Source organism: Ammospiza nelsoni, chromosome 25 (genome assembly GCF_027579445.1).
Source record: "Ammospiza nelsoni isolate bAmmNel1 chromosome 25, bAmmNel1.pri, whole genome shotgun sequence".
NCBI lineage: Eukaryota > Metazoa > Chordata > Aves > Passeriformes > Passerellidae > Ammospiza > Ammospiza nelsoni.
This window is the reverse complement of record NC_080657.1, coordinates 1,206,024-1,266,971: the sequence shown is the minus strand read 5'-3', so window position 1 is coordinate 1,266,971 and position 60,948 is coordinate 1,206,024. Positions and strand designations below refer to the sequence as shown.

Sequence of the window (60,948 nt, the reverse complement as noted above, 5' to 3'; positions counted from 1 at the left end):
CAGGAATTAAAGCTGAGTGTGTTCAGTCTGTGTGTGAGAAATCAAGGAGCATTTCTGTAGCTTTTGGCTGCTCCCAAGGATTACTGTGCTGAGCTGGAGCTGTGTGATTTATCCAGGTCGGATTGTCTGGGAGGCAAATTTCTGTCACTGAGGACAGAGGGGAAAACACAGTCCTGTAACAAGGGACTGCTGTGAGAAAGGAGAGCAGAAATCATCACGATTTCCTGTGCTGTTTGTTCAGATAAAACAGAGCTCACACCTTGTGGAAAGTGCACTTTATTTCAGGTATGTAAAGGTGTCACACAGGAGGATCTGTCTTTAGGCTTTCTTGCCTCTTCTGACAAGTGTTACTCCACCATATGTTATAGTCTGTGGAGACAAATACACATTTTTATAGCTAAGTGTCAGAAGTGTCTGTAATTAATGCATAAATCCATCCTAGTCCACAAGAAAACACAGTCACAGCACCTGCCTGTAAATATGTGTACAACACTAAAATATATGTACAACATTTGCATGAAGGAAAAGTTGCAGTTTTTTGTGCTGCTTAGAGCAGTCTTTATCCACTCTGTAAACACTCTGAGCTAGCCAACATTTTTTCCTTCAGCATTTTTCTGCAAGTGCCTTTATTTTCACTTATTTGCACTTACCTCCACCATTTCATTTCCTTTTACTTCCTGCTCATGAGAGAATTTGTCTGATTTGCACACCAGCTTCCCATTGACCAAGTTCACAGTGCACTGTTGGGACATTTAAAAAACATTTTTAAAAATTAGATTTTGGCATTCAATTCCAGTAAGTAGAGGACTAATAGGAAATAAATTACACTCCTGTTTCATAATGACAGCTGTTAATTTGAACTGGAGAGCATTTGAATAGGAGTTTTAAGAACATTTCTGTTTGTTAAAGTGGTAGAAATATTTGCAAATTGAACTGGTACAAACAAATTCCGCTCACACACAAACTGAGGTTTAGGGATAAATAAAGATGTCCTGTTCTAGGAATGCTTTACCTTCAGCTTCCTGCCATCCATGGTGGTGATGTCAGCCTCCTTGCCCAGTGTAAATGAGTTGGTTACAGATTTGTTGGGTGTTTTGGATGTCACAACAAAATCATTGCCTTTTTGTTGTATTTCAACTACAGGCTTAATATCTTTGGCCATTTTGATGGTGTCATCTGGCAACCCTGCAAAAACAGGCAAAACAGGACTTTTGTTATGGAAATAGCAAAATAGCAAATTGTGCCTTCCAACAAAGGCACAGAAATCCAAACCAGTATTGGAAGGTGATGTCCAAGTTAAAAGACAAATCCTGGTTTGGATTCCTCTCTTCTCTATGGTTTTTTTGTTCCATTCCTTCCAGTCTGGTTAGGTTTTGGTGTGATATCTGGTGATGTGTCACATTATGCAGTTTCTTCTCCTAAGGGCTGCCCATGGGGTGATGATTCTCCATGAAAAGAACCACGTGTGCATTACTTTATTCTCCCGGGGAGTTGGGGGATTATCTGTCCAGTCAGAGCTGGAACACTGGGAGAAGCTCACACTCCCTTTTTGGGGTGTCCCTGGCATGATTTGGAGGTGTCATTGTCACCAGGAGAGGGGTTGGTTTTGTCACGCTGTCAGACCAGGCTTTCCAACTGGAACTGGATCTTACTCCACTGAATATCTCCTATTTACTGTTCACAACCCAACAGGAATGTTTTATTGGCAAAGGTAAGTGCACATTTATTGGTGTAGCCAACTGGACCTGGATCTTCCTCTCCTGAATATCTCCTATTTCCTCTTCAAAACCCCAACAGGAACCTTTTGGCAAAGGTAAGTGCACATTTATTGGTGTAGCACCTCCTAATCCTCTCAGATTAGATTTATAATCACCCAGAGATTACTGACATTATCACACTTGATAAGCACTGCCAGGTTTCTGACCACTTCTAGGTGTTAATTATTCCCAGATTACTGACAGCATTTGTGCTGCAGGAACAGCTTCTGTACAATAATTGGGAGGCTGAATAAATCATTGATGGCTTTTTCTAGTTATATATGTTAATAAATTACAGATAATCAACACAACAACTCTTCTTTGGGGGTTACCTGTAACATTTCTGCATCAATATATATTATATGTCATATATTATATGTTATATATTATATCTTATATGTTACATATAATATATAATATATAATATATAATATATAATATATAATATATAATATATAATATATAATATATTATATATTATATATTATATATTATATATTATATGATATGTTATATGTTATATGTTACATATTATATATTACATAGTAGATAGTTGATAATATATATTACATATAATTATTATATATATTATATATATTATCTATTATAACTTTCAGCTTCTTTTCCCATCCAAATTCAATCAAACAGACTGAACCAAGCAGGGCAGTTTGTCCCAGAAGGAAAAGGACAAATCCATGGGAACACAGCAGTCAGAGCTGTGCTGGCAGTGGCTGAGGAGGAGGAGGAGGCACTTACCCAGAGCCTTGAGGAAGGCCTCGAGGTTCTCCTGAGCGTAGATGTTCCAGGTGCCAGTGAATGCCATGGTGGGACACAGCAAGGGCTGCCCCTGCCCACGGGGATGCTCTTTATGGAAGCACAGGGGCCAGCCCAGATTGGCAGAGGGCTAATTATTAACTGGGAACAGCAATCATTAATCAGTTATTTGTTCTTAATGATCATAACCTCTCGTTCATGCTGCTCTTACCTTGAGGGCTGGGGTGCTGTGTTTGTTGTGGGGTACTGACCTCGTGTCCAGCCTTGTTGGAAAGTGTTGCAGTGCAGCTTCATTTGTTTGCTTTTTATTCACAACTTCAGTGTTTAACACATTCTCTGTGACTTGGGTAGAATTCTTCAGATAAAATTACAGTAGATCAAGGTGATTGGTGTTGTACAGCAGGAACTTCCTAATTATAACAATGTTCTCTGCTGTGAACCTTAATGAATGAATAAAATAGAATGAATAAAATCATTCTATTTCTTTTAAAATTGGGGGCCTCCCATTGAGGACAGGCAAAATCATGTTGGAGTGGGACATGAGTGATGACTTTATCCAGCAGATGTCAGTGATGTGCATCTAATGGAATTGAACTAAACTCAGCTTCTTTTTACTTTTTATTTTAATAGAAGATAAAAGATGAAACAGGGAACATTGCTGGGAGAGTGAATGCAGGAAGCAAATAGGATGTGTTATTTTTTCTTCTCACCAACTACACAAGGATTTCTTCACTCACTCCAGCCCTTGAGAAGTTCCTTGCTGTCTGTGCAGGCCTGACTGTTGATTTTGGAAGACTTTCATTAGATGTGCCTTGCAATTAGATTGCTTAATTCAAACAGAGCCTTATCCCAGGGGTGGGTGACCTCTCTGAGTTAACTTTTCATTCTATTTAAATAGAGACACAAGTCACAAGCTCAGCTTCTTCTTACCAACTCACCACCCTTTTTTAGTAGGTAATTTTAAAGAAGGCTTACACAGAAAGAGCCAGATTTGTGACTACATTTACCTGTGAGAATTCCTGATTTGCAGGGTCATTTTAATGTGTGGAGCATGTCCTGACTTCCCATGCACCCACAGGTGGAGCGATTTCATAATGGATATACTCAAAGCAGTGCTGAGATGGCACCAAGGGGTTGAGTTTAATGACACACGCACAGAGGCTACAAGAAAATCTGTCACATGTAGAGATTTAATACAAAACCCCTCCACTGAAAGCCCCACACAGATTTACCAGGGCAGAGTCTGTCTGGAGGGTGAACATGCAGTGCACACACGTGTGAGCACACACACACACACACACACACACACACACACACCCCAGAATTGTTCTATAACAACTGCCAAACCACTGAAATATTGCTACAATAAACACAGAGACACCAAAAGGCATCTGAAGGAGTTAAATTCCTTTCCATTTCAAGGAGACAATGAATTCATTTACGCTTTTTTGTGGCAATCCCAGCTGGGACTTCCTGCTCTGTTCCTATTGGGATCTCCCCGTGTTTATAGACACTGATGGTGACCTGCCCTGTTTCAGAGCCATATTTATTCTTGACATAGATGCTGTATTTTCCTGTGTCCTCATTGCAGACTCTCTCTATGGTGATTGTGACCATTGAGCCCTTCACATCCATCTTGTATCTGTCCTTAAACTCGATGACCTTCTCGTTTTTGAACCAGGTGATCTCTGGGTAGGGGTCTCCAGACACACAGCAGGTTAAGCACAGTGTCTGTGGTGAAACAGAGAACAGAAATGGATTGTGGAGCTGTAAATGTGCAGGGAATTCAGTTCATAGAGCAGAAATGGATTGTGGAGCTGTAAATGTGCAGGGAACTCAGTTCATAAAACAGAAATGGATTGTGGAGCTGTAAATGTGCAGGGAATTCAGTTCACAGAACAAAAATGGATTGTGGAGCTGTAAATGTGCAGGAAATTCAGTGCATAGAACAGAAATGGATTGTGGAGCTGTAAATGTGCAGGGAAATTCAGTGAATAGAATCAGCATCATTTAGGTTGGAGAAAAACTTTAAAATTGAGGCCAGCTCTTCAGCCACCACTGAACCTCATCCCCAAGTGCCACATCCACACATCATTTAAATTAAGAGCAATAAAAATCAGTTCTCACATTTTCATTGGTGACATTCCAACACTGATATCTGATATTCCTTTTCCTGATTTCCTCCAGTGCAATCAGGATTAACCTGCCTGAATGCACTGGGCCTGACTCATATTTGTCTCACTGGTTTTTATAGCTGCCTGTGCTGTGAGGTGGCACTGAAACAGGCACAGGGTGAGTTTGCAGTTATTTGCAGAGGGTTTGTGCTGCCTGAGTGAAGGGAAATGTGACTCAGAAATGAAAGCAGGGAGTTGGGCTGATGGGAGAATCAGGCCCAGCACCTAAAGGCCTTCAGAGTCCGATCCTGTGAGATGGGGGGACAACAGCAAGGGTCTGGCAGTGAGGGTGACCCAGGAGGGCAGCACTTGCCACCCCTGGCAGTGCACAGGAGGGTAAAAAAGGATCTTTCCTCCCCATCAGTGATCCCTCTGTGTCTGTGCAAGGAATTCATGGAGTTACTCAATATCACCTTGTCCTCCATGATGGTGGCAACATCTGGCAGACCTTGAACGACTCTGGCACGACCTGGGAATGAACAAATAGAACATTTTAGTTTTTCTAATCAGCAAGCCTGGCTGTGTTTCACTGAAGGGAAGAGATTCGTTTACTTACGCTTCTCTGCTATTGCTGCTTCCCTGAAAGGGAGAAAATGATTGTGGTTTTATTTATTAGCCATTATATGAACAATTTACAGTGTGAGACTCAAAATAGATTTAGCTGTGAAAATATTTAGGAGGAACTTACTTCAGCCTCTTGTGCTCAGCCAGGGCATCTTCAAAAGCTGCAGGAATGAAAGGTTTTAGGGAAGTTGCCTTTAGTTTTGTTCGACTCATTAGATTTAGCATTATGTTATTGTTACCAGTGCTGGGATTACATGATAAATGTAATTATCCCATAGATGGTATCTGCCCCTGCCTTAAGGAATCAAGCTCTGTTTGTGTACTGAAATAAGTGGGACTGAGTTCTCTCTTCCCAAAGAGAAGTTTAGAGGAGGAAAAAACCTCCAACAGTTTGGAAAAGCTTTTGTAATCCTGGAAGTTCTCTTTTCCAAAATGCCACCTGTGAGATTTGATGTCCAGGGGAGGAATTGGACACGTCCCAGGAGCAGCTGCCCTGTTCTCATCCTTTCCCCAGCAGTGCCAAGGCTCCCTAAAGGCTTCAATCCTTTCCCCTCTCCTCGTGCTGCTGTGGGCTCTTCCCTGTCCCCCTCAGCCCAATTCCACAGGGATTACCCATGGAAATCAGCTCCAGCTCCAGAAAGGAGAGCAATCCCTGCCCAGCTCTGAGGGCTCCTGGAAAGCAGCTCAGAGGTGACTCAGCTCACCTTGCCCTGACAGGTCTGCTGTCAGTCTGTGGGAGCTGCTGCCATCGAATATCTCCAGGGTGTATTTGCCCTTGTCAGCCTCCCCGGGCTCCAGGATGTGCAGCCAGAGCTGGTTCATGGTGCTCCCAGCTCTGCTCCTGTCCCGGCTCTCCAGCTGCTTCTCCCTGAGTGAGCAAGTGATGGCACTTCTGTCATTTCAGCAGAGCTGAGAAATCACATTTTCCAGTGGGAGTCAGAGAGAGGGAATCCATGGGGCTGCACTTGGAGGCAGTTTGCCAGAGCTTCATAAACTCTACAAAAGACCTCCTAGTTGTTATTTAAGGGATTAAATCCTGTTTAGATGTTGAATATTTGTAAGTATGTAGCCCTTGAGTGTTATTAAAAGTTCACCTCCTTATCTCCATGTGTAGGTGGTATCTATAAAACACCAGCTCTCTATTTAGGAAGACATTATGAGGCTAAATTATTCAGTGTTTGGGAAGAATTTTGTAATTTTGGGAATATTTTTTATTCAGAGTGGGGGAAGAGAGTGGTTTAGGAAAACATGAAGTAGTAAAAATGAAGTGTTTGAAAAAATTCTGTCTGTAACCAAGGAGGCTGTAACTGAGCAGTACCATAAGTGCAGCATCATTATTATTCTAGGAAAGATGATCACTTATAAATATTTCTGCAGTGCTACCATAAAAATAACATGACTTTCCACTCTGGAATTCCCAGACTTGTTCCAGGATGGGAGTGAATTGTGGATTTCAGCCGTTACTCAGACAAAACCAGAAAAAATGTATGGGCTCAGGCCCAAATGTTTAAATTTGGATAAACAGTTAGAAGGAACAGTGCTCCAGAAGCTTTGCAAATATTTTTTGGGGACTTACTTGTGGTACCAGGTGGTTTTCATGTAGTCTGTGTAGTACTTGACATCAGTGTAGATTTTGATGCCCTCCTCAGTGGGCTGGATTTTCAGAGGTGTGGCAGAAAGAGCTGGTGGTGTAAAATAAAGACTGGAATTGAGGAGGAATTCCCAGATTTCCCTGTTCAGGACAAAATCCCAGCCAGGGGAGCAGGGAGGGGATGGTGCTGGGCTGGTTCCACAGCCAGGGCCAGCTGTGCCCTCCCACCTCTCCCCTCACATACCACTGATCCTGCACAGCTCCTTCAGAAGCTCCTCAAAGGCTGAAAGACAAAGATTGAAGAGTCTATAAATACAAATCACAGCAAACCACCTCCAATCTGCCACTGAATTTCACTGTGGTTGGGATGGTTTATACCCACGGGTTATTTGCTGTCTTTTTCTGTGGCACAGCTCACTGGGAATGGAGGTTTTGCCTCTGATTCATTTGTTTTCAGATGCTGGGCATTTCTTACTAAATTTAGATGCTCCTATCTTCCTTCCCACTCAGCATGTGCCTCCCAGACAAGAGATTTATGTACCAGGTTCACATGATGGATTCCAGATGTCGGGGCAGCATTTAATCTTGGGCAGCAGAACCTCCTGATTGATTCTGGGTTGGAGTGACTGAAACATCCCTGAGCTTTTATCCGTGGGGCTTGGCAGAATTTATAATGCAGCCCTGGCTGGAGAAATGACTGCAGGTGGAAATGACATCAGCACGTAGAGCAGGAAACTCTTTAAATTCAACCAGTAATATTTTAGTGTGGCTTTTAACTCCTATAAAAGCACATAGGACATGTAGGTTTTGTAGGAAGTGAGGATATTTGCGTTTAAATCCCAAAAGGAGTGTGAATGTGTCTTATTGTGTGATCCAAAGTTCTCTCACCTCCTTTTGTGAGGTCCAGCTGGGTGGAGTCCTCTCCTCGGTTATCTGAAACCACTGCTTTGTACAGGCCCTCATCTGCTTTGGTTACCTACCAAATACGTGTGAGCATGTGTAATGTTGATTAAAATAACCCAGACAAGCCCCAAAACAAACAACAACCCTCCCAGAGAAATCTCCTGTATCACTGAAACAGGGCAGGATTTGGAAAAGGGGAAAAGCTGACATTCATTCCTTCCCAATCAGTTTGGTTGAAGTGAGCAGAAATGAGGGGGGAAAAAGGGGAAATTGTCCCAAAAGCTCCTGTGAAAGTTCAGAAGCTGTTGGGTTTGGGGTTCAGTAGCTCAGCTTTTGCCTCAGTGCCTGTGTGAAACCAGCTCTTTTCAGTCTCTCAGGATGTGTTAAACTTTGCACAGCCACCCACTGTTAAAAACATCTTAATTCTTATTAGGATCTTCAATCACAGCCTGGTTTGGGCTGGAAGGGACCTTAAAGATTGTTTAGTTCCAACCCCCTGCCATGAACTCCACTAGAATTCAGATTCAGAGCCTGACTGTAACATTAAAAGTTTCTCCTCTTTGGCTTTTCTCAGTGTCTCTGTCACTCAGTGGGCACTACCCAGAACCCACATGGAATATGAATAAGATCAGCCCTTTTTTTTTTTTTTTTTTTGCCATTTTCCTGTGGATCTCTGAGCTGTTTGATGTTTCACCTTTGGGATCTGCAGAGTTCCCATCCCAGTCTGTGGATCAAACCCTCCACCAGCTCGTGCCTTGTGATTGAAGAACCACTGGAAGCTGGTGTCCTTCCTCAGGTTTGTTGCCTGTTTGAAGCCAACATTTAGAAGTCAAAATCCGTTTGATTTCTTAATTCTTGGATGTCCTAATATGAATCATCACTTACATTACTCCAGAATCTGAGAATTTCCCTTCTTTGTTAAAGTTTCTGCCCAAAAGAAACCATTTCCTTAAAAATGCAGCAAAGCATTTGCGCTGCTCATATCCTCTGAAAATTGCACCTAAAATTGATGCTGAAGGAATTCTGTTACCTTGCAGGTGAGGAGCACTTCACAGGTCTCCAAAACTTTCCATGTCAGGTTCTCTATGAAATGTGGACCTGGAAAGAAATGAAACCTCTGTCATGGTGCCGAGTTTCCTGCGGGAATGCTTCCATCTAGTGCTGGATTCCCGCAGTGCACCTGGAATTCCCGAGGGAACAGAGAACAGGGAGGGGAAACTGAAATGAATTACTTCAGATCCTTTCATCCCATACTGGGCAGCTGAGAAGAGACTGGATTTATAACGTGCTGTCACAGTCACTAACAAGTGAATATTTTTATCCTCACTAGCAGGGTATCACATTTCAGTTGTAGTATTTTTGCAATGAACTTGTTTTATAAACTTCTTTATTCACCAACATAGGTGGGAGGTGAAAGTGGAATGCATGGATCTTTACAAACTTAGCTAGAAATCCTGGTTTTTACAAGTGGATCTTAATTACAGAATGTATATTCAGGTTGGACAGTCTTCAGGGTTTGAAAGTGTTCAGTGCCACAGCACTGATGCAGAGGATCTCCACTGATAAATCTGCCTAGCCTGGCTAAAACTAGTTCATTATTTGATTTTTAAGGGCAGGGCAAAGTATCTGAAAACAAGGAGTCTATCCTAGTGTCACCTCAGCTTGAATGCTGTGTTTGAAAAGATGATGGAGTGAAATAAATCCATTTGGCTTTTGCCATCCTGGCCTCATTCTGACAAGTCCTTGGCCTTTGGCTGACCTTACCCTGCTTTTTCTTCCATTGTCTCCGTTTTGCTTCAGCTTCTTCTGCCACTTTAGCAAAAGCTATGGAACAGCAAAGGACAAAGTCAACAACCCCCCATTATTGGATATTTCCTCTTCAGAGATATTTCCTCCTTGTCTTTATTACCTTTAGTGCAGTGAACCTGCTGCTAAATACATTGAATTTCCAGCCTGATCCTGCCCTGAGATAAATGACCGCACACTCCCCACTCTGCTGCCAAGGCACAGTTCAGCACTGCAAGCTAATATGTAAAATATTTGGAAGCAAGAACTAAGCATTCCACTTCAGCAGACTGCTTTTATCATCAAGCACCTGTTTATAAGACTAAAAGCTTTAATTTATGGTAAAGAGAGATTCAGAAAATTTTTTAAATGATTCCTGGACTTTAAATCTGGGCTAAAATTTGCTCTCCCCATTCCCAGTGTGCCATTAGAACTGTTGGAAATGCTTTGGGGCCTTAAGTGCCTCACAAAGTTTCCACTGAGCATGGCAGTCTATATTTGATTCTGAATTTCACTTACTTTCATCTATGAGAGCAAGGATGAATTGATTTTTGGCTTTCCCATCTTTAAGCTGGGCTGTGTACATCCCTTTGTCATCAGCACAGAAATCCTGGATTATCAGTTCCACGAGGCCTTTCTCTTTGACAAAGTTGATTTTGTGTGTCTGTGTCAAACAGAGGAAATAGGAGAAACTGAAGAGATTCCACAGTAGAAGTGCTCCTGGCACAGCAGATATTGCAGTTATTTTGTACCTGTATCCTTATAAACTCCCCTCATTTTACAGGATGAGGAAGACATCCTTCCCTCATGGGTATTACAGAGCTGAAACCAGAGTATCTGTGATTTCCAGTGGCATGGGAGTGCTGCACTTGGTTATAATGTGTGATGTGCAGTTCCATCCTTGGCCAGGGTGGGGAATATTTCCCCCTCTTGCTGAGGTGCAGGTACCACTGAGCTCCTGCCCCCAGGAGTGCCAGGTGCCTGAACACAAACATCATCGCTGCCTCACTGCCTGTTTGCTCTGAGCAAATATTGTCCTTGCAACGAGCCTGGTAAATGTGCAGATCCCTGTCAGCTCTCCAGTGGAGAGGAGACAGATTTTAGAAGAGATAAAGCCTTGGATAAACTTGTTACATGTTGATTTAACCCCCCCAACAGGGCACTGACAGCTCTGAACTGCTCTGGCCTGGACGTGTCCTTTGTTCTGGGGGTCCTGGTTGTTATCTGGGCATTGCTGCTCTGCACTGAGCTGACAGCCCATGATTTATATTTGTGCTTCATTCTCAACTGTTCTCCCCTCTGGTCCTCTCATTCCAAGTTTTTTTTACATGTTCTAATATTAATTTGATATGGGAGGACAAGGAGGAGGCCTGAGCATTTTTGTGGATGTTTGAGGAGGTTGGAGGGTGCTGTAACACACAGGGCTATTTCCAGTGCTTTGGACTGAGAAATAAATCTCTTCCATCTGCTCTTAGAATTCATGAGATTTGCCTGTATTCAGTTCAAAATCCCCATCAGAAGTTCGGAAAACTGGGAATGTGCCATGTTCAGCAGTGGGGAAGCGAGCCAAGATGAAATGCAGAACAAAACCTACTGGGGTGCTGGTGAGCTCCTTGTCATTGAAGATCAGGTGCAGCTCCGCGTTCGGGGACAGCTTCTCCACCTCCAGCCACAGCCTCACTTCCCCTTTCTCCAGGACATCGACGTTCCAGCCGGATATCAGCTTGATCACTGGCAGGCAGAGAGAAGCACCAGGGGAATCCCAGGCACAGCACAGGCTCTGGCCCAGCCAGGGCTCTGCTGGCTTCCCTTTTCCCAGGCTGGCCCCTGCTCGTGGCTTTTTGCTGCTTCAACTTACGTGGGTTCCTGATTTCGTGGCTGCGTTTCAATAACTTGTCCAGGTCTGCAATGCAGAGAGTTAAAAGTCAGCACTAGGCCAAAACAAATTAATTGTATCAACTTAATTTAATTTGTTGATGAACATTACATCAAAGAGAAGGTAAAACATTCAGTAATGGGGAGGACTAGAAAAGGTGATGAAGGGAATTGTCGGTTATATCTGAATAAAACATTGGTTGGATCAATTCAGGGAGCCTGCTAAAGAAGTTATAAATCATTGTGACAGTGTAGCCAAATGTGAAATCTGAACTGCAGTGGAAAAATGACTTTGCCGGAATCTTTCCTTAGGGGATTGTAAAAGAAACTGCCCTTGAGCCTTCAAGGAATGGGAAACATCTTTTTAGTGATACCATGAAGTGACATCAGTCACTCACTATTCTTCTGCAGGAAAATTTCCTCTCAACATCTAAGATTAGAAAATGAGGGCACATTAGGGTTTTTTTTCGCAATGATCAGTTTTTACCTTCTTTTGTTAATGTGCAGCTGGCAGAGATATCATCATCTACATCTGTGACCTCCACTGAATACACACCCAGGTCCTTCTCTGAGGGCTCTTTCAGTATCAGCTTTGATCTAGAAGTAAAAAGATTAATAGCAAAAATTATATATTTTCCTCAGAAATGATGTCTCCTGGGACAGAATTTGATACACCCAGAACAGGAAATGTAGAACTTATTGGAATTTATAAATGACTCTGAGGAGCCAATATATAAAGATATTGGGAACAGGATGGCAGCTGCTCCCAGATTGCACTGCCCAACCCATTTCATGGACTCCAGGGCTGGGAATCAGGGAAAGGACAGGGAAACATTTGGCTGCAGGTTTTTCTTGGTGTTTAATGTGTTCCTTACCCACCGGTTCATTTTCTCAGTGTGCATTAAATACTCACCTATTGCCTTTCTCTTCAATCTGGACTCGGTCGGGATCTGGAGGTCCCTCATAGTCCTTTGACCAGATAAATTCAGAGGAGTCATTCTTTTCAGGAGCTTCAAAGGCCATGTAAATGAAACCCTCTTCATCCACCCCAACTTCAATTTCATTTGTGCCTGGATGTGTGAAAAACCCACCAAACACTCCTTACCAAACCAGACCAGGGCTGAGCTTCTGCACATCTAAGTCAGAAAACAACCACAGAGCACAGTTAGAGCTAATTCATTTGGGCAGCTTGATTTGTTCATCTTTGTTTTACTGAGGGTGTTTCTTGCTGTGAAACAAGTAGCTGATGCATCACAAAGCACATTTTCACCCACATCATACATTTATTTACAGGCTGGCCCAGTCCCATGGCTTTTAGCTCCATACCAGGTTTGGTTTTAGCCACCACAGGGTCTGAGGGGAGTGAGGGGGGTCCAACTCCAGCCTTGTTCAGCGCTCGTACTCGGAAAATGTAGCACTTGCCCGTTTCCAGGTCTGACACCTGCAGGGAACAGAGCCAGGAATTAATGTCAGAGCAGGACAAGCAGCACCAGGACACTCAGGGCAGGTACAGACCTTCATGTGGGTGCTGGCTGTGGGCTGCTTGTTTATCTGTTTCCACTCTTCTGAGCCTTCTTCACACAGCTCTATGAAGTACCCTGTGACCGGCCCTGCCCCCAGGTACAGAGGAGCTTCCCAGTGCAGCTGCAGGGAGCAGTCCCTCACCTCAGTGCACCTGACATCGTGAGGAGGGCCTGGCACAGAGGGAGCAGGGAAACTGCAGTTGGGCTGGGGTCACAGAGCACAATTTGGGGTAGCACGTCTGTAGGGGATGGTTTCTATGGTAATTAGGGGTATGTTTATGAAATAGCATCACCAGCTGCTTTAATGCTATTTGCTGTGGTGTAAAGAAAAGGGGGTTTAGAGTTTAGATTCTGATTCTTCATTCTCTGGAAACAATACTTAAATACCCGGGTGCTCTGTCTGTGTAACGCATGAACAACATCAGAACACCCCTGGAAGTGTTTTGTGCTTTTCTGTCCTGGGAGCAGCCATTTCTGTGGCAGAAACCCCTTGGATGAGTGAGGAGATTACAAACTCAGCTGGTGCCATTTTCCTGGATGGTTTTCCATGAGGGATACCTGGCTCTGGCATGGTCCATTCCTCACATCTGAACAGGTCACTGGGCTCAGACACTGCCCCAACTCCAGCCCTGTTCATGGCACGGGCACGGAACTGGTACAGGTGCCCCTCCTGCAGGCTGCTGACCTGGGGGTGCAGAGGGCAGACCTGGTCACTTCTGCAGGAGCAGACAAAGCCCAGCTCAGCCCTGGTGCAGCTGTTCCCAGCTGTGCCCCAATGGATACCGTGCAAACGCGCCGAGGAATCGGCCGAGCGTTGACTTCGTGCCAGTCGGGCTCAGAGGGCTCGTGCTTGTCCAGGAAATATCCCAGGATCTTTGTTCCTCCCTTGTGCTTCGGGGCTTTCCAGCCAATGGTCATCTCAGCCTTGCCACAGTGCAGCAGCACAAAGTCACGAGGGGCCGAGGGACAGGCTGGGCGTGGGGGGACAGACAGAACAGCAGGGACAGACGGAACAGCAGGGACAGACGGAACAGCAGTGTCAGCACAACAACCACGTTCTCATCTGGAGTCACAGCAAAAGCCTTGGATGTGCCTATGGAGGTCCCTTGCCTGGTGTTTTAGGGTTTGTGTGGCAGAAAAGGTGGCAGCAGTGGGATGATAAAGTGGGAACGTGGAGGGTTAGGTCCTGGATGGTGTGATTGTAGGATTTTATAATTTCCCTGAGAAATTCCCAATGCTGGTTTCCAGACATCACATAACTGAGCAATTAAAATGGTCACTTATACCCAGAGCCAAATTAACACCACAAATGTAACACACTGCTAGGACAAAGTGCTAATTAATTAACTCTGTCCACGCTTGGCAAGTGTAATTGATGGCAGAAGCTGCAGGGTACAGGAAAATGAGTTCCCTTTTGTTTTGTTTCTCAGCCACTGTCACCACAGCAGGCAGTGGTGGCTGTGCCTGACAGATGGGCTTGGAGGGATTTCATTTGGTCACTACTCACCAATTGCTGGCCTGACAACGATGGGATCTGTTTCTGGTGAGCTCTCACTCAGTCCTGCATCACTGACAGATTTCACACAGAACACATATTCCTTTCCAGGCTGCAGCCCAGGAACAGTAAACCTGGGAGAGCAAATGAATATGTTTGTGTTTGCCTGTGCACAGGTAAACAATGCTGAAGCAGACATCAACACACTTTAATAAGGTTTGGTTCTTGCAAAATCATTATTTGTCATTACCAATTAATGTGTCACATGAAATGGCTGCAGATAACTCACAGTGGATATGGATGAGATGGAGATGAATCACCATGGGCAGGGAGATAAACAGGACTTTTTAATGGACTTTTTCTGCTTGACATGTGACCCCCACAGCTGGAGAGTGACTGTAAGTTCTGCATGTGATTGACACAGACTTACTCTAGTGGAAAACAGGCAAACCCATGGAATGTGTTTCTGCTGGTGGCCCAGGCTCAGTGGGGCTGTAGAGCCCAGCCCATGCAGAGCCCCAGGCTCAGTGGGGCTGTAGAGCCCAGCCCATGCATACCCCAGGCTCAGTGGGGCTGCAGAGCCCAGCCCATGCAGAGCCCCAGGCTCAGTGGGGCTGCAGAGCCCAGCCCATGCATACCCCAGGCTCAGTGGGGCTGTAGAGCCCATCCCTTGCAGAGCCCCAGGGCTCAGTGGGGCTGTAGAGCCCATCCCTTGCAGAGCCCCAGGGCTCAGTGGGGCTGTAGAGCCCAGCCCTTGCAGAGCCCCAGGCTCAGTGGGGCTGTAGAGCCCAGCCCATGCAGAGCCCCAGGGCTCAGTGGGGCTGTAGAGCCCAGCCATTGCAGAGCCCCAGGGCTCAGTGGGGCTGTAGAGCCCAGCCCATGCAGAGCCCCAGGGCTCAGTGGGGCTGTAGAGCCCAGCCCATGCATACCCCAGGCTCAGTGGGGCTGTAGAGCCCAGCCCTTGCAGAGCCCCAGGCTCAGTGGGGCTGCAGAGCCCAGCCCATGCAGAGCCCCAGGGCTCAGTGGGGCTGTAGAGCCCAGCCATTGCAGAGCCCCAGGGCTCAGTGGGGCTGTAGAGCCCAGCCCATGCAGAGCCCCAGGGCTCAGTGGGGCTGTAGAGCCCAGCCCATGCATACCCCAGGCTCAGTGGGGCTGTAGAGCCCAGCCCTTGCAGAGCCCCAGGCTCAGTGGGGCTGCAGAGCCCAGCCCATGCAGAGCCCCAGGGCTCAGTGGGGCTGCAGAGCCCAGCCCATGCAGAGCCCCAGGCTCAGTGGGGCTGTAGAGCCCAGCCCTTGGAGAGCCCCAGGCTCAGTGGGGCTGCAGAGCCCATCCTTTGCATGCCCCAGGGCTCAGTGGGGCTGCAGAGCCCAGCCCATGCAGAGCACACAGCCTTGGCTCAGGCCTGCAGCAATCCTGAATCCCCCCCCACCCCGAGGCCCTGCTGTTGCTGTGCCTGCCAGCCTGTGCGTGGGGACTGAAGGAAGGTCTTTTTTTATCTGAAACACGACTCCAGGCAGAAGCAGAGGAATCCAGGCCGGGCCCCTGGACTCCCTCAGCAGAGCAGAGCTGCACTCACTCAGTCCCTGTCACTGGTTTGTTGTTGACTGTTTGCCACTGCTCCGTGCCCGTCTCCCGGCAGTAGATGTAATACCCAAGGGGCTCTGGGCCGTCCTTGGGCTTGTCCCACTGCACAACAACAGATGTCCTGGTGTCTCTGAAGGCCAGAACCTGAGATGGTGGAGATGGAGGAGCTAAAAAAGGAAAGAAACAAAAAACACAGACAAAAGTAGTCAGGGTTAAAATCTGTAATTTAAAAAGCCCAAAGTATTATAAATGAGTTAGGCTGTTTGATTTATTCACCTTTTCCAGAGCACCGTTTTCAAATTGTTGCCCGGGGAAGCTGTGGCTGCCCCATCCCTGGAAGTGGCCAAGGCCAGGTTGGGTGGGGATGGAGCAGCCTGGGATGGTGGAAGGTCCCTGCCTATGGATGAGCTTTGGGGTCCCTTCCAACCCAAACCATTCTGGGATTCAGTGGAATTAGAGCAAAATGCCATGGACAGGGGTCTGCTCTACAGGATCTGTGCTTGGGTTTGCGAGATGACTTCTTCCTCTCCCACTGATTTCTGCAGTCTCCCCACACAAACTCCTCTGAAGCAGAGGAAAAACAAAGCTAATCTTGATTGTCCTTGGCTCCACCCTGAACTGGGACCTGCTCCCCTCTGCATTTCCATCTCTGAGTGAACCCTGGAGCAGCTTCAGTGTGGGACAATACACAAATAAAGAGTCAGTGCTCATCCCTCTGCAGAACAGAAACACCAACATGAGCCTGTGGCCTCTTTGTGTGAGCTCAGTCCAGGGAGAAAACACCCCAAAGCCAAAGCAGCCATGCAGAGGCTCTGTCCTGGCTGAGCCCCCAGCCCGGGCTGCTGCAGCCTCCTGTCATTCCTTGCACACTGTCACCTCCCTCACACCACGCTGCAAGCATCCTTGGATTCAACACAGCCTTCAACTGTTCCTATTTCATTAAATTTAATTCCCTGCTCACTGCTTGCTCAGATCAACACTGCCCTGGCCAACTGCAAACCAATTAAAGGAGGATTTAGGGCTTGAAGAGATTTCCTTATATCAAAGTACTGCTGTGTAACCATAGACCACGAAGTTTAGAGGGGAGTGTGGGCAGGGCAGGGGATCCCCCTCATTGCTGGCAGCCCATGCCCTGTGCCGGGTTGGTGCAGGAGTTAAAACCATGAGGTTTAGAGGGGATGCCCTCATTGCTGGCAGCCCATCCCCTCTGCACAGGGTTAGTGCAGGACGCAGCAGAGCAGAGTTCAAACCATGAAGTTTAGAGGGGTTGCCCTCATTGCTGGCAGGGTTGGTGCAGGAGTTAAAATGATGAGGTTTAGAGGGGATGCCCTCATTGCTGGCAGTCCATCCCCCTGCAGGGCTGGTGCAGGAGTTAAAGCCATGAAGTTTAGAGGGAATTCCCCCATTCCCGGCAGTCCATCCCCTTGCAGGGCTGGTGCAGGAGTTAAAGCCATGAGGTTTAGAGAGAATCCCCCCCATTCCTGTCAGCCCACCCCCCTGCAGGGCTGCTGCAGGCCCGGCAGAGCAGCGTTCCCGTTACCGGGCTGTGTCCCGGCCAGCACGGGCGCGCTGGGCACCGAGGGCTCGCTGATGCCGAACTTGTTGACAGAACGCACGCGGAACCGGAAGGATTTTCCCTTCTCCAGCCCGAAGAGTGCAAATCTTGGGGAATTCGCTGGCGTCTCCAGGTTCACCATCTGCCAGGAGCTGCTGCCCACGAGACACTGCAAGGGAAAAGGAGATGATTTACAGCTCCTAAAGTGAGCACGAACCCCTCCTGACCAATAACAAAGCTGGGCTTTGGAGGAAAGGAATTTTAAAAAGCTCCAAACAAAACACAAACTAAACCCATAAATTATGTATTTCTTGTGGATGTACCCACAGTTTCACCCTTGGCAGCGGAGGGTGCCTTTGCTACAGGAGGTGAGAAATAAGAATGCATGAAAGGAGATGGGCAGAAGATGCTAATTAACCAACAGAGTGATTAGTGGGGAACAGGACAGTGAGGTATTCTCAGTTCTTCCTGTTACAATGCTGCCACTGTTCTGTGGTGTTAAAATTCCTTGTCCATGGCTTGTCAATCATTAGTCCTTGAGCTGTGTCAGAGTCAGGGCCATGGCTCAGGGCACATGTGGGGTGGAGAGGCTGAACCAGCTGGGTTTGAGGCTGGATCTCCCCAGTTCCTAACTGGGAATGGCCTCACCTGTATCATGTCCCAGCTGAGAAAGAAACTGTTCTTCTCTGCAGCTCCCATTCTGTGTGATATTATTTTCTTACCTTTTCCACATAGTAATTCAGTGGCTCTCTGCCTCGTGGATCTGGTTCATCCCAGGCCAAAGCCACATAATCCTCTCTGACCTCACTTGCATGAACATTGGTGGGTGGCAAGGGAATTTTAATGTGTCCTATGGGAAGGCAGAAAAGGCTTTAGTGATAATGTGGCAGGAAAATTAAAGTTCTTTTACAGTGGATTCTGTTCTCCCACTATAAATGAAGATTCTTCAATATAAAGAAGGAGACAAACACTTTGGGGAGATTTGAACTCACCCTCCAGGTCATCCTTGGATATTTCTATGGTCCTGCCCTGGTCATATGGGATCACTGCAATGACAAACAGGGCAGAGTTACCCACCCACAGGAGGTGCCAGAACCCAGGGCTGGCTCGTTGGTTCTGTGCACAATTACAGACATTTTATGTCACAAACTATGGCACTTTGAGCTTTCTCTGTTCAGAATGATCCCAAGATGGGCTCAGCAGAGACATTTGTGGGAATGGGGAGGATCTGGACAATCTGCACTCAGTTACTCCTGCAGCCCCCCGTGGTTCTGAGGGTTTGGTACCAACCTGTCACTCTCTTATCCCTGCTGGCGTCCTGGGTGGTGACAGGGTCACTGGCCCTTGAGGGGTGGCTGGTGCCAGCCTTGTTGACAGCCTTGACACGGAACTGGTACGTCTGTCCCTCTGCCAGGCCCAGCACTGGGCACCTGCAGCCCTTGACAGGCTGGGCACTGCACCGCACCCACTGCTCCGAGCCAGCCTCACACCTGCAGGGACACACAGGCTTCCTTTGTTCCATTTCCACCATAAATGGGGGTTGCTAGCTCCGAGTGGTGCCTTACAGACCTTTCAATGAGGTACCCCAGGATGGGGCTTCCTCCATCATCACTGGGGGCTACCCAGGAGAGGAGCAGGCAGTCTTTGTTCACATCGTGGCACCTCACATTGAGGGGGGATCCTGGGGCTCCAGCTGTCAGTGCTGCAGCATCTGCAAAACACCACGTGATGGGGAGAGCTTCTGTTCTTTTCCAGAATTTTCATTGAGGAGATTAATTTTAAATGTCTAAAGGCCTATCCCAGTAACACAGTTTTCTAATACTGAAATCATCAGCGAAAATAAGATTTGGTCATTGTGCTAATTGTATCCACACACAAAATTAGAAGCTGTTTCCTTGTGTGTGAGGGGGAGAATTCTTTATGCCAAGGCCCCAGGAAAGGAGATCTGCAGGTACCTCTGACAAACACATAGGTGGTCTGCTCCTTGTATCCGTGCAGCGAGGGGACGCGGATGGTGTAGAAGTCCTCGTCCTCCTTGTGAGCACACAACACTGTCAGAGAGGCCTCACAGCCCTGGCACCTCAGCTCCTGGCCCTCTGAGTCCTGCAGCAGCTCCCCTGTGCAGCAGAGAAGGGGAAGGAAATTCACCTGGATTGCCTGGTTAGGAGTGGCAATATTTATTCCCAAATGCCTCGAAAAGCACAGAATGGCAGCAGGGGTCTCTAAGACATTCCTGGTGTTATTTTTTTGCCTCCAGATTGCAGCTGTGGACTCTGATCCACAGAAAGACCCAAGCAGAACACACAGAGAATCCAGAAGTTTTTCTCCCTGGAGAACCACTGGAGGCTTTTCAAACTAAGGCTCTTCAAATATTCTTATGAACAGGAATGTCATTACCCCCAAAACATTTCAATGGTATCATCCTTTACACACAAACATTAAATAGTAACATCTGTAGCTTGAGCAGAGCTGAGAACAGCTCAGGAATCCTGGATTTTAATAATTTTCTCATTTTGTCTGTGAACATTCAATCCCAGCTGTGAATTCCAGCGGGACATTCCCAGAGGTAAATGCACACAAACTCAGCTGTTGCCTACAAACCATCTCTGAACCAGGTGATGCCTCCTTGGTGCTCCAGTAAATCAGAGGAGAAGTGACAGGAGAGGGTGAAAGGCTCCTTTTCTCTTGCAAATAAGGGTTTCAGTGGAAAAGCAAAATCTGCCTCTCTGGCCAGAAGGGATCCTGTGGAATGAAAGTCAGCATGATAAATAGACTTCAGAGCCTTCCTCCTGGAGTATTTTTATTGTCATATATTTAGAGTGAGCCTTGCACTTGTGCAGTCAGGCTGACAGGAAAAGCTCTCAGGGAAAAAATAATCCAAGTGCATCAGGCTATAAAAATAATTAATAGTAACATTCATTATTTACTCACTTTTGTATATTTCTGAATCAAATCCTGACTCCTTTCCATAATATTCTATAAGAGAAGAGGAAAACACATTTAGCAAATCTCATGGAGTGTTTATCATCTTAATAACACCCAGTGATGCTCAGCAAACTGTTTTTCCCTCAAGCCAGCCTTGGTTTGAACCTTTAAAGTGTCACCATGGGCTAAAAGTTCAGTTCATTTGACCCCTGATGCCCTTCACAAGCCTCTGGGGATGTGTCTGCAGAGAAATTGTTCCATGAATGTTCCAGGAGATGAAATCCTCAGAGGTGAGGAGAGCAGTCCCAGCCAGGCCTTTCTGTGCCAGCCACAGCCCCTGTTCCATCCTCATCCTGCTCTGATCCTAAAGGTCCCACAGGGAATGAGAGGAGCAGGATATTATTGGCATGGGATTTTTCCTCACGCTGCTGCTTGGTGGCCAAGGGCAGCTCCTGTTGTGGCCACACTGTGAGAACCTCCTGGTAACTTGTCCTGCATTAGGGCAGGGGCAGTTTAGGGATCTGGGAAGGATGCAATGAAGGTTTTCTGGGCTGGTGTCCCTTTAGAACTGGTAAATGCCTGCTGCATATTCCCAGTTATGCTGAATTTTGGCACTGTTTAATTAAAGGCCTTGAAAGATGTGATAATACACTGCTTTTACAGTCCTGGAGTCACAGTCTCCTTGTGACATCTGCATCCCAGAGAGAGTTCAGATCAAAATATGGCATGTGAAAATAAGTGTGATAACAACACACCCCATGGCAGAGGGCTCTGTCAGTCCCACTATAGGGTGTAATTGTCTACAATTGCCTGTAAGTCTGTTCTGTCCATTTGTTTTATTGCAAAATTTTAATTTAGATATAAATAGATGAAATATGAACAGCTAAACTGTGATTCTGTGAGACTGCTCTGCATATTTCCTAAAGCTGGAGATTATTTCCCTTTTTAAGTGCTGGTGGCTTATTTGCTTTCTTCCCCATGTCTGGCTTTGGCTGTGCACAGTTTGTATCTGTGGAGTCTGTGCCAGTTATTTTAAGAACACAAATCCCAGATGAAAATCTTGCATTTGCCCTTGGTAGTTACTGATTTTAGGGAAGAATGTGACATTCTCTGCAATAATGCCCTGAGAGGTGCCACTGAGAGCCACAGCTCTTGGGGAGCCATTCCTTGCTTATCTTTAGCAGACTCTCTGTGAGCCTGTTGAGTTCCACTGTGGGGCTGTTTCATAGAAGAAATAAGCTCCTAAATTTAGTACAATTTTATCCCAGTGAAAGGACAGCTGTGTCCACATGGAATCTGAAAGGAAAACCTTTGGCTGGGCCCAGAAGTGACCAAGGAAGAGAAGCTGTTCTGTCCTTTCCAGAGTGCCTGTGTGTGCCTATCCAATAATGAATGTTTGGAAGACCCTGCAGTACTGGGAAGTTGAAACCCAAAGGAATATTTGTACTTACTCCTGACAAGCACTGTAGCAAAGGAATAAGCTTCACCATACGGATTCTTCACCTCCACACTGTACTCAGCAGAATCTTCCATGGAGCATCTGAAAAAAAATTAAATTTCCCCTCCTTCATATTTCACAGGACAAATTCAAAGGGGTTCCCCTTTAATCCCAGAGGTGTTTGCTTTTCATCCAAGATCTGCTTTTCCTCTCAATTACAAGCATTTCTGGTACTTCATCATCAAGAGTTTTCCCAGAAGGAAAACATTTTAAGTACTGAAGAAGCAAAAGGCATGTGGAACACTTGATTGAACTGAAGATTTGCATTTGTCTATCACTGATAATTCACAGATCAGAACTAATGTTGTTCTGATTACACTGATCCATCCCAAATCACATTTTTGTCTGTTCATGAAGTGCTTAATGTGCATTCCTTACCCTGAAGGAAAAAATGTTGGTGATACATGAAAAGAGGAGCAGAATAAATTAAGCAATTTAATTTTGTTTGCTTTTGTGTAGAGTTTTTAAACCTTGTGAACCACTGTGGAGATTGGCAAAGATTTAGCTCACACACAACAGCCTTAAAGGCAGGCAAGGTCAGATTCCAGGAGAATTACTGGGTTTGTTTATCATCCACAGACTGGGAATTTAGGGCAAGCAGGTCTCACTCAGCTGAAGGAGCAGCTCAGCCAAGGGCACAGCCCTTACCTGCTGATCTGCAGGGTCAGCGTCCCAAATTGATTTTTGATCTTGTATTTTCCTGCTGGGGCTCGGCGGAGATCGATGGGGATTCCGTTTTTATACCTGGTGGAAAAGAAGGAAATGTGCTGTTAGGGAAGGACCCACATCAAACAGCACAGGAAAGAGAAGCAGACACAATTCCCTCTTTCACAGATCTCCCTCTTCAATCCAAACCAGTCTGGCAATGAAACCCAGAGCCCTCCATGGTCCTGTGTGGCTGCTCAGCCTTGCCTTTACATCCCCTGCCCTGCAGCTCCTGTGAGTGAGTTCACAGATGTCTCTTCCTTGTGCTCCCAGGGATGTGTGGGAGGTTCAGACTCTCTTTGCTCTCTGAATAATTCAGGGAGGTCGTTCTGGAAGGACACAGGACATGCAGAGCTCCCACAGTGGCAGAGCTGCTGCCCACCAGTCATTAGTAATGCAAATGTTTGCACACTTAAACCTTCCAGAGGAGGAATGGCCAATCACTTCAAACTGATCAAAATACACTGTGCAAATTGGGCTTTTGAGGTGATCTTTCATTTATTTTGGTACTTATGGAATGTGCTGCACTCAGGCCCAGTCCATAACACTCTCCCCCTGAGGTTGGTTAATATACAAAGGGAGTAAGTGACAGTTGTGTTGTATTTTACAAGCTGTAGAAGCAGCAGCACTTTATGCTGAAACTCTCATGGTGTACAAGGCAGCCAGGCCTTGTTGGGGCATGTTTGTGGTGATTTAGTGCTGAAAGGACATTCTGCTTTTTGAGACTTAAATCCAAGTCTACCTGTGGGAAAAGCAAACAGGGAGACCTCCATGAACATCAGCCCTGTCCCAGAATGAGCCTTGTAGGAGTGTTCAGGAAACAGGGAAACCTCCATGAGCACCATCCCTGTCCCAGAAGGATCCCTCAGGAATCTCCAGGGAAACCTCCATGAACATCAGAAGGATTCCACAGAAATGTCCAGGGAAACCTCCATGAACACCAGCCCTGTCCCAGAAGGATCCCAAAGGAATCTCCAGGGAATCCTCTATGAGCAGCAGCCCTGTTCCAGAAGGATCCCTCAGGAATGTCCAGGGAATCCTCCATGAGCACCATCCCTGTCCCAGAAGGATCCCATGGCACTGTCACTGCTCCAGGCCCCCATGTCCCTGCTGGTCCCACACCCCTGAGTGTTTTCTGTGCCCCCTGCAGCTGTCCCTCCCTCCTGGGCAGGGCAGGGCTGTGCTGGCAGTGCCATACCAGGTGGCCTGTGGCAGGGGGCTCCCCAGGACGGTGCATGCCAGGGTGACATCCATGTTCTCCCAGACGCCGTGTGCCCGCAGCGGGATCCAGAGCAGGGGCGCCCGCGCCGCGCACAGCTCCAGCAGCTCCTTCTGCAGGGACGCCTTGTGCAGGGCCTGGGCAGGAGACACTGCTCAGGGCAGGGCAGGCCAGGGGGCAGCTCTCACACAAACCCTCTGGCACCAGGGACCTCTGGTAACATGTCAGGGCCTTTGGTTGGAGGGGTTTTGGGGTTGTCCTATCACCTGCTGTGGTGCAGGATCACAGCTTTAGCCCTGTTGGCATCTGGTGCCAGATTTTGGGGTTGTCCTAACTCCTACTTTGGTGTAGGATCACAGCTTTAGCCCTGTTGGCATCTGGTGCCAGATTTTGGGGTTCTCCTAACACCTGCTGTGGTGCAGGATCACAGCTTTAGCTCTGCTGGCATCTGGTGCCAGATTTTGGGGTTGTCCTATCACCTGCTTTAGTAGGATCACAGTTTTAGCCCTGCTGGCCCCTGGTGCCAGCACAGGGTTCTGCTCTGACCTTCCTGCGCAGGCCCTTCCTGTCAGCCCTCACTCGGAGCTGCCTGCAGATCCTGATGAGCTCCTCTTCCATCTTCTCCGTGTCATTCCCAAAACGAGTTCTCTTCTGCCCCCTCTGTTCCAGCTCCAGGAGCTCAGCTTCCCTTCTCAGATTGTACTCCCTGGAACTGCATGATGATAAAAGCCGACAGAAGTCAAGATAAAACTTTTCCTCTCTTTTTTAGGGGTGTTTTTTGTTGATAGCACACTTTTTGTTAGATCAGAAGTGGTAAGGACAGAAACACCAGCTGATGGAGTGTGGTAGGAATGTCAGGGAATTATCCCCACAGGAACCAGCACTCCCAGAAGAGATCAGACTGCCATGGGGACTGTTTGGCCACTTCTGGTCCTGGGGAGGAAGCTGGGAAAAGGATCAAAGGGAGGAGAGATGTGGCTGATATTTTCTGGGAAAGAGAGAGAGTCCCATCTGTTACTGTTCATTAATCTGTCAGTATTTTCCATTTATTCCTATAAAATCTGGTTTCTCTCACACCCCTGCATGTAAGCAGGGCAATGTTCCTCATTATCACATGGCAGTATCATTTAATTTCCTGCATTTTAGTTGAGTCCTGGTGTTTTTAAAGGAAGAGCCTCTGGGTTGAACCTGCTCTTTTGCTTCCAGCAGAATAAGTTGGGAGCTGTGACCCTGCTGCAGAGCTGTGACCCTGTTGCAGAGCTGTGGTGTTGCCCACAATGTTATATTGGAATTACAATAACTCCTGACTTACTTGGCTGTCTCAGAGGTCAAGGCAAGGGCAGCTGCTATCGACAAGTCTGAAAGGCTGAAGGTCTCCTCTTCCTCACTTCCAGGGGCAGGTTCATGGAAAAGAACCCAGATAATGTTCCATCATTTCACAAACTCAGCATTCTACAAATCCATGAATGTGTAGAAAGGCCTGTCTGCACCTGATGGACTCAGCCTGTCCCTGACTCTGGGGCTTACCTGGTTTTAAACCTTTTTTTCCTGGTTGTGGAGGTAATTTCCAAGCTCTGTTTCCTCTCCTCCTTCTGCTCCTCCTCTCTGTCGTGGAAGAAGGCTCTGGTTCCCATGGTGAGATGTCAAAGCCAAATTGTCTTGCTGGAATAGATTGAAACATTCAAATCAGACTTTAACAGAATCTTTTAAAGTCCTTGTTCTGCTTTGGTGTTCAGGGCCTGGGAGTGAAGGTTGATATAAAAGTATTTTCTGATATCCATGCTATGAGAGGGATGCTTCTGTGGAAAGTGGGATCAGGGGCAGGAATGGAGTCACTCAAGGCAGCTTTTGTTCCTGTTTCTCCAGGATCTCATCAGGAACCCTGGAATGGTTTGGGTTGGAAGTTAAAGCCCATCTGATGGGCAGGGACAGCTCTCACCAAACCAGGGTGCTCCAGCAGGTCCAGCTGCTGAAGCAGAGCTCTGTCGCATGCATGCCATGTACAAATGTGTAATTCCCCATGTACAAATGTGTAATTCCCCATGCCCACTCAGAGCAGTCCCAGCTCAGCTCTCCAAGAGAAAAATGCTTTATCCAGTCCTGTACATCCTGAGGGAACATGTGTTTCTGCTGAGCTCTTAGGGAAAGGATGAAAAATCATGGAGAAAACAAATGCCAGCCTACAAGAAATGGCTCAGGAGCAGCAGGATTTTCCCAAGGAGTGACAAGGAATGGCTCAGGAACAGCAGGATTTCCCCAGAAGTGACCAGGAAAGCTTCCCAGAGCAATCCCAGTGCACAGGTGGAACAAGGAATGGCTCAGGAACAGCAGGATTTCCCCAGGAGTGACAAGGAATGGCTCAGGAGCAGCAGGATTTCCCCAGAAGTGACCAGGAAAGCTTCCCTGAGCAATCCCAGTGCACAGGTGGGACAAGGAATGGCTCAGGAACAGCAGGATTTCCCCAGGAGTGACCAGGAAAGCTTCCCAGAGCGATCCCAGTGCACAGGTGGGACACAGGAGCAAACCCTGGCACTCGTGGCTCCCATCCTGTTCCCAGCCTCTGCTCTGGGGACCCACAGCTCTCTGCTTTTAGCCTCTCATTAATGGCTGGGCATTAAAGGCAATTTTGGATCCCTCCTCGTGTCCCTGTCCTGCAGTTAAATCCCAGCCACCCAGCAGGATCCTGGCCCTGGCACGTTCACAGGCTCTCAAAGCTCGGGTTACTTTGGAAAAGCAGCTTTGCAAATGTAATTGTTGCTGAATAGAATTTGTTCAAGCATAGCTGCAAATCTTTCCCTAGCTCGTGTTCCATGACTGAAATTTTCCCTTGGCACATCTTCCACCTGGATTTGAGCTTTGCTGCTTTTGAATCTGAACCTGATAAAAATACAGAGCTTCAGCTTCTCCCAGTATAATTTTCTTGTACAATTTTTTAACTTGGACAGTTTTCTGTTGATGTAAAGAAATTTCTTATAAACAGTCCATGGAAAAGCAGGGTTGTTGTGGTACATGCAAAATATCCCAACATGCAAATGAAAATACAGAATTATCTTGATAATGTTTGCTTTGTGGGCACTAACTTTGGAAAAAACAACAAATGCTGACAAGTAAAAGGAGAAGAAAATGAAGCAGGCTTTTATGGAAAAAAATCATTGTAATTTCATAGTTTCTGCTGTCTTCAGAAGTGCTTCAGCTGCAAATGAGTCCTGTCATCCTGGGCATCAGAGCCTTGTTTCCATGCTCATGAATAATTACTGATACAGACTCATTTTTACTAAGTAATGGGTTTTATTTTTCCCTGAACAAATTTCATTGTTTTATAATCACTGTTAAAACCTACAGTTTTCAATTAAAATGCAGATTATTTTCTAAACATGCAGTAAACCAGAGAAGATTCTGGTGAGAAAACATGAAGCAAACCAGGATTTTCATAACAACACTGGAAAAACAATCATTAAAGCAGATACAAACACAAAGCATAATCTACTTCTGCAGTGCAAAGCTGTCACACAAAACAACTGATGCTGCTCTTAGATTCTACAAAATGCAGCACAAACAGCAGTTTATTTACAGATAAACCACACTCACCCAGTGAAGGCTGCAGGAGAGCCCCTGTCTCCAGGCAAGGCAAGGGACAAAGGAGGTTTCCTTCTGCTGGTGGTGACACGAGGATGACTCTCCCCAGAAGAATGTTCCCCATGTTGGAGTGCCCATCCTGCAGTCAAATATAGCCCTGCCAGCCCTCCCTGGACAATGGGGACTCTCACTGCTCCTCAGTGCCCACAGCACCCCCACTCTGCCAAATCACTGCCTGGCCAAGGGATCTGAGCAGGGACAGGTGCCTGCAGAGTCCACAGCACTGCAGTGTGCTCTGCTCCTTTGGGATAGAGCTCACAAAGCATCTGAACTGAATTCTGGATAGTTTAACCCTGGCCAGGAATGGCTCTGGGGGTAACCTTGCCGCTGCTGCCTGACAGAGGGATGGCATTTGCTTTGGCATCTCTTTAGGGAATGCCAGCTCCAGGCAAATCCTGGCAGGGTCTGATTGCACCAGGAGCTCCAGCAGCTCGCAGGTTTTGGTGGGCTGGGACTCTTTATTTCCTTTTTCCAGCAAACAAAGGCTTGGTGCCTCAGAGCAGGGGAGCTTTGTGTGTCCAGCAGCCTGTGGTGGTGTCTGAGAGTTTGGGGCAGAGAACAGAGACTGATGAATTTCCATTTATTTGAGGTGGTCCTGCAGTTCCAGCATTTGGGGGAAACCCTCCCAGCAATGTGAGGAGCAGGTGATGTTTCTTGTGGGAATTAATTCCACCATTAAATCTGGCACAGCACCAAGGAGCCATTTCTAGGAATCTTGTTTGCTTCACCATCCCAACAAAGGTGAAACCCAGCAGGATCAGCACCAGACTTCAGGTGTAGAGTTCATTTGTGGCTGAGTTTGTGACATTCTGGCTGTGTTTGTGACATTCCTAGGAGAGAATAAACAGGAGGGACTGGGCTGGCAGTCCTGAAGCACTTTGGGGTGAGCTGAGCTGTCAAAGGGAAGGAGCACTCCCCTTCCATAGGTTTTGAATCCATGGCCAATCCAGTGCTTCCCTGAATTTTGCATTATGAGAAGTAAGGTGTAATTATCATCTACTCTGCTTAAAATTAATAATTTCATTCATTTTGTCACATCAAGCCTCTGTTACAAAATTTATTTTATTTAGAGGGCCAGGCACTGATCTTTGGTCCCTGTGAGCAGGGACAGGACTGAGGGAATGCCTGGGGCTGCCTCAGGGGGTTTAGGTTGGATTTAGGGAAAGGTTCTTCCCCCGGAGGGTGCTGGGGGGTCCCCAGGGAATGGGCACAGCCCGAGGCTGCCAGAGCTCCAGGAGGGCTTGGACAGTGCTGTCAAGCACAAGGTGGGGTTGTTGGGGTGTCTGTGCAGGGCCAGGGGCTGAATTTAATCATCCCTGTGGTCCCTTCCAGCTCAGGATATTCTGAGATTCTGACAGCCCTCCTTCATTCTGTCTCCAGAACCTGGAGCTTTCCTTTTGTCCCTCGTGTAAGATTTTCCTCCCAGAGCTTGTTCAAAACTCACCAGTGATTTCTCATGGTGTTCAAACACCCTCCAGTGCCAAAAGAAAGGAACAAGCAGGGAGGGGGAATGGGATCCTTGGCTTGCAGAGCTCATCCCTGGGCAGGGATCCCTGGGGAGGGGAGTGAGCGGTGCCAGCTCCCAGATTTAGCTGGGAGACAAAGAGCAATGCTGTGCTCTAGGGTTACAGCTGCCACCTGCTGCTCTGCTGCCTTGTGACACTGAGCTGCAGCACTCACCTGTCGCCGGTGTGACATCTGCTGGGGACACACGCTGCCTGAGGCAAGGGGAGCTTTTATTGCCCAGTGGGGGATCTGTAGCTGCTCAGAGTGACCCTGAGAAGACTTGGAAATTCTCTTTTCCCAGCCTGGAGCTTGAAGAAGGAGTCAGAGCTCTTCATTTCTGGGTCTCAAGGTTGTTTATTGGATCTTATCTATAAAATTCTTTCTTTGCCCTGACGAGGTCCATCCAGCAGGACAGTTCCAGGCACTCTGCCTGCCCCTGGTGCAGTGTTATGTCTTTATACTAAAAACTGCACGTACAATGTTTACAATAACTTCCCAACACCTATCACCTGTGTTAGACAGTGAGGTTTTTGACTGACCGAGACAGTCCAGCCAGCTGACTGTGATTGGCCATTAATTAGAAACAAGCACATGAGACCAATCCCAGATGCACCTGTTGCATTCCACAGCAGCAGATAATCAATGTTTACATTTTGTTCCTGAGGCCTCTCAGATTTTCAGGAAATAAAAATCCTAAGGAAAGGATTTTTCAGAAAATGTGTCTGTGACAGAGCAGAGGAAGGCAGTGAGGTCAGCAGGGATGACGTGTTCCTTGCTCCAGTAAAATTCAACAGCATCAATATTTCTTTCCAAGGTTTTCCAAAGAGAAACAGCTTGAGAAGGGATGATCAGTGTGTCAGATTTAGGAGGTGACTCATGAGATGAGAATCAATTTCCCTCAGCTCAGAACATCCAGGCCTCAAAAATCAATATTGACTAAGGCATGACGAAAGCAGGAAGTCGAGGATATTGCAGCAGGACAGGGCTCTCCTGCTGTGATCTCTGGGCAGGGGAGCTGCTGGGAGGATGGGCTGGGGCTGGAATCATTCCTGCCTTTCGTTCAGACAGGGCTAATGCAGCCCTGAAGGTATTTAAGGGCCTGAAGGAGGGGTGGATGTCTCAGCTTGGGGACACTTTGTATATTTGGGCACCTCTGTGCATTCTAAAAATCCATTCCTGGGCTCTCCTCAGTTCCCACCTGTCCTCCAGCAGGATGAGACATTGATTACGGTCTGGGCATGACCAGACCCCATGGCAGGGCTTCTGCAGAGGGATTTGGAAAGGCTTTAAAAATAGAAAATAACATAATTTTAGCAGCAGATTGAAATGCTCTCCCAAGGCCCCCATCCCTTCCACACAACTCTGCCCATACCCATCCTGTGCTGGGGGTTGTGTTTCACAACACCACCCAAAATGTTGATTATTCCCTGGATGGCATCACTGGGAATAGTGTTGACACAAGATCTGCAACTCTGAATAAGGTAATTGGCGTCACTGGCTTTAAATGCCTCTCCAGGGGGGTTTAATGGAAAAAAATGTTACCCCTGGTGTCTCCCAGTCCTTGGGAACAGCTCCAGGAGCTGCAGCATTTCTCTGTGGGTTGTTTTTGGGGCACAGAGTACAGGAACCAGATCAAAGCACATTCCACAGACCTTTGGTGCTGGATGGAATGGAGGGAGCTCCCTGGGAATGTCCTGCTGGTCGCTGCCCAAGCCATGCACGTATTTCAGTCTGTGGTACCCTCACACTTCTCCAGCACACTTGGAATTCTGCCCTTTTGGCCTCACAGGGCTGTGGTCCTTCAGCAGTTGTTGGGGCTGGAGCTCAGAACCTTGGCCTGGAAAGTTTCTAGGACTGTTCCTTAAATCCTGGGTTGAATCATCAAAAATCTTCACTTCATGAGCTTTTGGCTTATTTGCAAAATCACCCCAAAATAGTGGAATTTAACCTTTAGCTTCAGCTTTCCTGGGCTGAGAAAAGCGCCAAGTGCACTTGGAGTGGGAGCAGCTGAATTTTACCCCTGGTCAGATTGGTCTCTGAGTAAATACTTCCCCATACCAGTCAGGCCTTGCTTATTCCTGTAAATGCTTTCACTTCTCTAAAACCAATGTCCTCAGACACGTTTTTCACCACAGCAGTGCAAATGAACAGGCTGAACTGTGCTTTCCTCTGAATGAAAAATAATCACCTCCTCTGGCAATGAATTAGAATTTAGCTTCCTTTTGGGGGAGGTCCAGGTGCTCCAAGGATTTTGACTCCCAAACAATGGTCATGGCAGCTCTGGAGGATGTGCCAGGAGCAGGGAGGGGTGGGAGGGAGAGCTCCAGACCTCCCTGGGCTCCTGGGTGGATTATTGGTGCATGGATTGGGATTGGGATAAACTGAGATTGAGGGTTGAACTGGGAGTGCTGCAATCCTCACATCCCTGCCTGGAGTGTGATCCCAGGTCCTTCATCCCTGGGGATCTCAGGGAGGAGCAGAATGTGTGACTGCTGCAGAGCAGCAGCTGAGAAAGCTCAGAACTAGGCCAAGGCTGCATTAACCTGTGCTGAGATGAAAAAGGCTTTATCTTTGTCCAGGTATTACAAAAGGCTTTATCTTTGTACAAGTATTAAAAAGCACAGGGGACAGGGACAAATATCACAGAACTGCTGCATCAGGAGCTGTTACCCAGTTTCAATGACTCCTTTGAAGGCAAAGTCCATTCCAGGAAGGTGGAATATTCTTTTCCAAGGGTAGAACACCAGTAACACTAGTCATTTATCCAAGGGCAGAACACCAGTAACTATTTACTTCTTTTACTGCACCGTGGTACATTAAATACTTCTAGGTTTGCATACCTGAATTTCCTCAAAGGGAGTCACGTCTATCTTAGGTGTTGGTAAAGAGAACATACAGTGTGTGAATTTTGCTAGATTTTCAGTAAACTGAATCTGGGATTGGAAACAATCTTCTCTGATCTTTTAAGGTAATCCAATTCATGATCAATTTGAGAATATGCAGAAATAAAGACCTGTGTTTAAGTGCAAAGGTGCAGTATGGCAGTGTAACAAGGAGCAGTTCTGTCAGCAAAGGCACCAAATGGGGCAGTGTGACAATGGAGCAGTGTGACAGCCCTGAGCTCTGTTCATACAGCCAGGACCAGCTGTGGGTTTGCATTGCTTCTGGTTCATACAAGAAAACATCATCTGCATTTAAAGACCATTAACTCATCCTAATAAAGTTCCGTGCTCTCCTCATCCCACTGCACTTTGAGGTCCAAATCCTTGAAGAGCATGGTGAGAGGAGTGTCCCTGTCCCTGTCCCCGTCCCCGTCCGGGCTGCTGGCCGGGGACACGCCGAGCTCAGTGCAGCCCAGCTCCAGCCCCTTTGCTGCTGGGAACATTTGCACGGCTGCAGTCCCTGGGAGCTGCGCTGGGGCTGCAGGGGCTGGGCACGGCTCCGGCAGCTCCCACTGCTCGCCGTGGCTCCCAGTCCGGACCGAGAGCAGCAGCGGTGCCAGCAGCAGCTCCTCCTGTGCAGCGCGGCCTGGGGCAGCTTTCCCCGCGGGCAGCAGCAGGGGCACGGCTGCCTGCTGTCGGTAGCATGCCCCCTGCTCCAGCAGGGACAGGGACAGCTGGGACACCCGCTCGGGATCCTGCAGCTCCTCGCTCTGCAGCAGCAGCTGCGTCTGCCCAGGGCTCCCCTGGATCACAACTGACTCCAGTCTGTCCCTGCTCTTCCACAGGGCCGCCTTTGGCCGCTGCTCTCTGTAATCCCAGTGGCTGCAGCTCTTTCCCAGCCCGTGGGTTCGGAGCTCTCCCTCCTCAGAACCATCTGGAGAAGATTCCTTCAGATCTGGAGAAGATTCCTTCAGCCTGTGTTCTGGCTGGGAGCTCCTGTCCGTGCCCTCCACGCACAGTCCATAGGTCAGGGCCAGGCTGGAGCTGCCTGGGGCAGCAGCAATGCCCTGCTCGGCTTTCTGAGGAGTGTAGGCAGTGATGGCAGCTGGCATTTCCACCTGGCAGGGCTGAGGGGCCAGCTGCACTGCTGGGACATCCACCTGCTGCTGGTAGGGACAGGAGGGACGTGCTGGCTCCAGGGACCAGTTCAGGTGTTGGCTCATCTGGGCCAGCTGCACTTCAGGGATGAAGGAGGAAGATTTGGAGAAGCTGAGGGGCTTTATGATGTGCTCCACTGTCAGGGTGAGAGGCTGGAAGGATGGAATCCCTCTGAAGTCCTGGTGGAGGAGATCAAAGAGCAGAGTTATTACCAAGAAGCTGAAGGGTTGCTGTAGTTACTGTAGCATTTTCTTTGGAGAAGTGTCAGTAAAATCCACTAACAGCCACCAGGGATCTGCTCTGCTGACAAAAGAGCTCTGCTGCTTTTTTTTTTTCTGCTGGAAAATCACCATTCCCAGGAATACAGACATTTCTCATTGTCTATTAACTGAGCAGCCTTGAAACATGAGGAAGAAAATCTCCTGCTTTCACTTTTGCAAGATTTGGCCTAAGCCCTGCAGCATGAAAATCCTTGAGCTCATTAGCATGAAACCCAGTTCTTGCTGTGGGAGATGAGGGATAGGGGAGAATCCCAGGGTTTCAAGGGCAACTGGGGATTTAGGATGCCCCAGGTTTAACTGCCTAACCTGAGGGGCTCAGTTTGGGGCAGGTTCTGAGCACTTTAAAATACCAGGAATCTGCAGTGATTGCCTAGAGCAAGCTCCTTAACCCTTTAAATGAAGGAGGGAGAGTTTGATTGGATCCTGGGGAGAAATGTTTTACTCAGAGAGTGCTGAGGCACAGAGCAGCTCTGGCTGCCCATGCATCCCCAGCAGTGCCCAAGGCCAGGCTGGACATTGGGGCTGGGAACACCTGGGACAGTGACAGATGTGGATCCCATACAGGATCTAAATGGACTAAATGACCCTTCCAGCCCCAGGCAGGGAGGATTCTGTGATTTGCAGGCTGAGCTGCAGTGGCTGAGGGCACTCACCAGGGCCCTGGGCTGGGCACTGCGCTGTTTGATGTATTTGTAGCTCACATAAGCAGTGGCAGCAAAAACCAGCCCAGCACAGAAGGCCAGGGCCACCAGACAGTAGAGAATCCACGTCTTGTCTGGGGAAAGAACAAATGGAAAAAGAGCTGGATTAGAAAAATGTCACAATTAGCTAGTGATGTCACTGGTTTAGTCTCACAGAATTAATTTTTTAATTATTAAAACATTCTGTGCTGAAAATCAATGCATTTTGTGTATCCAATATCCCATCTGGACTTTTCAGCTTTCAGCACAGTTAGCAGCCTCACCTGCCAGTGTTTTGACCCAAAACACCTGAGGTTTGCTTCTTCTCTGGAGCAGACAGATATAAACTGTCCCGTTGTATTCAGTGTCTGGGTCCAAGTTGGAAACTTCAAATTCTTTGTTGTGCTCATTCTTTGTCCACTGTTGAAAAGAAAGGTAAAATCTGTATTTGGGCAAGATGAAATTTTCTTCAATTCAGATTGCAAAATTCAGCATAAAATATTATTTACTAATGTGGTCTTACAGGGCTAGAATTACTCTGTATGTATGGAACTCTGCTTTTTTCTGAATCATATTTATATGAGTTTGTTTTCCATTATTTCTGTATTTAATTCTGCATTTGAGTTTCTTAAGACTTGAACTACTTAAATAATTTTTAGTCACCAAGGGTTTTACTTTTTGCTACTTATACAGTACTCTTAGACAGTCCTTTGGATTTAAGAAGAAAGCCTCAAATTCCTGTTGTCCTCAAATTCAAGTTAAAGACTCCAAGACTTTCCCTTGTACATCAGAAATCTCCCCCATAACTGAGATCCTTTTCCATCTCATCTGAAATGGGATTTACAGCATCCCAGAGCCCGAGGCTGTGCTTTACCTGCTGCTGTGTCCTCTGGTTGAATATTATCAGGTGATAATCCACAGCCCCGAATTTGCTGTAGATGTCCTCCACAGAGAGCTGCTGCTGGTCCTCCCCGCGCAGGGGCGTCAGGGGGGGCCGGATCAGGAACCTGATGGAGCGGGCCTGGGGCACGTGTTCCACCTGGGGGGGGCCTATGATGGCTGGGAAGGCACAGCAGGCTCTGTCAGTGGTGTCAGACACACCCTGACTCGCTGAAATGTCATTTCTGTTTGTACAAAATGGGCCTGAGCTGTGTGAGCATGGCAGCAGTCAGGCCTCTGCAGACAGAGGTGGTTTGGGGTTCTTGTGCCCAGGAATTCTCATCCCAGGCTTTTCCAGCTCCATGTTCCCTGCCCCTGTGCAGGATGTCCTCCTTCCTGTATGTGTGAGGGCTGAAATCCCACCACAGGTTACAGCTCAAATCCCAGTTCCCATCCTACACCACATTTACAGGGCTTTGTGCCTGCACTGGTCTCTGTGACAGTCACATGCTACACCCAGCGCTGCAAAGGGCTTTCATCCAACTTCTCACAGCTTTTTTGGTGCCAAAAGCACCAAAGTCTGAAGGCTCTTCACAGCCATTGGCTGCTGATGCCATCTGGAATTGTTCTTGGTGATTTTTCAGTGGGAAGTTTAATCCACAGAGCCAATGAGGCCCCAGAGGCTGTGTTGTGTCAGTAGGGCTCACTTTGGGGTCGGGACACCAAGTACCCACTGGAATGGATGCTTATCCCAATGTTCCCATTTCACAGCTGCTGAACTCCCTGTCCTCAGGCTGCCCATCATGTCCCTTACTCATTTCTCTATTCCTGTCACCAGCAGCTCTCCCTCCCATCGCAGCAGGCCTTTCCTTTCTCTGACCCCCAGCTCCCAACTGAGACCCTGCCCATTCCTCATTCACCTCCAAACCTCCAAGGCTTCACTCCCCCCAGCAACACAGAGCCTGGCAAGTCTGAGCTGTGGGGAAATGCTGCCCTGCAGGATCAGGAGCAGGAGTTTGGGGTTGGTACCTACTCTCCTTGCGGGGCTCGAAGCGCTCGGAGCGCACCCAGCTGGAGGAGCAGCCCCGCGCCCGCACCCGCCCGTAGAAGTGCTCCGTGAAGTTCTCTGTCTCCCTGCTGAGGTTGCAGAAGAGCTGGGTGATGCTCTGGCACTCCTGCTTGCTGAGCCAGGATTTCTCTCCATACCTGAGGACAAAACAAGGATTTGGGGTCATTTGGTTGGACAGGAATGGAGCAAAATGGAATAGAGAGAAGGAAGTTGCTGAAGGCAAGAGTAACTCAGAAATGGAGCAAAACAACCCAAGATGTAAAATATTTGCTTAAATGAGCATCATATCTCCCACTCTGAATAATCCTGAAATATGGAGCAAAACAACCCAAGATGTAAAATATTTGCTTAAATGAGCATCATATCTCCCACTCTGAATAATCCTGAAATATGGAGCAAAACAACCCAAGATATAAAATATTTGCTTAAATGAGCATCATCTCCCACTTTGAATAATCCTAAAATATTCATAGGATTATATGAACCATTATATGAACCACAATACAGGAGAAACAGCAAAATCAGCTTTTCTGTCTTGGCCCTTCTCTCTCTGAGACCCCTAAGAACAGCCCAAAAGAAGCAAACTTCACATACTGTTTGTACTGGACATCAAACACAGTGCCGGGGGGAATATCTGCCTCTGTTTCCCATGTCAGGATGTTCTCAAAGTTTGTGGAAGAGAATGCTGCACGTTTCAGACATGATGATCTCTCTGTGGTCACAATTCCTGGAGGAGCAGAGAAACTGGTATTAAAAACTGGATCCTGGGGTATTTTGCTAAATCTGGGCTGAAAAGAAGGAGCTTGAGCAGAACAAGGCTTCAAACTGTGTTCACATCACACTCTTGCAGACAACTGACTCATCCCAAAGAAATGAGGACTTTATACAGAAAAGCCTCAAAAACTCGAAAACTCAAATCAGAAAGAGAATCCTTGAATTTCTAGTCCAGTTTCTTTAAGAGCTTTTATATGGGTGATAAAATAACACCAATAATCTGTTTTCAAGCCCAGAATCAGGTCTGTGGATGTCTCTGCTTTCTGCCCCTGCTCAAGGGAGTGACATGCAGAGCTCAGTGTCACCTCCTGAAGATGTGGCTCCATTCTGCTCTCGTGCTCCATGTTTTATTGGATGGAAAGTGCCTGTACAGAGTGACACCCAGTGTCTGGACTCTGGCCTGGGTGTGCCAGGGTGACAGTAAACAACTGCCCAGCTCCCTGCTTTCTGAGCCCTGCTGCTCTTCCTTTGGGGTCAGCAATGTCACCTGTCCCTGCAAACATGTCCCTGGACAGCAGGACCCCACCATGGCCCTCGTGCAGCAAACTGGCTCTGAGCTGCTGCAGAAAAGCCCTCGAGGGTTTTGTGTCTCTTATCATGAGAAAACACAGAGCAAAATTTTCCAAGGCTGATCCACAAGAGTTTCTAAGTTCAGGATTTATAAACTCTGAATTCAGATTATGGGCAGACCCTCAAAGGTAAATCGTTTATACATTATTCAGCTCTGGGTTTGTGGCACTGATAAACACCTGGGCATGTGAGGGCTTCAGCCTGCAGTGAACAATGTGAAAAATGAGCAAATGAAAATAGCACAGATGGGCAAACTGAGCCCTGGGGTGGGGCTGCCTTGGACAGGATCACACTGAACAGAGAATAAGTCCCAGCTGGATCCTCTCTCCAGGCTTTCCCCAAGGACCAGGACTGAGCGTGAGCAGTTCAGTCTGCTGGCTGGATGGAGGAGGGTGAGGCACAAGGGCACAGATCCCCTCTCAGTGCTGTGTGTGGCATTTGGGCAGGGAAGTGGTGCAGAAATGAGCTGCTGCCTGCTCCAGATGTTCTCCTGGCTTCATCTGCAGCCCCACATCTGCCTCTGCTCATGCCAGGCTCTCAGGAGCAGCAGCATGGGTATGGAGGAGTGGGGTTCCCTGTCTGAGCGCCCTGAAAACTGAGTCACAAATACCCCAGTCTTATCAGGAGTAGGAAATCTGTCTTCCCACATTTATCCATGCTGGAACACTTATGCAAAGCAGCCTAACACAAGCACAGTCAAGTGTGGGCAGGGGAAAACCAAGATATTTCACAGTGTGACAGTCCCTTGGGCTGAGGAGATGCCAGACACAGCAGATGAATGGCAGGGCTGAATGCTGAACAGCTGGGTCTGGAAGGAGCAGGTTTATCCTTCATTCAGCCAGCAGTGAGCTTGTCACATCTGGAGTAGGATTAAATGGCTTTTAGAGGGCAGAGCTACATTAGATATCAGGGAGAAATTGTTCCCTGATAGTTCACAGGGTGCCCAGAGCAGCTGGGGCTGCCCCATCTCTGGCAGTGCCCGAGGCCAGGCTGGGCAGGCTTGGGGCACCCTGGGACTGTGGAAGGTGTCCCTGCCATGGCAGGGGTGGGATGAGATGAGCTTTAAGTCCCTTCCAACCCATCCACTCTCCGGTGACTCCCTCATTTTAAGCTCTCATTATTTGTTTGTACCTCCTTTAAAATCAGCACTGTTCTTGTATTCATTTGTGCTGAAGCCATGAGGAGACTGATCCAAAGCCCCCTGATACCAGTGAAAATCCTTCTCTGCTGTAGGATTTGGGTCCCAGCACAGTGACAAACCCTTTGAAGTGAAGGAATCTTTCCCTCTCCCTACTAATCCCGAAAGTGCCGAGCGTACCAGCCACACATGGGAGTTACCACAAGGAGAGAGAACTCAGAAGAGAACTCATACACCGGCTCATTCTTAGGTGATAATTCAGCAAACAGGAGTGAAGAGCAGGCTCCAGGATCAAACAGAATCCCACAACCAGCGACAGCAGAGCAGAGCTCAGGACTTACCCAGCACTGAAACTCCAGCCAGGACGATCAGAAATCCCTTCATGAATGACTCTGCAGGCTGGGCTGTGGGAGCAGGCAGCTGCTCCTGTGTGCAGGTGAATCACCTTTTGGCTGAATTCTGTCTTGCCAGGCCAGGTTGGATCTGTTGCTCAGTAACAGAGCACAGCAGAGCTCCTGTCCTGCCTTCCCTGGCTCTGCGCGGAGCCCTGCGCATGTGTGACACTGCAGAGTGACAGCAGGAGTGCACACCTGACTGTACAAAGGTGCACGAGCCAGAGGCTGAGAAAATCCCCAGCTCCTGAAAAAGAGCCAAATACCTTTTTGCTGAGAGCTTCCTGCCTGAAAGCCCTCCCTGAGGTTCCTGGGGTTTGAGGTTTGCTTTTCTGGTCGAGTAACTTGAGCTTGTTACAACTCCAGACATTGAAACTTAGAGCTCTGCACCTGGTTGGTTCAATACCTATTTCCTCCAAAATTACTCCTGAATACTTTCTTACAGTGAAAGTCAGCCAGAGCACTGGGGTTTTTCACCTGATGTGGGCAGAAGGCAGAAGAGTGGTGGCCTTTCCACAGGAGGGGCACCTGCTGTCCCACAGCTTTTTGCAGGGACTGTTGTACACCTGCAATGTTTATTTTTGTGGCTGTTTACAGTGTAAAGTTCTGTTACTGAATCCACGTGATAAGAATTGGGAGTTTGTATGGACAGGAAGAAAGGGATACAGTCCCTTTCCCATAACGTGTGCAGCTTTTAGCGTGATGTTATGTTTTCAAAAAACAAACCCTGCGTGCTTCTGAATGCTGATTTCACTGCTCTATCCTGTGGCCAAACCTGTGATGGAATTCACAAACCCCTTCTGCTTCCCTCCTCCTCTGTGGATTTCCTGATGCTGTTTCTGTTCCCTGCCCTGCCTGGCTGTGGGAGGGCTCTGTGCTTCAGCCCTGCCATGGTGCATCACTGGCATTTTGTCTCTCTCAGCTCACCTGGACAAAGGCAGAGGCCTCAGATTTGTTAGAGCAGACACACCTATGCACCAGTGTCTAATTAAGCACAACTGTTTGTTAGGGTGTTTCCTGAACAGCCTGATAAAAGTATTTCTGTTTTCCCTTCCCTCGCATTCCTGCTGGGTGATGGGGCAGAGCTGGGGGACCTTGGTGTGCACCTGAGCCTTCAGTTCTGACAACAGAACTTCAAACTTTACCTCTGCCCTTATTTCTAACAAGGTGTCTCCTTTTGAATGGCCCAGGAAACAACTCTTTGAATCTTTGGGGACCTGAAGATGTCCAAAACTCGACTTTCAAGTTTAAAATTACGGTTTTATCTTTCAAACTTTTGATTTCCTCACAGTGTGTGGGGAGTGCAGCAAACCTGTGAGTGCTGGGCATGAACCCTCCGTGTGTGGACATGGCCCTGAGGACAGGGTGGGTTCCCAGCTGGACTCGATGATCCCCAGGGTGTTTTCCAAGGAAATGATTCCCTGATGCTTTGATAACACCTGGAGCAGCTGCTGTGGGAGAGGAGCACTGTGCTGTGGCCAGGACTGACCCTTCTGCAGAGGAAAGCAGCTCCAAGCCCTGCTGAGAGGAAATGAGGAGTTGGATGCTGCCACCTCCTGTGCAGCTCCCCTGGCCTGCAGCCTGGCCCTCAGCCCCTGGACAAGGCAAGAGCTGATCCCAGGCCGGGTTTGCAGAGCTGGGACATGCCAAAAGCATTCTGTAGACGTTACTCAACTTCAGAGCTTCCTGTAAATCAAAGCCTGGGGGGTTTTCCTGGGTTGCACAAGAAATTGGGTGGTGATTACGTTTGGATCATCGGTGTCTTTCCAAATGAACTGGAGGGATAACAACGGGGTATGAACCTAAGGACACTGCAGAGGACAGAGGAATAGTCCAGCTGGTGAATCCTTTCCCCACCTCTCCTTTGGACTTCATTCAGGACCTCAAGGAGTAAATCTTGCTGCAGAGCAGTTCCCACTCCCTCCTACCACCCCTCACTTCTTTATTCCTGCTTCTCACAGGATTTCAGCTTTCATACCCTCCATCAACAGCCTCCCCTCACCTGAGCCCTCTCCCTGAGTGCAGAGAATGGCTGGGGAGTGTTTCCCTCTCTCTTTTACTGCTCTGCTTCCCTGTGAGCCCTTTACACAAAGGCTCCCTTTCATACTGCAGTATAAAAAGCTTTTACAAGGACATGAAGTGATGGGACAAAGGTGATGGCTGTAAACTGCCAGAGGGGAGATCTAGATTAGATACTGGACTGAAATCCTTCCCTGGGAGGGTGGGGAGGCCCTGGCACAGGTGCCCAGAGCAGCTGGGGCTGCCCCTGGGTCCCTGGCAGTGCCAGGGACAGGCTTGGAGCAGCCTGGGACAATGGGAGGTGTCCCTGCCATAGCAGGGGTGCCCTGGGATGAACTTCAGGATCCCTTCCCACCAAACCATTCTGACATTCTTTGTTCAGTAGTGACCAAAGTGACCTGGCTGGGAATTTCAGAATTCCACTCCAGCCCAGGATGGGGTCCTGTTTTAAAGGCAATTATTTTTCAGGATGAGCTGCAGTCCCCCTTTGTAGCTCTGGAAAACAAAACCACGTACACATGGAGATTTATATAAAAATATTATTGCTCTCAGACATTCTGCACAGCAGGAAGAATTTCAACTTCAATAAATATAAAATAAAAAATAAATAAACAAACATGCTGCACACTTTGGCTTCAGTTCCCTCTGCTGGAACACAGAAGGTGATTTCTGCAGGATGAGGTGGAGAACTCTTCCTGCCACAAAAACCAGATCTTGCTGAATGTCTCTGTAAGGAACTTCCACTCAAGCTCTGGACTTACAGGGAAGCAAAAGTGATACAAAGCAGTTCAAAATGTGCTCCAGATGCACGTGCAGGCACAACACTGCATTTTCAGGCCCTTGTTCTGGAGTCTGAGGTGACCCACAGGCAGTGGGTCTGTTTGCTGGGGGCTCCCTCAGAGGTGTCCCTGCCTCCCCACCCCTGACAGTGACAGCACAGAGGTGACTTAGCAATAAATTGCACTTTTGTGTCCCTAAAGCCATTGCCTTGATAGGTCAGACATCAGTTTTTGTCCTTGTTCAAGGATCCTTGCTTGGACATCTGGAGCTCCCCAGGATTTCCAGGCACTGCCCAGACCTGCTGGGCACTTCAGATCCTTCCCAAGTAATGTGAGTGCTCATAGCCTGGGAATTGCAGCTTTGGATCACATTTTCCCTCTGTAAGTGAAGTCCCAAAAGCGTCACTGAGCACTGTGGGCTCGGGAGGGGTCCCCTCTGTGAAGCTGTCACTGCCACAGTCACTGGCGATGCCTTCATCCTCTGCCAGCTGCAGTGTCCACAGGGGGATGAGCAGCTGCCTGCTGGGATCCTCCTGGAGCTGCAGCTCAGGGATGGATTTCTGGTAACCCCTGCAGGAATGGGGAACCTTCCTGGGGTTCAGCTCGTGGGGTTCAGCACCAATCCCCCCCAGCAGGGGCTGCAGGGGGCTCGTCCCCAGCCTCTCGTCCCCGTGTCCATGGTCCTGGCCCTGCTCTGGGGCACCTGGCAATGTCACATCAGTGAGGGAGATCCTGTCCAAGGAGGAGCAGAGGTACAGGGAGGGCTCCTCGTGTGCCTGGGACCCCGAGGTGTCCCTCTCACCCTTCCTCTCTGCAAGGAGGGTGAAACCCAGGGCTCTGAGGTCAAGCACAGATGCCACAGAGAGATCTCCAGACCCTGAATCCAGGATTTCCCCCAGAGCTGCTGGGGCTGGCTGAGAGCTGAGACCTCTCTTTGGATACCGAGGCATTTTGTGGTATGGGATCAAAGTGCTGCTGCCTTCCTCCTCCTCATCCTCTGACCACGATGATGACAGTGATGATGATGATGAGAAAGAAGCCCTCCATGGCAGCTGGTGTCCTCCTAAAGCTCTGTTTGTCCTCCTTTGAGGCACTGGCTCCTCTGAGCAGCTCAGATCATCACTGCAGAATTCCTTTTCACCAAGCTCCAGGGGGAAGGTTGGTCCAGCAGCTTTAAATTGAGAGAAATCCTACAGGGAGAAGGAATCAAACAATGAGCCTGTGATGATTCCAAAAGAAAAATCTGGATGTCAGAAAGGTTATTTCAAAAATGGGAATTACAAATGTAAAACTGAGGAGTGCAGAACCCCCCACTCCTCCCCAGTGACCCTCTGAAAACCAGCAAGGCTCTGGGTCAGGAGGGGATTCCAGAATTTGGGCCATACCAGAACTTGAGGCATCTTCCTTTGCTTGGCCTCCTGCTTCACCAGGCAGCAGATGAAGGGACTGGCCACAAAGATGGGGAGGACAAACAGAGGGATCACAACCAGAAGTGGGAACTTCCACTGTGCTGATGAAAAAGACAGAAATAATCTCTTGTGAGTGGTATTTTTATAGGAGTTATGGGCTCTACACTGATATACAATATTCAGAGTTTTCAGAAAACATTTCAGGCTTTTAAAATGAAACTATTTCTACAGAAAGCAGGAATCACTCACCAGAAAATCCAACCAGTCCCTTTAGCAGGAAGCTTTGTTTTTGTGGTGAAAACCTGATTTTAGTGGAAATCTTTGCCTTTCCCTCATCCCACTGGATGTCTCCCACATCCTGTCCTGAGAAGGGCCATACCTTTGTGGTTTAACAGCACACACACAGGCTGGGAGAATTCACTGTGCTTCACGTCGATGCTTTCATAGAGAGCCCTGGCACTGAAGCAGTAGTTGCCTCTGAGGGCAGTGGTGTTGATGGTCACTGTGTCCTTCCTGAAGTAACCCTCGTATTTCTTCTGCTGAGAGACAGAGCAGAGGGTTGGAGAGGTGATTCTTTCATTATTGGGGTGGTGTTTCTGTACCACCTTAGCCCATGGATCCCTTGTGTGGCCCATGTGTGACATCCCCCCAGGGCTGATGGATCCAGGTGGGGATTGCAGCAGTGCTGGGCTCTGCTGTGCCAGGGAATGCTGCCAGTGGCACCAGGATTGGTTGTTTTAAACCTCAGCCCTTCAGACTGACTGGAGTGTAAACTCCCCTTCCTGATAAAAATAGGGAACTACCAAAAAAATAAGGATGCATCACACACTTCTACTTTTTGCCTCTGGCTTTGGTTTGGCTCTGGTTTGGCTGGTTCATTTCCTCCAGGCCCTGGATCAGTCCCTCTCTCTCTGCCCAGAACTTTGAATCTTTTTCAGTTCCTCCATTTCATCTAAAAAGAGCCACTTGTACCGACCTTGTCTTCAGATCCTGCTTCCCAGAGGTTCAGGTCATACTTCCAGGTGAGGTTCTCCACACAGGTGGGCAGAGGGAAGGAGGCACTGACGTGGATGGAATTGTCCCTGACCTTCAGGGTGAGCACAGGGGGAGCCAGTTCCACTGCAATGGAGGGAGCAGCTCTGAGAAAGGGGCTGCCTTGGCTCTTACCTTCAGCAGGGATGGCTGGTCCTCACTTCCAGCTGTTATCTTGTGATAAGAGGGAGGCAAAGGACACCTCTGTATCTAAAGCACCCCAGAGAGCCACTGGGACAGTGGCCACAGGCACAGAGGACACCTCTGTAACTAAAACATCCTGGGAGCCACTTTGCTCAGCTGATGAACAAATTCTGACATTTGCTACAAAATTCATCCTCAAATGATCCCAGCCTGTCACTGCTCCTGCTCGCTCACTCAAGTCTCTGCCATCCATAAAGCCCCTGGACCCCTGTGGGGTGTGGTCTGTGTGTCTGTCCTTCCATCCAGGCTGTCACCTGGCAGGCACTCACCATCTGAGTAGTAATCCTTGAACTGGGATTTCACCCAGGGCGACTGGGACCAGCCCCAAACCGCCTTCACCCGAGCCCGCACCTTGACGTAGAGGTTGGAGAGGGCACAAGTCAGATTGCAGAAGGACCTGGGGATGTTCCTGCAGTGAGGAACCTTCCTCCATTTGTCCAGGCGGTCCTGGCTGGAAGGAACAACCACACCAAAATATGAAACACGTTCTGCTGGGATTTACAGAGCAAGAGAAGGAAGGGTTTGGGAGAGTGGGAGCAAGTGGGACTCAGAGTTTGGATCATGTTTTGTTTTGGTGGGAGGTCACTGAGGATTAGGACACTCATTAACCAGGAGAGATGCCCAGTAGTTGTCCCTGTGCCACCCCTTTGATCTGACATGCTTTGGAGCTCTTACCTTTCATACCTCACAGTGTAGGTCACATCTGGGGGAGAGCCTTCCCCTGGAGCCCAGGTCAAAATCATGGCAAAATCCCTGGACAGCAGGGTCACGTTTTGAGGAGGGAGAAGCTGAACATGACCTGGTCAAAAGGGGAAATATGTGAATGATTCAAAAGTATCTTTGGGGACAGGAAGTGCCACTTGGCTCTCACTGAAGTGGTGTCGATGTCTGAGACTGAGCCTTTCATTAAAGGCTGGAAATTGGCTCTGGCAGCAGGTGTGATGCAATGTTTTCCTTGTCTCTCATAAAGCATCTTCATCTCAACAGCTTTTTGAACTAGGAATCAGTTTGTGTGAACAATCTGGTTAATGATTTCCAATTGCTTTCCCTGTGCTCTCACTGCATTTCACTGATTTCCAACCCACAAACTCTGCCTGACTCCCTGGACAGGGCAGACACAGCTGTCCCACGCTTCTCATTCAATCCCAGTCCTCCAAGGGCACATCCCATCAGGAATTCAGAGCTGCAGGTTTGTCCTGTGTATTTTCCTGCCCCTCTTTTTTCCAGTAGATCACCGTGCCCATCACTAGCCCTCAGCAAGACACCTTCCACAGACAGATTTTAAACTGTCACTTCTTTACCATGGAATATTCCACTTTATGTGAATCATTCCCATTTAAACTGATCGAAACTTCTCTCTCCTCCTACCAGCAAAGCCATATAGTAAAAAGAAAAGTAACACTCAGGTGTTCACGTACCTCGAGCCTGCTGCAGGACACACAGAGCCATCAGGGCTCCCACTTTCCAGCCACACAGGACAAAGCAGGACTTCCCATTTGACACAAATGCTTTTCCTTCATCCATTCTCTGGTGTTTCCTGTGTGAATTGCAGAGGACTGAGGAGCCCAGGAGTGCACACATGCGCCCTGCCTCTCTTCCTGGTACAGCCCTGCACGTGTGCCTGGCAGAGGAGCAGGTGTGGGAGGATTTTGGGGGACAGCACAGGTGAAACTTGCAGCGCTGCGCCCTCCAGTGAGCCCTGGCACAGGGGAAGAGCTGTGAGACATCTCAGTGAGACTCCTCAGTGAAACTCTGACCTTTGGCACTTACCTGCGTGGCTGTGAAATATTAATAGCATTTAAATAAAGTTTCAGTGCAGGAGAGAGCTATTAATAACCTAGCAACAATAACAACAGTGGGATGGGAGGCTCTGCTGGCCTGCTGTTTACAGGAGATCAAAGAGTTGCTCCTGGTTTATGTTAGCACAGTGATTTTTGGGAGTTAGGGAATTACTGCACTTTACAGCTGGGGGGGTAAAGTGCAGAGATAGGACAGGGATCTGTCCCCTCCCATGTGGGCACATGGAAGGACCTGGATCTCTGCCATGCTGCCAGGTGCCCAGGTGTGTGCTTGGAATGGCTGTGCCACTGCAGGAGAGGGGGAAATCCCTGGAGCAGGGATTGTTTGGCACCTCAGCTCTCCTGCCCTCCACCACAGGCACCCAGGCCTGAGCCATCAGAGCAGGAATGGATCAGGGAATTCACTTTACAGGAGTTACAGCAGCTTGGACAAAGGGATTTCCCCGAGTTTTCCCCAGGTGGAAAACTCTCCCAGCCCAGCAGACAGCCCTTGGCAACCCTTGGACCTGGGAGTGGCAGCTTCTGGGTACAGAGTCACCATTTCCTCCCAAAATCTCCATTTCCTCTCACCGCGGGTTTCTGTTTCCCTGGCTGTTTTGCTCCCTCTGTTTAATTTAATTTCATTTAATTTTTATGGATTTTCTTGTGAAAAGAAGAATTGTAATCCTTTTAAAGGAAAACAGCAAAGCGAAGGGTCTGGAGGGTCCATCCCCCTTCAGCACCCCAGCTGCAGAGCCACAACCAAGGCACGGCTCTTGTGCTTCCCCATGAGCCCGGGCAGGAGCGGGAGCGGTTCCAGGAACACTCACTGGGTTCTGCCTCAGAGCCCTCGGGCAGCTCCTCCTCGAGGTGACCGCGATTTTCAGTGAGCGTTCACAAGAGGGGAATCTTATCATCATCATCGTCATCATTGTCATCATCGTCATCACATCACCATCGTCATCATCACCGTCACATCACCATCATCACCGTCCCATCACCATCATCACCATCACATCACCATGGTCACCATCCTGTCCTGTGGGACACCCGCGCTGGGCTCTGCGCTCCGCCACAGGGGCTGTCCCGGGAGGGCCGAGGTGTCGCTGTCCCCACCCTGTGCCGCTGTCCCCACCCGCGCTGGGGTGGCCGATGCCACGAGGTGTCGCTGCCTGGCAAACAAAACGCGCTTTTCTCCAAGCCACAGCGGCTGAAAACTTGGGGAACAGCAAAAACTCCTGGAGTGATTCCCGGAGCATCCTGGCACGGCACAGGGGGCACAGCACACCCGGTTCTGCTCTCCTGCCCCTTCAGCCTCTGCCTCTGGCTGGGGGCCCAGGAAGGGGCCGGATCGGGTGCTGGCAGGAGCAGGACTGTGACTGTGTGTGACAGGGTTGTACCCTCGGTGCTCTGGGACCCTGCTGTGGATGGAGCCTCGTGGTGCCTTTAGGGTGCAGGCAGGGATGGTGCTGCTGCGGAGGACTGATAAGGAGTGCCCTTTATCCTTGGGTAAATCACCCAGCTGTGCCCGTGTTCTCCCACTGGTGTGCTCCTGTGGAGCATCAGTATTCAAATATTCTTATCCAGGAACCAGCTGGACACAATCCTGAGCAATGGGCTTCAGCATGACCCTGCTTGGCCCCACTGTGGCCCTTTGCACCCTGAGTCACTCTGTGGTGCTGTGCAATGCTTTGGGATGACTTTGGCTCTCATTCATGGCATCATGTCTCACCCACCCCTCACTCTGTGACTCCCAGGATCCCCAGGGGACTCCCCCATTTTCCACTGCTCCCTTTTCGTGCAGCAATGATTCAGCGCAGGAGGGCAAACCTGCAACCCTCCCTGAGTCAGGGATGGGTGTCTGCCCTCCTGGGGAAGGGCACTGCAGGAAATCCACTGTGAGGAAAGCACACTGATTGGGTTTTGTGAAACCCTTGGAAGCAACAGAAGGCACCAAGTGCTGCAGTGTCACCCCAGCTCCTTCCCTGTGCTCTCAGAGCTGCTCTGGCAGAGCTGTGTGTGCTGCAGGCTGGGAGCTGGGCACAGACACTGAGCCCAGGAAGGAAAAAACAGATTAAAACTTGTAACAGGGCATTCCTGGTACAGATGGCACCATGGGAAAGCAAACCACTGATCCATAAGTGCAGCACGTGAATGAGGATGAGGAAATATCCCTTAGCCCCAAAATGAAACAAAAATATATATTCTGAGACTGAGAGTCTCCCTTCCTTCCCCTGGCTGCTGGGGCTCTGTGGGATGAGTTGTGCAGCCAAGGCATCGGAGCCATCCAGGAACTGGAAACAGCCCTGCCCTGGCAGGAGGGGACAGAGCCCAGGGACAGCCTGGCACTGCCACCTCCAGCAGCTCCAGCTGCCCCATCCCGGCTGCAGGGAACCTCAGCCTTCTTCTCTACCCCTGGGAAATCTTCACTGGAGGCTTAGTTCTGACTTTGAATGTGGAATTTTTTCCCTCTTCCTGCTCAGGAGCAGCCCTGACACACAGGCTGCTGATGGTTGGATTTCAGTGGAATTATTCTGGAAGGTTCACAAAGCAAACATGGGGGAAATGATGGGCTTAGCAAAGGATGAAATGCTACTGAGAATTAAAAGGTTAAAGAAATCTGCAGAGCTGGGTGATGTCAGATGGTAAAACAAAATACAGCAGTGTCCCCTTGACCCAGACAGGCATTTGGGCAGCCTGTCACCAGGAGGAAGGGAAGAGAATGGGCTTGGTTTGTTTTTAAATTGAGTCTGAAAAGACTTAAAATGAAAAGCAAAAGCAAAAACAACCCCATAAATTTTGTTCCCCATACAAATGCCATGAATCATTTCATCTCCTTTATTTTTTCTTCCGGGGAAGGGATTTTACAGGAACCTGGGGCTTTGCCTGGGCACAGGAACTGGAGCTGGCCATGATTAAGGAGTTTGTACATTTAACAGTTCCCAAAGGTGAGGAGAATACAGAGAATGCTCTGAGGACCCCTGGACCCTGTAGGTCAGGATTTATAGGACAGAATTTGGGCCACATTTATGGGATGCTGGCACCCCTGGCAGCAGCAGCTCCTGGTGCTGCAGCTCTGAGCTGGCTCCAGTTTACCTTGGCTGGGACCTGCAGCTTTTTGGGTGCAATCTGAGGTGTGCAAACACGGAATCTGGAATCCTGGAGGTGTCTGTGGGACATTGGAGGCACAACTATTGAGCAAAGACAGCTCCTCTGGAAGTTCAGGGGTTCAGGGGCACAGGGTTTCTGCCAATGAGCTGAATCCTTGTCTAAATAGAAAAGTTAAATAGGTCTCACTTAAAGTCCAAACTACAGCAAAGGAGACAAGTTTGGGTCCTGCCTTGCTCACAGACAGACTTTTCCCTGGGATGTGTGGAAGGGCAGCCCCAGCTGATCACCTGCTTTGGGCTGCTTCTCTCTCTTCCCCTGAAACCTGTCCCTTCCCTTCCCTTCCCTTCCCTTCCCTTGGCAGAGCCTCTGCACGGGGCTGGGAGCAGCCGGGAGCTGCCTGGACACGCAGCCCCGGCGAAACTGGAGCCCAGCCGGGGGAGCACAGCACGTGCTTGGCCACAGGAGCAGATCCAGCCCCACGGAACGGCCCCGGGGCTCTCCCGAAACCCCCCTCCCCTCCCAGCAGCGTGGGAAACTGCTGGGGACCCTGCATGTCCCGACAGAGAGAGGAGAGGCTCCACAGCAGCCTCTGGTGCTCCCGGGGTCATCCCGCAGCACTCGGGGCTTCGGGAGCACCTCCTGCCTGCGGGATCTGCGGTCACCCCGCTGGCAGGGGCTTCTCTGCTGGCTCAGGGAGCTGGAATGGTGGCCCTGGCTGGGAAACCCTGCCCTGGATGGATGGCAGGAGGAGCAGGGATCTCTGCACAGCCCCAACATGCAGGACATAAACTCGGTTTTGTGGGGGTTTTAGCAAAGTGAGTGCACACACTGGGAAGGAGGAGTGTGGCACGGGGTGTCCAGGGAAGGGAATGGAGCTGGAGCACCAGGAGAGGCTGAAGGAGCTGGGAGGGCTCACCCTGGAGAAGAGGAGGCTCAGGGGGCACCTTCTCACTGCCCACAAGTCCCTGACAGGAGGATGCAGTGAGGAGGTTTCAGTCTCTTCTCCCAGGGACAGCACAAGAGGAAGCAGCTCTTGCACAGGGGAGTTTGAGATCAGATATTAAGGAAAACTTCTTCACTGGAAGGGGTGTAAACACTGGAGCAGGCTGCCCAGGGAAGAGGTGGAGTCACATCCCTGGAAGTGTTCAGGTCAACGTGGCACTTGGGGACACGGTGTGTGCGGAACATGGTGGCACTGCTGAGTCAGTGACAATCTCAAAGATCTTTTCCACCCTTAAGGATTCCAGAATGCCATGAACGTTCTGTCTTTAAGTGGAACAGCAGCAGGAGCAGGTGAGTTCCCTGCACAGGAGGGTGTGCAGGGAGCCCAGGGAGGATTTCCAGGCCAAGCCTGGAGATGCTTTTCCCCCGCAGCCACCAGTGGCAGCAGCTTCCTGGTGGGGTGGGAAGTCTTTGAATGTTTGCAATGTTTTGCATTGCAGTATTTGGATGCCAAAGCTATGCAGTGCTGTAAAAGTTAATTAGCCAGATAACTAATTAAAGACTTCTCCCTTTTATTGTTGCCAACTTGCAATTCAGAAAGGGGCTTGTGTCAAAGTGAATCCAGCCACACACCCCAGTGAAAGAAGTGATAAACCATTCACAATCCCATTAACTATTCTGGGGCTGCAGAGGGAAAATCCCATCACTGGGGGGGAGGAAGGTCCTGATCCCATAAAGCACCACAACAGATGACCAACCTTGAGTGCCTCCAGAGGATCCTGCTGTAAGGGAACATGACAGGATTTACCAGTGCTGGAAGGGTCCCCATGAGGATGACATCCTTGGGGACCTGGTTTGACCTTCCTGTAAAGCTCCAGGGTGGGGTTTATGGGACCCTGAGCTGTGAGGAGGCTGTAAGGACAGGAGTGTGGCAGTTCTGCCCCAGAGAGGGTCCCATGGAATGGAGAAAGGTCTCACTGGACAGACAGACATGGACAATGTTCAACCATCTGCCATCATCTCTTCTCTGAGTGCCATAAGGCATCAGCACTGCTCAGGAGATGTGTGACATTTGTAAAAGGGATCATCACCCTCCATGGCTGTGAGCTGTAGGAAGGAGCAGTGGCCTGACCTGGCAGGGCTGGGGTCACTCTGCCCTGGGGAACAGGAAAGTACAGGGTGGAGGGCAGGGAGCTGGGCTGAGCAGACAGACAGACAGACAGACAGAGGTGCTGTAACTGTGCTGTAACCCAGTGGCAGCAGGCCCAGGGTTCCCAGGAGGGCTGAGCTCCCAGCCCAGCTCTGGAGGGCCCAGGTCTCAGCAGCACTCTGCACGTGCTGGGTGCACCCAGGCTCTGGGCTCTTGTGAAATCCCAGCCTGGCTGAGGGTGCCTGAGTGCTTGAGATTCCTCCCAGCTGCCCGGCCCTCCTTCCCACTGAAAAAAGAGGGGAATTGAGCAATTCCAGTGAGTTCTGAGCCTGGGGAGCCCAGGTAGAACCCGGGGCAGCCACACAGGGCATGGGGCTGCTGGCACTGCCAAGCTGCTGCCACTGAGAGCTCAGGGTTTTGGTGACAGGACTGCTGAGATCAGTCCATGGCACATTTACAGCAACCAAGCCCTGGCCAGAATCCTGATACTGGGAGAATTCTCTTCCCACCCCCGCTGCTATCAGGCCCAGCCCTCAGATGACAAGAATTTAATTTAAAGGCTCAATCTCTTGTCTGAACAGCTCCCTCCCTCCCCCTCTGTGATGAGAGGAAAGTCTTTCGGAGAGGATCCAGGCGAGTGGGAAAGCTCTGGAGAGAGCTGTCTCTTGCCCTTTAGCCATCCAGAGAGGAAGAGCTCATCTGAATGAAATGAGGATCAATCAGAGGCAGGCATGGGAAAAGCTGGGAAAAGGAGCCTCCAGTGATGTATATTCATGGGGGGGAAAACCTCCCCCAGACATGCAGGAGCTTTGATGAAAACCCTCCCAGCTGTGCTGGGCCTTTGAAGTGACACAGCAGAAGCAGCATTCACGATTAGCCAAGAGATAGAGGCAGATGAGTTCTCAATCAGCTGAATCCTCCTCTTTGGGACACACTTTCAAGCTCAATTTTTATAACTCCTTCCAAAATTAATGAGAATCCTCTGCATGGCACCCCAGCCTCCTTCTCCCCTGCTTCCTCCCCCTGCCCTGATAACCTCCAAAGGCACAATCCCATTCCCAGAGGGCAGGGCATGGGGTGCCCTTGCTGTTTGTGCTGCACAGGGTAACTGGGAGAAGTCTTGAACCCTTATCAGGGAATAAAATGCTGATGCAAATGGGTTCTCTTCTTTTTAAACCAAAATTGTGGTTTCTGAGACACAGGGGTTGAGTTGAAGTCATCAGCAGTGTGTCTCCACTTGTATCTGCTCCCCTAATCTGAATCTTTCAAAGCTGAGCCTAAAACCTGCACTCTGGCTGGGTTAGAGCTGGTTTGAGCTGGGAGAGCCTTTTAAGGGGAGGGAGGGATGAGTCCCCAACACTGCAGAGGAATTCTGGATCCCCCACATGGACCCAGGGACTGAACCCCATCCCTGGAGTTCACATCAGCACCAAAGAGGATTTTTACTGCTGGGAGGTTCCTCTGTTCAAAGATCTGCTCTTTCCAAAATGCAGAAATGCACTTTCACTGAGCTGGGTGACCTGCTAAGCACAAAGCCCTGAAGTCCCTCCTAGGGAAAGCCTCCAGGAGTGCCCAGGAACCCAAGCCCAGGACATTTGTGCCCTTGGTGCCCCTTCCCCGAGGGTGGCTCCTGCAGGGCCACTTAATGGAAGAGGCAGATGCAATCAGCCAAGTCAGATGAGTTTAACACACTTCAAGGTGCGTTGGCAGCCCCAGATGATCAAAGGCTCCCTTGTGATGCAGTGGCATTGCCAGGGTGTTTTCTTTTAACTCTATCAGATAAGTCCCAAAGAAAATCAGTTTTGATGTTGTAAGAAACCAATTTGGGAATGGTCAGAGACAAAAAGTTGCTCAAGAGTTCAGTTAACTGAGAGCAAGGGCATTGCCAAGGCTGAGAGGGAAATCTCACCTACTTCTGCTTCTTTTGGTGCTGAGTTTCTCTTTCTTCAGTGACTTTACAAGCTCACAGCTGAACTGGAAGTGTGAAATGTCAGAGATTTGAAATGAGAGGCCTTGATCTCTGAGAATCACCCTAAAACCTCCACCCCAAAGGACTTCCAGTGCTGATGGCACCTGGGCAAGGCACCCAGCAAGGAGGAAATGTCCTGTGCTCCCAGGAATGTGTTTGCATTAAAAATACATTTCTTACACTGATTTGTTGTGCAGGAGGTGTCTGGGGTTAACCTGGGGGTGAGGCACCTGTGGGAACACAAAATCTCTATGGCCAGGCTTGGGTGCCTCACTCAGCCCAGTGGGTTCCAATATGATCATTTTCCCTGCTGCCACTGGTTCCTCATGGATCAAACTCATCCTGATTGCTGCTTATCAGTGGTCATTTCCAGCCTGACCCATTCTGGGATTTTGCACTTTTCTGTCTCCTGCTTTGAGAACATTTTGTGGTTTGTGTTTTCCAGCCTTCCTCTGGCAGTGTCTCAGAAGTGTGAATTCAAAATGAGCCACTCAGATCCCTTTGGATTCCATTAGAATTGGAGGCTCAATTAGAATCAAATAATCCAACTGGAATTCTTTGGATTTACTGTAATTTAATGGAAAGTGATTTCAGATTATGAAAATGGTTATGATTTTGCCCTGAGTTCACTGCCATTTTACTGACCTAGATTAAATTATATTCATGAACTCAGATTATTCCCCTGAATTTCCACCAAGCTCAGAGAGTTTCAGAACTGACTCCTCTGGACCTCCAGAGTCTTTCTCATCCTTCAGCTGCTTGGGAGAGGAGCGAGGCAGCCAGAGAGGAGGAGGTGCTGGTGTGACCTTGGGGAAATACCCCAGCCAGATCCCCAACCTCCCTGGTGGGCAGGGCAGGGGCTGTGCCTGCTCCCTGCCCTGCTCATGCATGACAAGAGCTTTAGAAAGGCAGGAGACACCTTCCCCTTCCAGCAGCCAACAAAAATGTCACCTCTTGAGAAAATGAAATGAAATCTAAAGCCTCACCTGTCCTGCAGAAATAATCCGGGGGGGGGTTTTAAAGGGGCCTCAGGTTTTCAGTTCTAACCTTTCTTGAAAGCAATGAAGGGGAAAAATCAGGTCTGGGTGCTTTAATAATTTTTTTGTGGTGGGTTTGTAGACACAAAGACAACATTGGATCTGTGCCCTGAGCTGTGCTGAGCCCCGGTGCAGAAATGTGGCAGTTGGAGCCTGCTGGTGTTTGTTCACACTGGGATAAGCTCAGCACAGTGACTGTAGCACCCAGGGGCTGCCCAGGGACACAGGAGCTGTTTCAGCCTCGGGAGAGCAGCTTTGGCCTCTGCCAAGTGGTTCTGCTGGGAAAACTCTGAAAGAACCTTTCAGGCTTGGTTTGCAGCCCAGCCCAAAGCAGAATTGTGAGGAAAGCATGGGAACAGCAAGGGCTGCTCTGGGAATGCCTTACACCCCAAGGCAGCATTACTGAAGTGCCATTAAATGCTGTATTTTTGTCACTGCAAAAGCTTGGACATGGCAGAGGGAGTTCTGTGTTCCTCATGGGTGAAACCATGGGGTTTTCCTTCCTCCCCTTTCTGGTTTTGGGCAAGGCACCACCCTGGTGGGGCAGTGTTTCCCCCATTAGATAAAGTGTGTAAGAAAATTTCAAGGGAAAATAATTTTTGTTGTTTTTTAAAAGAAATACTGAAGACAAATTTCCTTTAAATTCCCCCCCCCCTCTTTCTAAGCAAAAATAGAAAATATTTTTTTTTATTGTTTCCCACCCTATGTGTTAGAGATTTCTTCTGGAGATGAAAGGGGCTGTTTGAGTACTGATTATATATTTGCAGTTTTACATCACCAGCCCTCATTTCTACAAGGTCAGTGCCTTGAATTGGACAAAAATATCTTTTTTTTTCCTCGGCTAAGCCACGTGGGTTTTTCCCTGTTTCCCTCACCTCTGCAAAACAAGGCGAGGGATTACACCAGCGGCTGCACAGCCAGCAGCGAGCAGCCCATTAGCTGCTCTAATTAACCTCATTAGGGCACGCAGGGGCGCTGGTTGTGGGTTCCTGGGGTGCCCTGCAGGACAAACAGCCCCGCCCTGGGCACCGCGGGGTGGGCACGGGGCAGCGGGGCGCTCCTGCCCTGGCACCTGCAGGGAGTCCGGGGGTGTCCTGGGGGTGTCCGGAGCTCTCTGGGCACAGAGAGGGAACCTCTGTCCCTATTTGGGGCAGGGGGTGATGCTGAGCCCCCTGGGCAGATCCCATTCCTGTCCCACTCCACACCCTCTCCATGCCCTCCCCATCTCATCTCATCTCATCTCATCTCATCTCACCCTGCCCTTACCCAGCCACAGCCACTGAGCACAGGAAACCTTTCCTCCTGTCTGAAGGAGAGCTGGACCTGCACAAAACCAGGTCCTGTCCCTTCCCTTGGGCGGTTTGAAGTCCCCATTTCTGGCATTAAATCTCTCAGTGTAAAACCCTCCATGGGCACATCTAAGGAGAAAACAGAAATGTGGCACCCCTCTAGGGAGAGCCCACAGGAGAGCAGAGGGGAGCAGCCATGGGCTGCCTGTTGTGAAAGAGGATTTGGAGCAGCCAAACCTGTAGTTATGAGATGAAGCCTGCCTCAAATATACCAGAGGAGGATCATAGAGGCACTTACTGTAATTACTGCTAATGACACTGACACTTAGCCATACGTTATTCCATATAAACCTCTTTCATTCCCTGTGCAGACAATGAATAATCAGCACCCTCCATCCCTGCCTTCTGCAGGATTAGCTCGTGTTCCCTGGGACAAAAACCATCCCTTTGAACAGCTCTTGCACCCAGGGCATTGAGTACCACTGCAATAAAAGCTTGTCAGAATTGCCAGTGAATTCATTAAGATCAGGAGGGACAAGTTATCTGTAGGGCAAAACTGTTCCCAGTGGAGCTTTTCATTAGCTTTTTATTGGGGTGTAATTTTCTAGGCTGTCATTTCACTTTATGGAGGAAATCTGTTTTAGGCTTGTTTCTTTTGCCACTCCAATTGTAGTGCACAGATTTAGGGGCTCTGCTGGGAGAGTTCTGCTGTTTCTGATGTTTTGGCATCCACTTGCATCTGTTTCCCTGTGAAATACCTTTCTCCTACCTGTGTTTTGGCACCCTCTCAGCCCTACGTGAGTGAAATGCCTCTCTCAGCCTTGATTAGGCATCAGGCATTTGCTTGTGAAAACAACAGCTCCCTTTGCCCTTCCAACATCATTTTTCCTCCAGACAAAATTGGATTTATTGCATAAACAAGGAGCTCACTATAGCTAAGGTGAGTTGGTGGTTAAAAGCTGCTGTGGTTTCCATCCCTTTCCAACCCACCAAAGCCCAGCCCTCTGCTTTGGGCTGCTGCATTCCCGCTGACAGCAGTAATTTCTAGTGACAGATACAGAAATGTCCTTAGGGAAAATACAATATTGATGGAAGTTTCCTGTGGGAAAAAAGGATTTTTTCTTCTTTTTTTTTTTTTTTTTCTTAAGTGCTTTCACCTTTTCTGTTTGTTTTTTGGTTTGTGGTTTATTTTTCTCCAAGGACAGTTTCATGACAGGTGTTAAAAATCTCTTCATCCTCTTAATTCCCCCCTGGTTTTCCCTGCACCTCAGGAGGAACAATCAAGTTCTTTTAGGATCAAAGCTGAAGAATTGGCTGTGCTCTCCAACTGTACTGGATGGAAGTGCCAGCTGTGGTGTGGATTTGCTGCAATCTCTGGAAAGGCCACACCTCTGTATGAAACACTGTCTTTTGCATAGCAAGTGATACTGGGAGTTAGGTTGGATTGCACAATTCAGACTCTAATCTTGACAGCCACGATAGCATCAATTCTGAGTCAGAACCCTGTTTTCCCGTATCTCAGAGACAGGATATTTTTTGCACTGCAAATGGCAAAAATTTACATGTATGCAAATGAGTTTAATCTTGATCCCACCGCTCTTGAGCGAGTCCTGGGTCAGGGAAGTCTCCCACTGGATGCAAATGGCTCTTGATGGAGCCCAGGAGGAACAAGGGTGGTACAGCCCTGCTTGAACCAGCCCAAAATCCGAGGGATTGCAGTAAACAAAGGGGAGGAGACTCCCAGGGGAGGAGAGAGGTTACAACAGCCCAGATCCTGAGATTCACCTGTTGCTGTAAACCAAATGGTTGGGTCATAGTGCAGAACCCAAAAATTTCATTAAAACAACGCTGGGAGGTGATAACATTGTCCCTACTGAGAGGAGGTAAATCAGCAGTGTCAGAGCCAGGAAATGAGTAAGGGAAGAGCTGCCCACAGCTCCAACCAGTCAGGGACTGCTCAGCTCAGGCCACACTGGCCAACCTCACCTGTGAGCCAACAAAAAGTGCAGCTCTCAGCCTGGGAGCCCATCAGGAAAAGCCCAGGAGCTTGTGCTGACAGGCACAAACATCACCACTCTGTCTCACTGACCACCACAATTTCACTGAACTCAACAATTTTCTTGGCCTGAAAACAGCTTGACATTTGTTGCAGATGTGGATGTGTGAGTGCCCATCTCTGCTCTGCAGTGCTGGCAGTGCTCAGAGAGGATAACACATCTCCCTTGGGATCTCTGCCTGCCTGAAGTGTTAATCCTGGAGAGGGAGAACCCCCTCACTGCAGCTCCTGCCTGCCTGAGCCCAGGGAATGCTCACATCTGCAGGGGGGCTCCTCACAGCTCACACAGTCAGGATTTCTGGTGTTAGGGGATGTGCTTCAACATCACATCCTTAATTCTGCCCCCAAAATTACTGATCTTTTTCACTGCTTTGGCTCCTTGATGCCATTCCCAGAATGTTTTCTTTGAAGCAACATGGAAGAAAATCATTAATTGAAACATTTACTTACTTGGCTTTGTGTATTTGGCTGTAATGATGGCAGCTATTACCTCTGATAATGAGGAAATGTATCTTAATTAGAACTTAATTGCTGCTGTAGCATGGGACCCCTGTCTGGAGCTGGACCAGCTCAGAGATCCCTGTCCAAAGAGCTCAGCTCCGATGGGATGTGTCATCAACCTGTTCCTGTAGCTTTCTTGCTTCTCCTTGGAGTGTTTGGTGCTAGAATTCCTGGGTTTTGTTTTGATCAGGCCAGTGACTAAGATATTTATGCTGTAATTGCTGCTTGTTTCTCTGTGTTTGATTACAGCGTGCGTGGTGTGAGGAGCAGGAGGTTGATGGCACATGGAGCAATCCCTTGTTTTGCTTCTAGCTGATGAAGCTGTGCAGGGGAAGTGACAAACACCCCTCTGGGAGTCTGGAGTAAGCTCTCAGCTGTGTCATTGTCTCCTGACATCTGCACAGCTCCCTGACAGGAGGGTGCAGCCAGGTGGGGTCGGGCTGTGCTCCCAGGAGCAGGGACAGGAGGAGAGGAAGGCTCAGGGGGGGCACAGCAGGAATTTCCCCATGGAAAGGGGGCTCAGGCCTTGGCAGAGCTGCCCAGGGAGGTTTGGAGTGCCCATCCCTGGAGGTGTCCAGGAATGGCTGGAGGTGGCACTCAGAGCTCTGGGCTCTCACCTCACAAGGTGAGGACCAGCCACAGTTGGACTCCATGACCTTGGAGATGTTTTTCCACCTTAATGATTCCATGAGTTTGTGATCCTATGGTTCCATGAGTTTGTGATCCTCTGTTCCATGATTCTGTGACTGTGGTTCCATGAGTTTGTGACTCTGTGGTCCCATGATTTTGTGATCCTATGGTTCCATGAGTTTGTGATTCTGTGATTCCATGAGTTTGTGACTCTGTGGTTCTAACTTGGGTCTTTTTTTGAAGACATTTTCAGCAGGATTCCTTCTCAGCAGACATTCCATGGTGGATCCTGGAAACCTTTGGATCCTCTTTGCTTTATATCTGATTTATCCCTGCATTGTGAACAAACTGCCCTCCAAACAAACCAGCTGAGATGGAGGGGAAGAGACTTCTCCTGCAAGTACTGTATGAAATCATCCTCAGAGACCCTGGAATTCCTGGGTTTCTCCCTGGCCATGGGAGCTTTGGGCTGGGATGTGGAGGGAGGAGCTGGAGGGACGGAGCCGCTGCTCAGGGCACCCTACAGTTACCTTAATTGGGACAGCTGTGCTCCAGCAGCCCGTGTGTTCATTAGAAACTGATGCTTATTACAATTAACCAGACACTGACATTAATTACTGGGAAGAAACATGATGGCTGTGTTGATCCATCCACAAGAGGGAGAGCAGAGGTCCCTCTGTGGCACTTTCCTCTCTTGGCATTTTGCTGTTTCCAGGAGGTTCCCAGTGCCTGCTGGGGTGACAGTTGGATGGATTTACTGATGTAATTCACTCCCCTGTGCAGCCCCATCTCCAAACAACAAAGCAGGAGACAATAAGTGCTCAGGCAGCCCTTAATCCACCCCAGCAGGGCAGAGACAGAGACGCTCTGAACTGGCCTGACAGGAATGATGAGCGACAGAGCTGGGGCCCTGCAGGGAAAGCTGGTCCCAAAAACCACCAATCCCTCTGGATCCTCGTGGCTCTGGGGCTGCTGGAAATGTTCTGGGACACAAGAGCTTGTGGGGATTTGAGTGCTCATGTCTGGGGTTTAATCTGTTTATTACGGGGGAGCCTGTGCCTGAGACCTCCTCAGAATGGGATTTGATGTGGATGTGGGAATTCACTCAAAGCATTCAGGAAAACTGAGACAAAGGGATTCATCCCATAGGTAAATGTGGAAAGCACTGGGCAGGAACAAGGCTACTTCCAGGATCATTTTTGGCCTCAATTTGATGCATTTTTTTAGTGTGGACTGATAAAATCTGATGACTCTTGTCCAGATTTTATCATCAAAAGCAGGGGAGAGTCAGAGCATTCTGTGAAAAGAGCAGAGTCACCCTCAGGAGCAGAGCAGCAGAAGACACTTGGCATTCAAAGCACAAAAATGCAAATTCAGGGATTCAGGGATTAATAACTGATCAGCTACAAACATTTAATTTGGAGACAACAAAAGCAGGGAAGGGCCTGGGAGTGCTGTGGGGATCTCTGAGCTCTGGCAGGGGGAAAAGACACTTTTCAGAGGAAGGACAATTGTGATGTAATGAATTTGAAGTGAATTTAGGATGACACTGACTGTTTTTTCTGCCACCACAGATGAAAGGCTTTGGAAACACCCATCAATCCTCCTGCCCTCTCTGTGTCAGTCAATGGGGAGGGTTCAGGAGGAAGAGGAGCCCAGATCCAGGCACATATCCAGTCTTCAACCTCCAAAGGTGGGGATTTAAAGTCAGTCCCACAGCCAGTGGCTTGTCCAGTGCAGGACCTTTGTCTTTTACCTGGTATTTCCATGGATGGTGAAACTCCTGCAGAATGTACCCAGCCACTTGAGCAATGCTGTGAACGGGAGGAAAAATTCCTCCCTTGCCACCAGCTCGTGCCCTCAAGCAGGAGCTTTCATGACCCCCATTTCCCCTTGGGTTACAGGACTGCCAGGGTTATTTGCAGTTGTAAAACTTTCCAACTCCAGCTTGAAACCCAAACGTTGTTGTTTGTCTCAGTCTCCTTCCTGCAGCTGCAAATTCCTGTGCTCTGCACACAGCTCCTGTAGGAGCCCACCCTGTCAGGAAACACTGTGGAAATTGTGGGATTAATTTAGATTTATTTGTTCTTTGGTTCTAGATTTTATACTCATTTCCAGTAAATAAGGCTGAGAACTCCCTTCCAGCTGAG

General features: G+C 48.7%; 4 protein-coding genes across 5 annotated transcripts; all 4 read right to left on the bottom strand.

Moving 5' to 3' along the window:
* Window positions 1-260: 260 nt before the first annotated feature.
* Window positions 261-2,696, bottom strand: LOC132083860 (fatty acid-binding protein, liver-like). Its single transcript, XM_059488789.1, has 4 exons — window positions 2,514-2,696; window positions 1,013-1,185; window positions 651-740; window positions 261-369 (listed from the first exon to the last, which is right to left on the bottom strand). The coding sequence occupies exons 1-4, from the start codon at window positions 2,578-2,580 to the stop codon at window positions 319-321; spliced, it is 381 nt and encodes a 126-aa protein (XP_059344772.1). The 5' UTR covers window positions 2,581-2,696; the 3' UTR covers window positions 261-318.
* A 1,058-nt stretch (window positions 2,697-3,754) lies between these two features.
* On the bottom strand, window positions 3,755-25,561 carry MYOM3 (myomesin 3). Of its 2 annotated transcripts, none has more exons than XM_059488675.1 (36): window positions 25,455-25,561; window positions 25,240-25,314; window positions 24,474-24,639; window positions 23,907-24,064; window positions 22,652-22,747; window positions 21,957-22,045; window positions 20,512-20,556; window positions 20,182-20,322; window positions 19,536-19,697; window positions 19,150-19,291; window positions 18,871-19,070; window positions 18,573-18,626; window positions 18,303-18,430; window positions 17,566-17,749; window positions 16,018-16,192; window positions 14,454-14,575; window positions 13,730-13,917; window positions 13,505-13,631; window positions 12,939-13,117; window positions 12,750-12,864; window positions 12,337-12,493; window positions 11,911-12,020; window positions 11,407-11,451; window positions 11,143-11,279; window positions 10,068-10,212; window positions 9,528-9,587; window positions 8,794-8,861; window positions 8,458-8,568; window positions 7,749-7,836; window positions 7,105-7,143; window positions 6,846-6,951; window positions 5,974-6,137; window positions 5,394-5,430; window positions 5,262-5,284; window positions 5,119-5,174; window positions 3,755-4,262 (listed from the first exon to the last, which is right to left on the bottom strand). In XM_059488675.1, exons 1-36 carry the CDS (start codon window positions 25,559-25,561, stop codon window positions 3,966-3,968), a joined length of 4,296 nt encoding a protein of 1,431 aa, XP_059344658.1. In that variant the 3' UTR covers window positions 3,755-3,965. The 2 variants fall into 2 exon arrangements, with proteins under 2 accessions (XP_059344658.1, XP_059344659.1); XM_059488676.1 differs by having other exon boundaries at window positions 24,474-24,633.
* Window positions 25,562-31,633: 6,072 nt separating this feature from the next.
* Window positions 31,634-39,018, bottom strand: IL22RA1 (interleukin 22 receptor subunit alpha 1). The gene is made up of 7 exons (XM_059488830.1): window positions 38,842-39,018; window positions 36,613-36,745; window positions 35,983-36,155; window positions 34,945-35,129; window positions 34,355-34,490; window positions 34,044-34,165; window positions 31,634-33,288 (listed from the first exon to the last, which is right to left on the bottom strand). The coding sequence occupies exons 1-7, from the start codon at window positions 38,882-38,884 to the stop codon at window positions 32,284-32,286; spliced, it is 1,797 nt and encodes a 598-aa protein (XP_059344813.1). The 5' UTR covers window positions 38,885-39,018; the 3' UTR covers window positions 31,634-32,283.
* A 2,983-nt stretch (window positions 39,019-42,001) lies between these two features.
* On the bottom strand, window positions 42,002-45,916 carry IFNLR1 (interferon lambda receptor 1). The gene is made up of 7 exons (XM_059488844.1): window positions 45,754-45,916; window positions 45,011-45,134; window positions 44,605-44,786; window positions 44,076-44,218; window positions 43,479-43,638; window positions 43,076-43,200; window positions 42,002-42,880 (listed from the first exon to the last, which is right to left on the bottom strand). Exons 1-7 carry the CDS (start codon window positions 45,914-45,916, stop codon window positions 42,002-42,004), a joined length of 1,776 nt encoding a protein of 591 aa, XP_059344827.1.
* Between the last annotated feature and the right edge of the window lie 15,032 nt (window positions 45,917-60,948).

Bases quoted from the DNA above. Each gene is read 5' to 3' on its own strand.
- LOC132083860 (XM_059488789.1), bottom strand. From the start codon at position 2,580: ATGGCATTCACTGGCACCTGGAACATCTACGCTCAGGAGAACCTCGAG. The intron at 741-1,012 runs GTAAAGCATTCC...ATGTCCCAACAG, and splicing joins TGGATGGCAGGAAGCTGAAG to TGCACTGTGAACTTGGTCAA. The intron at 370-650 runs GTAAGTGCAAAT...TTGTCTCCACAG, and splicing joins AAGGAAATGAAATGGTGGAG to ACTATAACATATGGTGGAGT.
- MYOM3 (XM_059488675.1), bottom strand. From the start codon at position 25,561: ATGGGAACCAGAGCCTTCTTCCACGACAGAGAGGAGGAGCAGAAGGAG. The intron at 20,557-21,956 runs GTAAGTACAAAT...CTTCTCTTATAG, and splicing joins TGCTACAGTGCTTGTCAGGA to AATATTATGGAAAGGAGTCA. The intron at 13,118-13,504 runs GTATCCCTCATG...CCTCTGTGCCAG, and splicing joins ATGGACCATGCCAGAGCCAG to GCCCTCCTCACGATGTCAGG.
- IL22RA1 (XM_059488830.1), bottom strand. From the start codon at position 38,884: ATGAAGGGATTTCTGATCGTCCTGGCTGGAGTTTCAGTGCTGG. The intron at 34,491-34,944 runs GTAAAGCACAGC...TCTTTTCAACAG, and splicing joins ACCAGAGGACACAGCAGCAG to TGGACAAAGAATGAGCACAA. The intron at 33,289-34,043 runs GTGAGTGCCCTC...CTCCTCCACCAG, and splicing joins GTGCCCAGCCCAGGGCCCTG to GACTTCAGAGGGATTCCATC.
- IFNLR1 (XM_059488844.1), bottom strand. From the start codon at position 45,916: ATGTGTGCACTCCTGGGCTCCTCAGTCCTCTGCAATTCACACAGGAAA. The intron at 44,787-45,010 runs GTAAGAGCTCCA...TGTTCCTTCCAG, and splicing joins TACACTGTGAGGTATGAAAG to CCAGGACCGCCTGGACAAAT. The intron at 43,201-43,478 runs GTATGGCCCTTC...CTTTTTCATCAG, and splicing joins TGTGCTGTTAAACCACAAAG to CACAGTGGAAGTTCCCACTT.